This window comes from Oreochromis aureus, linkage group 7 (genome assembly GCF_013358895.1).
Source record: "Oreochromis aureus strain Israel breed Guangdong linkage group 7, ZZ_aureus, whole genome shotgun sequence".
NCBI lineage: Eukaryota > Metazoa > Chordata > Actinopteri > Cichliformes > Cichlidae > Oreochromis > Oreochromis aureus.
The window spans coordinates 40846327-40903267 of NC_052948.1; the positions used below are offsets into that span (position 1 = coordinate 40846327).

General features: G+C 40.3%; 1 protein-coding gene across 2 annotated transcripts; it reads left to right on the forward strand.

The window, feature by feature from the left end:
* Positions 1-4377: 4377 nt before the first annotated feature.
* Positions 4378-49306, forward strand: si:ch73-287m6.1 (RIMS-binding protein 2). Of its 2 annotated transcripts, XM_039614197.1 has the most exons (21): positions 4378-4763; positions 20290-20379; positions 22951-23073; positions 27022-27126; positions 28009-28059; positions 30294-30492; positions 31460-31617; positions 31842-31921; positions 32026-32135; positions 33806-34624; positions 36015-36166; positions 36948-37721; positions 37973-38128; positions 38419-38565; positions 39558-39657; positions 42914-43083; positions 43245-43413; positions 43545-43645; positions 43927-43998; positions 45171-45335; positions 48983-49306. In XM_039614197.1, the coding sequence occupies exons 4-21, from the start codon at positions 27025-27027 to the stop codon at positions 49208-49210; spliced, it is 3753 nt and encodes a 1250-aa protein (XP_039470131.1). In that variant the 5' UTR covers positions 4378-4763; positions 20290-20379; positions 22951-23073; positions 27022-27024; the 3' UTR covers positions 49211-49306. The 2 variants fall into 2 exon arrangements, with proteins under 2 accessions (XP_039470131.1, XP_039470132.1); XM_039614198.1 differs by lacking the exon at positions 38419-38565.
* The last annotated feature ends 7635 nt before the right edge of the window (positions 49307-56941 follow it).

Below are 56941 nucleotides of genomic sequence, written 5' to 3' on the forward strand. Positions count from 1 at the left end.
CTCCTCTAGTATCAACAAGGCATTTTCACCTGGAGAAGTGCCTCACACCGGATATCTTCTCTTTTTCAGACCATTCTCTGTAAACCCAACAGATGCTTGTTTTTCAGAAATCTCAGTAGATCAGGAGTTTCTTACTTAAATTCTTTCTTCCCCATTCTGATGCTGGGTTTGAACTTGAATAGGTTATCTCAACCATGTCTGCATACCTAAATGCACTTATATAATCACATATTCCCAAGGTAACAATAGTAGCATACAATTTCAGATTATAATAAACTGTGAAAATATTTAAAAAACTTTTTAACATTTTAAATTACTCTTATTTGGGCCAGCGTTTTCTCCTAAACCTAGAGTGAGCACTCTCTTTGGTTTCATGGGCCTTTTTGGCGTGGAGTCAGTCTGTTACTACATGAAGACTCAGGACTAATAGAGATAGCTTAAATGCTCATGTTGGGTCAGTATTAACTGGATGAGTAAAAGGAAACAGTTTGCTAACATGTTTGCCCCATGTCAATTTAAAAAGGTGCTAATATGTTATAGGGAGGTGTGAGACCAGGGTGCCAGGAAGTTATATAAGCTACTATTTCACAGTTTTTAATTGAATCTTTGCTGTGACGCTGAAACTTAATTTCATCGCCTGCTTATTAGTTATATTCCCATGTGTCTGTTTTTTCTTGAATTTAATTTGTTATTTTGCTCCCTAAATGGCAAGAGGAAATACAGCGAAGATGGAAGAAGGAAAAAAAAGGCTTTTGACCTGTTGCCTGGAAACAATCTGTGATGGACAGTTGGAGAAAGGTTCCCTCGGTGAGGAATGACCTTCTGTCTGTTGTGTGGCTGCTGCTAAAAGGCCACAGCTGTCTCCCTGGACACCATCCCTATGGCAACAATTGTGTACTGCTAGCAGCTGGCCCACTAAGATGAGAGGCCTCACAATGATATGAGTTGTGCTGGTGCAAAGAGGAGCAACGGCTAATCAATAATCCTAAATGGCTGTGTTGCTTTACCTGACCCCACAATCTTAAGTTCTTCCAATCAATGACACACGAATAAAACGAGGTTAACAATAGAACAGTATGCTGAAATTAACTTCACAACTCAGCAGGAATAACACTATCACCACCCACTTTCTCACACTGTTTTGACTCACAAGGTTGTTGTATCAGCTGACATTTAAAAAGATGTGTTTTACTCCTTCTCTCTAACTCAATTCATCCCAGGTGTGTTCTGTAAGATATTCCTGTATGACTACATTATCCCCCCCCCCCGGTTCATTTCCCAGTTCATCCCCTTGCCTTTTTTACCTAAGTAAAACTGCTGAGAGCTAAAGCAGAGCACACTGACCTTTACCCTGTAGGAGAAACAGTAAAAAGAGAACAACAAAACCAACAGGTCGCACCACATTGACCTCTAAAACCTGTGGGATGAGTTTTAATGATGAATTTAAAAAGTTGCTTAAAAAATATGTTATTCAACTTTAATGGCTATTTTCTGTAGCACCGTTCACAGTGTCCTGAAAAAGATCTGATAACGGAGAGAGAACAGCTCAGTACAATGTAGACGCAAGCACAAACACACATACTCAGTGTCCACACCCAGGCAGAGAGGTTGACTGACGCCACTGGCCTGGCCTGTGCAGCTTCATGTTTGCGCTAATCTAAGCAGATATGATGTAAATCAGGGCGGGCCGTGCCTGGCCACGATCGAATTGAGACATCTTCTGACAGTTCCTTCCAGACAAAATTTCAGATGAGTTGCTTTCTAGCTCATGACCTAATAATTTTTAAATGATAAAACCAGTGTCAGTTGATGTCAATGTCATGTCATTTCCTTGTGGTGCCAAGAATACAACATAAATACAACATATACAAGAACAGATTCAAATAACCAGAACCGAGCGAACACATTTGACCTTTGATTCCAACCAAATGGCACTCTGTCTCTCATATAATATATACCTGCTATGAGCTATGGCTTTGAAAGTGTGACACTGACTAAAAGACAGGAGGTGGAGCTGGAGGTGGCAGAGTTGAAGATGCAGGAGTGACCAGAAGGGACAGGATTAGAAATGAGGACATCAGAGGGACAGCTCAGGCTGAGTGGTTTGGAGACAAAGTTTGAGAGGCAAGGCTGAGTTGGTTTGTGAGAGATTTGAACCATTAGTAACACAGGAAACTAAATTCTGCTGCATTAGAAAGAAAAAATGCAAAAAAAAAAATAATAAAAAATTAAAAAACAGTACAGTCAAAATATAGGGCCCTCCTGGATTAACTCAAAATCACCTTAACTGGATTAAATCATTTTAGTGGTTAACATTGGCATACCCACATTCACACATGCACATCATGGAAAGTTTATGCCAGTATAACTATTACAACAATATAAGTCTGACAGTGCAGTGCAGGCAGAGTTGGCAAGGGTGTGCTGTGTTTTAGTTAAAGGTTAAAGTCAAAATCTTTGAAACTATATCGCACTTGGAACGCTCATAAAATTGAAAAAACAAAGCAACATTAGTTTATATGATAAAACTTGTGACTTCAGACTGCTACACAATGCGACTTCCTTTTGCAGCCACAGGAGTCATTCCCTGTTGGCATTTAGAAAGAAAGCACATTTTAGGCACTTTCATGTTGGCTTCATTTTTCAGACCTGCAATCCAGACCCATCTTTTATATACAGTCTGTGCATCTCAGCAGGCAACGTGTCAGCCCACGAATGTGGAGCAATGATCCTATGAAACATTCACTCTCTGCAGCCTAAAAACACAGCTGTGAAATATGTTTGGTATACTTGATTATGAATAAGGTGTTGGTCATTGTGACAGGGCTGATACAATTGATTTTTAGCCGTGATAGCCGTATGGATTACAGTGTTTCTCACAAAATTAGTTTTTGTATTATTTCTTTCTTTTTCTGCCACATTTTTGGCTACAAGTTTTTAAGAACTCGGGAAGTTGTGTAATAAGATTTTATGAACAGTTATAATAATAATTATATTGAAAGTACACAGATATAACCATAGAGTGAGCTGTATTGTGACACAGCATGCAAAAACCAAAAAGTTTACATTTTTCATTTTTTATTTTTATGTTTTGCTAAAATTGTAAATTGGAAGATGTCAAACTATGTCAGTTCTTTTACTTATTGTAGTTCATTAACAATGCAAATAGATAAATTCTCACTCTTGTAAATGATTAAACTCTTGATAAAACCTCCACAAGGTTTACAAGAATCTGTCAGTTGATCGCAACGCACACAGCATTATTGCCTCTGGCTAAAGTTGGAAAAGTTGCCAGCATCAATAAGGGGGGCAAAATGTGCTGGGTGACTGGTCAGGTCAAACCCCTAGTGTGTGTAGCTGCCCTGAGCAGGGGCTCCCTCATCACAGACCAGATTGTTCTGGACATAGTTTAGGAGATATTTATAGACAGTGACGTTACAAGATAGGAATATTGGAAACATTGGGACGTCTGGTTGTTCTTGATTGCATCATTGTTCAGGTGCTTTTGTGTGCAGCTAGGATTCTCAGCATCTTTGGCCAGCTTTTCCCATATGTAGCCACTGTGATGCCTTTCATTGGTTAGTGCCCATCTCGAAGCTTTTCACATCTGCTTCCTTGGTGTTCTGAAGGGGCAAAGGGTGGGTGATCTGAGAAACAAAGGGACACTACACAGCATGTTCATAAAGCAGCTACTCAAAGCACAGCCTACTTTATAGCCCTCTTGGATTTTTAATGCGGATGAAACTTTGCAAACAGTACACCGGTAAGAGTTGAAACTAGAGACTAAGACCATAAACCCACCAGGAAAGTGTATACCAAGGGCAACATTCAAGTGAGAAGTGGAGTAGTTTTCTTATAGACTTTATGCAATCAGAGATATTTTGCAACCGTAAGTTGTCCCCCACTGGCAATTAGAAAGGAAGAAAGGAATTACACATTGGTATCACTTCTCCAGATGATTTTTATATACATATAACCTGTGACCATAAGAGTGCAGAGCACCACTTAAAGACACCGTGAGACATAAATCCTACTAGAATACTGTAAAAACAAACAATAAAACTCCTGTAATATAATGTATAAATATTATACACAGGCTTTTGCACAGCCATAACTACAAAACCTGCCAGCTAACGCTACGCCTCATTTATTAATGCCATAAACGTTTATTAGATGTGTATCTTAGTAGAAAAGGCAAAATGAGAAAAAGCAGCATCAGTCAAGACCTTGTTAAATTAGTGCCACGACTTAAGACATGAAATTGGGAGAAGCGGACATGAGGGCGGGTCTATTTGGTTGTTCATATTCCAATTGCCAGTGACACCTTTCCTCTGTGGACTCCTGATGTAACTGATAGCTGTAGCGGTGTTGATTTTTATTCAACAGAGTGGAATTGTGCAGCTCGCCGCAAACACATGCAGGTCCAGGGAGAACGAGGGGAGAGAACGCAGGAGAGAAAAGGAGAAAATGATGGAGGAAGGTTGTTAAGAAGGAGGGTCTTTGGGGGTGGGGAGAGAGAGTGAGAGGAACGGGAGGCTAGGAAAGAGTGTGTGGAGAGGGGGCGGAGGAAAGAGAGTAAAAGAGAGAGAGAGAGCGAGAGAGGCCCCAGAGCTGCTACTGATGCTGCTGCTGCCGCTGCTGCAGCCGTTTGACAATTCCCCACCCATACAGAGCGCGGAAGAAGGGAGGAGATCAGAGCAAGGATGAAGAAGGAGTAAGCGACACCTCAGTAAAGATGCTCCTGTGCTAAGGCGGCGCGAACGGTAAATACAAAGCCTTTATCATCACTCTGCTTCCTCTTCAGTGCTGCTGTTTGTCTCCGCATCACCGGCTCGAGTGTGTTTGTGTCTGATTTAGCTCTGTTGAGTCCTATATATAGTGCACAGGGTTAGCTTAGCCAAGCAGCTGGGGAAAACCTGTCTGTGCAGTGGCTGCAGGAGGAGACAGATGTGCACAGGGAGACGGAGAGGAGGGGAGGATTTGTACATTTTGTCTCTTTTGGGATGTAATGAGAAGAAAGCAACATCCAGCTTCCCGGTTTCCTGGCTGAGGCAGAGCCACCTGTTTGGAGATGTGTGGGTGTGTATGGAGGGGTGAGGGGTGGGGTTACAGTGTATGGTCTAATTGTGTGCTTAGTGCATGATAAGGATATTGTGTGCATCTGTGTCTGCATGGATTTCTGAAGGAGTGCTGCTGCCTTGTGACTGCTGTCAAATGTTAAATAATGAATAAATCCTCCTCTCATTGTGTGCTTATGTAAGAACTGTGTGTAAAACAAGATGTATAGACACTTGGAAATGCGGGAAGACAGACAAATCGGAATAGGTGGTGCTACAAATTTGATTTTCGGTGTGTGTGTGTGTGTGCTTTGGCGTTGTCAGTTCCGGTAACCTGAGCTTTTCCTGGTTGCTGCCTGCTGAGAGGTTGCCAGGTGTTGGTGATGAATATTAACCCACTCATGACTGACTCACGCTTGCTCTCCGCTGGTTGTTTATTCACACGAGGAAAGTCTCTTACTAAAGGTCTTGGTGTGCCTGTGAGTGCTTGGCAAAGTGATCTACTATATACACTATAGTGGCTAAATGGTCTGCAGTCTAATAAAACAATCTTGCAATAAATTCCGCCTTCGTAGAGGCTATAAATGTTTGAGAGAGGTGTTATTTCGTCTGGCTTTCTGGAAGGTTGTAGATTAAGGGGTTATTGAACTACACCACTACTGAGTGGCGTTTCTTTTATTTTGGCCACTGGTTTATGACAGTGAGGGTAGACTTTAAGTGAGAGTAGTATTTAAATTTATTCACCTCATAATACGTGAAGCACTTCTCTTTTATGCATGAAATCTTCAAAAATAAGTGGCATGTTTAGTGAGCACTGGTGTGACTGCTCTGCTATGTAGGTTATAATCAATTAAAACATCCGCCTAATGAATGGGAATGGTTATGCAAAAGTTTTGGTAAAAGTTAAATATGATGACAATATGACTGGAAATAAAAACTTAATGGAAAGCGGAATGCTTCTTTTAATCTCCTTGGAATTGTTTCACGATACGAAAACAGTTGACAGTTGTGTTAAATTCATAGAGCAGAGATTTGAGCCATGAGACAGCTCTCATACATGAGAGCTATCACTACACTACCAGCTACTTAGCAAATATTGTAATACCTCTTCAGGAAATGTGTTTGAACCTGTACGTGCATGCTAAGAACAAGTGAGTGTGTTATATACCTTCGTCTTGCATATGTTTGAATATATGGTTGTGTGGGTGGGTGAGACACCAGTGGACGAATAGTGTACTGTTAGCTCTACAGTTTTACTTTACTGCATTTTGTTTTATACATTTGGCATCACTTTTGTTCTCTGTGTACAGTAATTTTGCCTTTTCTGTTCCCTGTGAGGATACGAATGCCTTGCTCTTTTTGCACTATTCCTCCCTGTTTTCTTCTCCTACTTCTTCATCTTCATGCGGCAGGCTGGTCGGCGTTGCCAACCGACATTCAGTTGGATGCCAGAGGGCAAGAAGGAGAGAGATAGAGGAAAGAAGACAGGGGAAATGAAACATGTGTTTTCAGTCTTACAACTGATTTTCTCTCCTGCTCTTCTCTCGAGATAATCAGGGAGTCTGGCAGCCAAAAGACAGCCTCCTTGACTAATCAAAATGTTCCTCCAGACATACAGGCTCTGCAATAATCCCTATAGTCACAGCCTTGGAGGGGTGTGGCAGCACATATCAATTTTTATGCATCTACTAAGAGAGTAAGACAGCGTATGCCAGCAGACGTGACATACAATCAAATTTATTCTAGACTACATGTCTTTAAATACATACTTGTGCACAATTTCACTTTATTATAAATGAAGAGGCTGGATTACTGGAAATCCACATGATATTCTGTCTGTCTTCAGTGTGTTTTTTGTAATGCATATTTCATATCTTACAGCTGTGTATCTTAATGTGCATCCTCAGAATGGAAGGCTTTTGTTTGCAGTGCTTGTGTGCAGACTCTCAGCGCACAAGATATGTTGCATGTGATAGTTCATTGCTACTTTTTTCATCTTGACACACCATACCTGAAAGAGAGCAGTTTCTATAGCAACCGCATAAACCTTCACCACACTCCTATCCATGTTGTGTGTGTTCACGCAACATGTGTACCTCCACATGCCCCGAATGCAAGTGAGCGCTGTATTGATTGGTAGCGTACGTGTTGTCACCCAGCCAGCGGGCGGTGGTGGTGGCGGTGGGAGGATGACAGAGATAAAAACAATAAAGGAGCATTTGTGGGCAGCATTTCAAGATACATAGAAGTTATGATAAAGGAAAGACACAGAGTACTGCAGAGGCAGGAGGGTGGGGCAGTGGAGGAAAGTGAGGGGAGAAAGAACTAATATCAGTGGAAAATGGATGTCTCTGAAGTCTAAACACAGACAGTCGAATAAACAAAATGATGAGTAGTGCTTGATTTATGTTGTCAGGCATGGTGCGTATTTGCTTCTTTTTTTAAAAGTTGTATCCCATCCCATGGAATAAGTAGGTGCAGATTTGTACTTGAGCAGTGATTCGCTTTAGCCACTTTCTAACTAACTCACTGAGTGTCAGTGTGTGCTCTCTGGTTACATCATCAGGTAGTAAAACAAATGTGTTTTTAGTTGTTTTTCCAGGTAGTCAAGATTTACTGCTGGACCTGTTTGAAATCTATATCACTGTAACTGAGAATCACTTAAGGACACATGTAGAAGTCCTCTGGATAATATTCCTAAAAGCTTCTGGGACTCTGAGCCAAGTTATACAATGCTGTTTATATTTTTGGCATATTTGTCGGGTAGCAGGGGTAGCAGCTTGAGGTTTTCTTTCAAAAAAACCTTAATTTTGTAGGCCTATTTGGTTCTGTATTGCTACATAATCCCAGCGTGACACTGTCAGGCTAGGTGAGCCCTTTGGCAAAGCAACATGCTGATAAAAGCCTGTTAATTCCACATCACTAACAGTCCCCCCACTGTCCCCTCTAAGTTTTTTTTTCCCACCTTTCTCGCTGTGTTCAGGCTGCTTTTTCTTTTGATTATACGCCTCTCTCCCAGTCTGTCGTCTCTCTTCCTCTTAATACCGTCTTGATTATGCTTAAGCTGTTCCAGCTGCTCCTATTGAATTCCAAGGCCTTTCAATCAATCAATCAGTCAATCAATTAGTTGTGTAACATGATGAGTAGTATTAGGCAGACTGCCCAATTTCCTTAACTTCCTTAGTGAGTTACAGCTGTTAAATGTCGTTACTATTGGGTGCCAGTATATGTCAGTAGGTGAGCAGGCGATCACATCCCGCATGACTGGAGAGCAGTGGCCCGGGTTCGAGTCTGACCCACGGCCCTCTGGTGTGTGTCTCTCTCCATGCTTTCCTGTCCCGCTTGGCTTTCACAATCCAATAAAAGCTAAGTGCCAAAAAAATGTAGTTTTATTACTTAAACAATACCTATTTAGAGAAGGTTAGCTTTGATTAACAAAAAAATCAGATACTGATTGCAGTTTTTAACTAAATTTCACCTTCCTTCTAATATAAGCATGTAATATTTTAACACCCTCAAAAATTCTTTTTTACACTCCAAATATCTCCTGTCTTGCTCCTCTATCACTGCTGCATTTTTTGTCTCTCAGCCATTCTTCTTCTCCCTTTCATTTAGTCCCTAGTGTCGTGTGTCTGGGAAGGCTTGAATGATTAAACATAAGACAGAAACCTTCAGTGAACTGAACATCAAGGGCACCTGGAAGGAGGAAGGAGGGATAGAGAAGTACACAATGTCAGACAGGCGCTCCTGTTTGGACATAGATGACATGACAGGACCTGTGCTTCTGTAAGTGTCACCTATTGCTCTGTGACACTGAGTCCTGCTCAGTAGAGACTTAAGACTCGGTCACATCTACCACACGGTGTTACAGGAGCAGTTGTAAAACTATACTTTTGTCCTTGAATCCTAAATCTATTTCTGGAGAAATCAGCGGATGCAAATCAGTCTGTTGTTATGCAGTAAAATCAAAGCCCCAAGAACATTTTTATAACTCAGCGCTGGGAACCAGATGTGCGGTTTTTGCTCAGATGTGAGTGTTGTTAGATTTTTTTTTTTTTCATCGCACACTCTGAAACAGCTGTGACAAGGCAGAAGTCCAGGGGAGTTTTAAGTGCTGCTTTGCATGCTTTGTTTAAAGGCCAAATGTAGCGGCAGCAGCGCTAATTCTTTGTCCCATGCTGCACTGCAGCTCTTTTGTTGCTCTGCTCACAAAATCAACCATCTGGTGGCTCACACACTGCTAATATAAGAGACAGACTAAGTCTATACCTGCACTATGAAAAGATTTAGATATAATTCGTTACTTAAGTTACTAAATTACTAAATAATAACAAACACAAAGGCTACAAAAATTAACTGCTGACAAACGTTAATCAGTCACAGAAACGCTGCTAAGTATCCTTCCAAAGTTAAGCATTCAAGTCAGCTTAACTCTTGATCTCTCATTATTTTAAAAACCAACTTTTGAGGCTGGCTCTGCAGCATACCCTGTTCTGAATTGTACTCAAGAGCTTCAGTGCGCAGTGGCAGATAGGTTAAAAACGAAAGTATTATAATTAATTTGAAGCTGTAGTGACAATGGAAAGAAGCATGCACTAATATAACTGATAAAAGTGCTTTGCATGATTTCAAAGTGTCTCCCGATGAGTATGAAAATGCTTTGCACTATTTACCACTGGATATGTACCTTATATATACATACAGTGCATGCTGTTTCAAATATATTGCATGTGTAAGGGGTCTATGGTTGAAACATTGGTGAAGAAACCTGTGCTGAGGCTTTGCTAATGTATTTTAAGCGTACTGTACATTTTAGCAACTGCACAATGGGGTCAGATCTAAATTATTTAGCATTTATGTGGTATGTTTTGCTGCAGATTGGGGTCATGTGAGTGTGTGTCTGTGGGTATTGGGTATGTGCATCCTTCGCCTCGTTGCTTAGTGTGTGTGTATATGTGAGCAAGTTTTTAAAATTTGGTTGAGGAGTTATGTGCTGGTTTGTCTGCGTTTGTGTGTGTGTGTGTGTGTGTGTGCATGCACTTTTCTATTCTGAACATGAAGGTCCACCCAAGCATTATGTGAGCATTAAGTTCCATCCAAGCACATGTAATCCCTAACCAGCTCCTGGGCTCCTCATTAGCATTACACTGATGTTCCTCCGAACTTATTTTCCAACCCTCTGATATTCTCTGCGTGGCTGGAGGGAACAATAGGTCGTGTTCACATCAAATGTGTTATGTCATAAGTGTGACTTGAAGCCTTACTGCCCATGTCAGTCGGGCCTGATTTCACTCTTAAAGCCTGCTTCCACATTTTTACACATACCACACAGACACACACTTCAGTGTTTACACTCCCATGCCTTAATGTTTCCTGTGGGGCATTTGTACTCTTAAGGGAAGCCAGAGTTTTCCCTGGAGGGCTGTGCATGTTCTGTCCAGCTGGATCACTCCTACACAGCATATATAGTTCAGTTTGCACACCTGGGCTCACTCTTTTTCCCTCGCCCTGTTAAGATCATTTTCACACTGAATGCTTTTTATATCATATACCAGTTTGTGCTTCTGATGCCTATTTTTGGTGAGCACTTGGTGGAAGCCATGGCTGCTACTCTTACTTACATTACAGGACCCTCTGCATATTCTTAGTTTCTGGTTCTCCACCTGATGATTTAAGAGCTTTTGTGACCAGAATGGGGTCATAATTAGTATAATATTAAAGCTTAAAACATATTTACATCAAATGTTACCCACACATTTTTCTGACACTCTGTCTCTTTCTGTTCAGCATGTTTATAGCTAAAACAAGTGCAAGCTGTCTGTGCCCAAAGTTTTTTTTTTTTTAATCATTTTGTAGTAATACAGAGTTGTAACATCTGTCACAGTTTTGGCTAATGAAATGCTTTTTTTTGGTTGGTGAAATGTGTTAAAAATAAGAAAAAGTAGAACTACAGACAATGATTTAATTTTGGAGAATGTAGCTTGTTCAGTTCAATTCAATCTCGTTATTTTTCTATAGCGCCAATTCACAACAACAGATGCCTCAAGACAGTTTCTATTGTAGGGTAAAGACCCTACAATAGAAACAACCCCAACAATCAGACGGCCCCCTGTCAGCAAGCACTTGGCGACAGCAGGAAGGAAAAACTCCCTTTTAACAGAAAGAAACCTCTGGGGTGTGATGGGGAGAGGAGAAGAGAACAGAGAGAAACAGGTGTAAACACACAAAAAGTGGAAAGAGGTGAGTGAAGAAGAAATGCGCAGTGCATCATGGGACGTTCCCACAGCAGCCTGAGCCTATTGCAGCGTAATAAAGGGATGGTTCAGGGTTACCTGAAGTGTCTGTCTCTTAAATCTGATCTGGGAGCTGGTTTGACAGAAGAGGAGCCTGATAGCTGCTGCAAATTTGGGGAAGTGTGCCCCTGCTGGGGAACAGCTGTAGTTACTTGTTACCTTGCCTCAGGCTTGAAACTTTGAGATGTCTGACGTGAAAAAGTCAACTCCGGTTTGCTGCTGAGTCAAAAGCAAGCACCGTAACACAAATAAACAAGTGCAAATACTACAGTTTACAGTATTATCTTAGCTGAGCTCAAGGAGTAAGGAGAGAAGTGGCAAAGTAGCTTGAAGGGTGACGTGAGTGAGGATGTTTTGCTACGTGGAGGAGAAGTTAATCTCTGCTGACTGTAGCGCCGGCCTCTCCCTGCCTCTCCTCTGGTTTTTTCACTGAATAAAACCCTGGATGGTCTCCTGCTCTTGGTCTTGCTGATGGTATAGAGAGGTGAGGGTGGTAGCTGTTTGAATTCTGCTTAGAAGGTGAGCAAAACTCTAAACTACATATTCAAGAAGAATCTGTATATGTGCGATTTTACTAAATGCAAAAGACTGTAGTGTGATTTCTTCCCTCCAAGAGGATTGTAAATGTGCATAAAATTTTGGTTGCCACATTGAACTGAAGTGGAGCTTTTTGTGTGAAATTTAAAAGTCTGGGACTACATATAGGCTACAGATGTGCAGGAGTGAGTCACATAATTCATATGCAGACATTTTTTTCAAGCCTTTATTTACATGTGTGTGAAAATTCCCCAGATTGTTATTGTATCGTATGTTAGGACAACTTGCGGTATTAAAGTGACGGAGCGTGTTCATCATATGAGGTATTCTAACTACATGAGCTATTTCGAGGGGTTTTAAATGCGTGGGATTCAGTTGAAAGGTCTGCACTGTGACACAGTGGGCGCAGAAGGGCTTAAGGCTAATATATGCCTGGAGATGCTAGTTATGCAACTCATTCATGCTTGCATGCACACACACACACGCACACACTTCAGCTCACGCTTCACTGTATTGGTATTACCCCATGCCATCTGTGTCCACAGTTTGCAAATAAAAGAGATGACCTCATAGGTCTTGTGTGACGTTCTATTATGACTGCTCACACGTACACACGGGTTTACACAAACACACACTACTCTCAAAACTAGATTGGCCACTCAATTATGTTTTATGAATGAGGCACTTGTAGAGGCATAATCAGCAGTACAGGTTAGAGAAATCAGCTGAAAATGCTTTGAAACTGACATCTTTACAGCCTCTTTTAAAAATGACATTATGGTATAGTTGCTAAAACAACTTTCCATGCTAAGGGAAACAATATTAAGTCAATCTGCGATGCAGAAGGTTACAGTTGTCATCGGAAGAGCAGATTTTACAAATAAAATAGCACACATAAACACTACTACATATTAAATGTTAACGCGAATCATTTGTTGTGAATGGACTGCGCAGTTATAACCCAGCATTTGCTCTTGTGTCATGCCTACCAATCCAAAAGTAATGCATGGTATTAACTGCATTATAAACGACTGATCTCAAAATGCTCTTGAGACTTACTACATTATGCCAAGGAAGCTAATGTTTGGCTGAAGATCAAGTGGGATGGAAGTCACACATTCTCTCACGAAAGGGCAAACACCTATTAAGCTCTTCAGAGGACAAAGCCTGTGTTATATATCATCTTTTATGCTGAAGTGTAAAGCTTGCTAATGCTATACAATAAATCCTCCAAAATGTCCCAGCTTTTCAAAACCAATTCCTTAAGTGGGGAAATACAGTGTCAATGTACAACTGTCTTAAAGTTAACCTTGAGAGTGTGTCCTCTTTTCGACTCTTTTGTGTTATGTTGTAGCTCAGTGCTTTGTAATCGGCACTGAAGTGATTTAGTTGGTTTCTTTTGGTTCAGATGTGCTTCAGGTGCACTGTGGACAGCACTTTTATCTCTCCATAGGTGATGTCTAACATTTGCTACTCAAGGTTCGCTATCTTGTCCAAGGATATTTCGAGGATACGGCATGCAGACCGGAGTAGGCAGGGATCGCTCCCCTGACCTTCCAGTTGGTAGGCAGCATGCTCTACCACAGGAGTCACAGCGGCTGTGTTAAAAAGTAAAGTAATACAGGAGTATAAATTTATTACTAAAATTATTACACCAAACACATTTATATACATCCTTGACTCCGAACACTAAACTGTGAGTTCTTCTATTGGAAATGTTACATATAATATAACATTTCCAAAGATACTTTTTTGTATAGTTTAAATCCTACTCTGCTACACCCTAGTTTACACTCTTCTTCGCTGCCTTTGTGAGCACACTGATATCATAATAATGAATGAGAACTCCATGAGAGCTAACAATTACATGTATACTGTACTAAATACTACAAGGAAGTAAGAAAAAAACAGATGTGTTTCAGCATAAGGCTTTCCTCAGGGTTTCTGATACAAGTGGGTGCTGCCAACCATAAAACACAACCAGGACCTAATCAGTAACAGGCACAGGTGGCAACAACTAACAGTTTGTCAACATGCAAAACCAACAGTGCGCTCCAACCACCAAATCAACAAAATGTGCACAAAACACTGAAGCATACTCACAGACGAAAACAAACAAAACACTTGAATAAAATTCCTTATTTAATCCACCAGGATACACAGTTTGCAAATTATACATCCAATATGCTCCCCTTTGAAGAAGTTTATGTTTCTTATTGCTACCTCTTTTCAATGACATAATGACTCCAATTCCCATGAACTGTAGAGCAAAAATGCCACGTCCAGTCAGCTGAAAATGTCTCGCTATAAAGCACCTCTTTCTTCTCTCTCTTTCTTTCTTTTTTTTCTCGATCTTTTTTCCTATATTGCTTTCGTGTTTATAAATTCGAATCCTTTACTCCCTCTTAGTCTTACTTACATAGCATAACCCACAAGGACGTGTAAGTAAATATACTCCATGTATAGTCCTACAAGTCATCACATTACTCACTTGTATTTTTTTACTCTTGTTGATTTCATTTTGTGCGCAGGTGTAATAAATGATTGCATATATTACACTGATATGCTACTCTGCCATCTGGTTCCATATCACAGTTGTTTTACAGTGAGATATTAAAGAACTGGTGGCTTGCTTTTGTCTTATGTGGCCCGCTGACATACTGTACTTTGAGTGTGATGTAAAATAATTGCAGGCTTTTAGAGGTTTTTAAAGGATGAGTTCAAACTGAAATCTTTCTTCAATTAAGTTCATAAATGTTATTTCAAATTTATAGATGTTAAAACCCTTCAAATTTAAACCTTAAAGATGTACATAAAAGCAAAACCAGCTGTTCTGTTTTCAAAATTATGGCCAATAATAAAAGTTAAAAGTAACACTTACAGTCCCCAGGTCAATTTTCAGGGTGTTTGCACTGGTCTGCATTACTAAGGCCAAGGAGCTGTCCATGGTCCTGACTGCATGAGCTATTAGATAGTGGTGAACTCGATTTTCTTGCAGAAGCTGTTAGTGAGGATATAACATTACCAATTTGTCCACTCACTAACCACAAGTACAGAACAATCTCTCTCACACACTCAGTTATTAAGGACAGCTGCATGCATAGATACATTGACTGTAGATGTGCTATTATACCACTCACTCACAATGGCAGTCCAGAGTTTAATGAAGAGATCTGGAGGAAATAATCTGTTTATAATATCTCAAGATTTAAAGAGGACTGAGATAATCTAATGTAGCAAGATATGAATGTTATATATCTTAAACCCAGGGGAGATAATGCCTTTTGGACTGGAAAATGGTGTAAAATTTACATTCAAATACAAACGTTTGTCAACAGTGAGGAGAATATAATGTCAGAAACTTAAGCCATGAACTTCTTTTTGCATTTTACTTGTATAAAAAGGTCATGTCTGTAGTAATTACCTATTAAGGGCACATCTCTGTTTGTGACTTGCTGCTCACAGTGACGACGGCAGATGTTGTCAGTGTGTCTTTCCGCCCACAGTTAAGTGGAACAAAGTGTTTCCGCCATGACATCTAATTAATGACAATCCTCCTGGGGAAAACAGCACCAATCCTCTACCCACAAGAATCCTATTTAGAGTCAGGAGTAGCCATCCCACAAATCTCTGCAATCATGATTTCATCCCCCATCAATTCTGCATTAGAAATGCATCATCTCCTGGCTTATTTTCTCAAGTATTATTTTGCAACATTTAATATTGCTATTAGGATCCAAAATGTGTTTTTCTAAATTCAGCAAATCCAAGATCACATCCATAAAATCCTATATTAGCTTGCAAAGGATATTTGAATGCTGCAATTAATGTCACTTAATTGCTTTTTATTAAAAAAAAGGAAGAATTTAAATCTCTTAAATATTTTTTTTAATTATTTGTTATTTCATCAGACACAGCTGAGTGTCCTCTGTGATTGACATAAGGACTTATTTGCCATTTTTCTTTTTCCTATGTAGCCCAGTTTAGATTCAAGTGTGTATGAATCTGAGTAAGTAGATCAAATATAATATAGAGTCACTGACTATTTTATTAGCTGGACCTTGCTGGTTATGGTATAAGCTGGTCAAAGAGATGGACGTGCAACAATACTCTGGAATGCTGTGAACTTTAAACAATGGTCAGTTGGTACTAAGGGGGCCAGAGTGTGCCAAGAAACTATCCTTCACACCATAATGCCACCAACAACTGAACTTTTAATACAAAGTTGGATGGATCCATGCTTTCATCTTGTTTACAGTATACCTAATCTGACCTTCGAAATGCTGGAGCAAGAATCGAGACATAACTGACCAGGGAAGGTTTTTCCAATATTCTTTTGTCCAATTTTGGTGAGCCTGTGCCTTTTTTGTTGTAACAAGTGGTTATTTGGGTTACTGTTGCTTTCCATTCAGCTCAAAGCATTCTGGCAAATCTCAGATCGACAAGGTATTTTCACTGGATGTTTTCACATTTTCGGACCATTCTCTATAAACCCAGAGAGGGTTACCAGTAGCTCTGCTGATTCTAAAATGCTTATCATATATGCATATCATCTCATCACGAACAACCGTGCCACAGTCATGGCCACTTCTTCCATCTTTCTTCCCCATTCTGATACTCGATGTTTACATGCCTAAATGCATTGAGTCGCTGCCATTAAATATTTCTGTTAACAAGCAGTTAAACCGGTATAGCTAATATATTATCCAGTGAGTTTGATTACTTTTAAGCCACTCTGCTGTATCCTACATCATTGTGTCAGTAAAATGTGGTAGAAAATAAGAAAATAAATATTTTCTTAAAAGGGCATCTTCATGCCTGGATAAAGATATATTTATAGTCTAACTCACACAATAGTGCAATCCATATAACAAAATAATGTAGCTGCAGCTTGTTTTTTCATGACTTGATGAATCATTGCTTAAAGACACTGTATTTGTCTTATTTGTGGCAGGTGCCAGTTCATTTTTTGGAAATGCTACTATTATGAAGCTCCTAAAGCAAGTGTCAACAAGAAAGTAAGATATGAGCCAGTAATATAGATGCATAGAACATTTTGAGAGTTTAGGACCTTGGTGCCTGGCAGCCGTGAGCCAAGGTGGGTTTAGTAGCTAAATTTGTGGTTTTAGGGACAGAATGATAATTATGGTGATGGAAGGGAGAGTCTGTATCAGTGTGTGTGGGTGTTGTGTGGTAGGCAATGAGAAATGACAGTATGGAAAGGAAGAAAGAAAGTTATCAGAGTGAATTAGACATTAGCTGTATTGATGCCTCTCCCTTAAGCCAATCCAGCCTCTCTGCATGCACATATGGAACACAGATTTCAAGATTCACACATGCCTGCTACACTTTCGCTTGCTCTGCACAGATGTCAGTGCTGTTAAATCCCTGTTAAATTGCGTTTTTTCTTAAGAGTACACCACATTTCCATATCCTTCATATCGTCAAAGCAGATTTCTTTGTTTATTTGTGGATATTGGAGGTTTAAATTGGCACGAAAATGTGTGTGTCCTTTGGCTTCGCAGTTTAGCTGTGTGTATACAAGATGTTAGGGAGTGTTAAGCTGAGCTGTGAATGTGTGATTCACTGGAAGTGGGAGGAAGTGGAGAAGCAGACATCATTCCTGAGGCCCATAAAAAGAAGCCTTTAAAAGGTCATTCTCTTTCTTTCTGTGGTTCTTTATTACTCTCTGTCTTTTGTTTCAAACTTTCTTTTCCTTGACGGGAAAGAAAGGTGAGCAAAAGAAAGTTTAGGGTTTCTATTACATTCAGTCCATCTCCTCCCCGCCTGTCTTATGGTGTCTGCTACAAGACCGTGTCCTGGAGATTTAGTGAAGTGCATGACTGAGACTGACATCTCCCTGTTTTTCATTTCTGCTTAATTAACAGCAGTATAGCAGGAGGATTTGTAACTGCTGCTGTAGGTGTGGTTCTGTACATTGAAAAACGCTGTAGTTTGCAGGGCTGTGATGTGGCGACATGAGTTACACAATAACAGCAGCAAGTGAACTCACTCACCAGTCTCTGTGTCTTCCTGTCCTTGTCTGTTCTCTATCTCGGTCTTGGTTTGATTGTGTCTCTCTGACATCCCTTGCTGTCACTCTGCCTGCACACAAAGAGATGAATGAATCTGGCTGGCCCCTCACCATGTCTGTTTTTCTCTCTCCTCCTCTTGTCCAGAGTTTATTGAGTTCCTCGATTTATTGTACTGATAAATTTGATCATAAACCTCTGAGCTCCACAGTCTTTTCTCTTGCAGAAGGTGATACAAAGCTTTGGCCATTTTTTAACTCATGACAGTCAGGTTCACGAGAGCATATTGCGCTGATGTATGGTGTGTCGATATGCTATTACATAGCGCTGTTAAGTATAATACGAAAGAGAATGTAGATAGACTGAGGTTTGTTATACTAAGCTGTCAAAGGGTAACAAACAATCCAAATGAGCACAACAAAGATAAAAAAAATGAGATGGAGAACAAGTCAGTGAAACATACAATAGCACAAAAAATAGTAGACACACACAGTCTGACAAAGGCTGACTCAAACTAAATAGAGTACTGTGCAAAAGTTTTCTTTATATTTTGCTAGGAAAATGGGGAATAAGTGCAGTAATTCACTGAAACATGCACAAACACGTGCAGTTAGTGCAACAAGATGGAAAGTCAATATTTGGTATGAAAACCTTTATTCTTCAACACAGCCTAAACGCTCTTAGGCAAACTTTCTTGTCATTTCTTTAAGCAGTCTTCAGGAATAGTTCTCCAGGCTTCTTAAAGGACATTCAGAGCTCTTCTTTGGATGTTTGCTGCCTTTTGATTTGTTTTCTGTCAAGATGATCCCACACTGCTTCAGTAATGTTTAGGTCTGGGATCTGGGGAGGCCAATCCATGACTGATCTGCAATTTTTTTAAGGACACACTCCACAGCACGTACGTTTTTGACAGTCTACTAATAATTGGTAGCTTGCTAAGGTTGAATGATTCAAAGGTCAACATTAAGTGGATAAACAAACAAAAAAGAAAACGCAGCCAATGCCAAAAGGAGAACTGATGCTCAAGACCACTTTAAAAATGACAAGAAGTTATGGCTCTTTGGAAGCAACATATAAAGAAATTATGTCGTGAAGGGTAGCTCAAGACTCAAGGAGGCCAGTTTAACAAGGAGCAAGTGAAACTAATGAGGCATGAGACAGTAATAGTAGTAGGTAGTAATATAGTACTTTCAAAATGAAGCAGGAGAAACAAAGAATAACCCAAACCCAGTAAACTTAACTTAAACCATTACAAGTGTGGCTCTGCTGTTTTGAATATAAATGTATAGAGGTTGTGTTTCAATGTATCTGAAATCCAAGTTTACTTTCAAACCTCACCTGGACAGTAACTGTTGCATTTGGAGACAGTATTTTTAAAAACAAGCCCTGCTCTTTTTCCCAACTAGACATACCAAGAAAATAAAACCTGTCATTAACTCCTGTTGCTTTTTGTTTGAAGACAAAGAGGAAAGGCCTTGGTGCTATTATAAATTACTTACCCACATTTTAATGCCGGAGTGTTGAGAATGGCAATGAGCAGTATCAGTGAAGTGGTATTACGTGCCAGGATATGAACAGTCGCAGTAAAAATCACTCTTGAATGCGCTGTGGCGTGATAGGAGGAGAGCACTGGCCTAGTTTAAGTCTGGCGTAATTATGTAATGCTTGAGTACCTGCAGCACCAGCGGCATGACAACTTCTGAATGTAGAGGGAGCAGACAGGAACTGCACATCACTTTTCAATCCTTTTACGTGGTTTGCAAGTTAATCTCGTCTTTAGCTAGGAGGGTTTTACTGACAGTGTGCGCACGATTGCTTATTTAGTACTCGACTAACATTCTGGCACTCCCTTGTTACATCTTTTTCTCCTCACTTTAGTTTTTTCCCCCCTATTTCTCCCTCAGATTTTCTTGCTTCCTGTTGCTCTTTCTCACAATTCCAATTTTCTTTATTTAGCCCCCCACCCCTTCCCCCACCCCATTTTTCTCTCTTTCTTTCTTCCCATTCCCTCATCTTTTCAGCTTTCACCCTCGATTCCTAAAGCCACATACCAAATGGAGGGTGACAGTATGCAGCTGTGGGTTTTGTCCTCCAGACGGCATCTTAGAAAAAGATTTATCTACACAAACACACACACACACATGCACATACACACACACACGCATGCATGCATGCATACATATGGAGGGAACGATCGACGCTAACCTAAGTTGCTCAGGTCGCTTCTTTCACTTATATAATAATTTTAAGGTGGAGTTTTGCTGTGTGGCTTGCATACATGATGCACTCAGATATAAATTTCTTTGTAAGCAGGAGGATAATGGAACAAGACAACCAACTCTTTCTTTGTTGCTTTCTCTTCCTTCTCAGAAAGCAAAGCTCCATGCTGCCTTGCAGGAGAAAAATCGTTTGAACCTTGAGTTGATCAACCACCATCTGAAGGCATCCAAGTATGACCAGGTGAGAGATTCAAACATGCACTGTGCAAGTATGCATCAGAAGTGCACACACACGAAAATGAAAGAAATCAGTGAATGAGCCTGTGATGATCAGTTTTTCTGTATCAGCGATGCAGGAAAAGAAACGCACACACAGTGGCTTTGAGAAAAAGGAGTAGTCATATGATGGAACTTATCCATCTTGCCAGATCAATATATCAGATTGATCTCCCCATATTAATAGTGTTGAGCCACAATTTTTTTTTAATGTTTTGCTTTCAAGGTGCCTCATTTGTTTTTGTCATTTATATAACTGTTCTTGAGCAATAGTTCTTCAGCTTTTCTGAAGGTCTGTCGAAGTTTTTCATTGGACATTGGCTTCTTTTTCACTCATTTTCAGTCCTGTCCTTGTTCCTGGCTGTTTTCATTCACTAATTTCTTTAGCTGAATCTACAAAAGTAAATAACAAATATACCAAACAGAAATGGTCTCAGTGGAAGAATGGCTATTAAGACACCATTCTTAAGCAAGGCAAACACAATGGAAGCTCTCTCATGGTTTGGGCCTACAATTCAAAATGCGTCAGATTTTGGTCCAACTTCGAAAGCATTTAATTAGCTACAGCTTAATTTTTCAGCATGACAATGATCCTGAACACACTGCCAGTGCATTAAAAGGAAAAAAGTAAAACACCTGAATACAAAAACACACAGTGGAATATTATCAGTCACGGATTGACCTCCTTGGAGCTGTTATTGAAACATTGTGGGATCATCTTGACAAAGAACAGAACCAGACGCCAACATTCAAAGAATAACTTGAAGATGGAGAATTATTCCTGAAGACTGCTTGAAGAAATCACTAGAAAGCTCACCTAAGACAGTTTAAGTTGTGCTAAAGAATAAAGACAATCATACCAACTATTGACTTTAACCTCATTAGAATTGTGCAAACTCTATTTTGCCTTATCTACTGTATTTCCACGTATGTTTGGACGTGTTTCAATTAATTGCTGCACCTATTTCTGATTTTTCTAGCAAAATATACAGAAAAAAGGGTTGGCTCAAAACTTGTGACGTGTTGTACATGCACACACACACACACACACACACACACACACACACACACACACACACACACACACACACACACACACACACACACACACACACACACACACACACACACACACACACACACTACTGCTACATTTCCCTTTCCTAATATTGTGCTTTTACTAATCCTGCCTCCTGGTTTCCTGACTTCACATACTGATACATACGCATGCACACAGACCCATAAAGAGAGACAGTGACTGTTTGTGATGGTAGGCGATTAGCTGCTCTGGCGCTAATTGTGACTTTCACAGAGGGGACAGATCTGACATGTGTCCAGGGACTCTGCTCGGAGCTTTTGCTCCAAAGTGTCAGAGAAAACGATGCCATCTGTTCACCGACAAGGTGGCCACGGAGATGAAAAGAAAGTGGGGCAAACGTGTGTGCAGTCCTGCCACATGTACTGTATAACTGAGTGTGATTGGCTTGTAAGGGCAATTAAGACAAAGGCACAGTGAAAATGTATTTACGTGCGCATAAATAGATAGTGAATTAATGAAAGGGGGAGAAGAGAACGACAGAAGCTGAGAGTAAGAAATCAAGAGACGGGAAACAAGACAGGGGATGTGATTAGAGAATCAGAGTACATAAATTGCATTTGCTTCGTAGGATCTTTGATAGATTAGAGAGAACTTATCAACTTAACTTTTCTATATTTATCACAGAAGCAGTGTTATTTTGATTGCTCAGAGTCGTTACTGGTAACTTTTCTTTTAGCGACTGAGTTTTTAAGAAATATCAGAAATATAACTGATTAAATCAAAATGTTAAGCAAAGAATGTTGAATAAAAAACAACGTCTTTGCTTGTCAGGTTTAATTAGTAGCAGCAGCAGTGACACAATTGATCTCTAAATAAAATGATTAGATAAAATAGAAATATTCATCCTTGTTAAGCCGCATGTATCTTTGATGTACTTCTAAATGTTATTTTTGTGAGTAAGCTTATCTATTGTGTCTCTCATCTCATGCTAATTAATGAGATGATAGGTGTGGTTCAGCTCAGTCCTCTGAGGAACCGGCTTAGCTCAAGGCCTCTGACCGATGAAGAGACGAGCGGCAGAAACGCTCAAGTCAGCAACGCTGTCTCATCAACTTTAAATGGAAATGTGCTGATTAATTTCTCTTCAAACTATGAACTCCCAATCAACCCTCGAGCCACAAAAATGCAGCCTCTATTCATAAATGTGAAAAGTAGGTCTGCTGCAAGAACAAACCTCATAAAAATTGCATGCTTGTTTTGCTCTTTATAAAACAGACTGCATTTTGAGACTCTTCAAGTAAAACAACGACGCAATTAAAGTGTTTTCTTTCTTCGCTTTGTTGTGGTTTTCTCTTTGCCTCTTTTGCTGCTGACCTTTTTTTCTTTTCCACCCACAGTTATTCAAATCCATGTTTTAACAATCCACTTAACCTTCGCTTGTTTCTCATCTATCCCTTCGTTGTGTCTGTGCTCAATTCATGATTCGAATTCTTGCAGGTGCAATCCGACTATGACCGGCTGAGACAGACTTTTGCTGTAGTGAGTCAGGAGAGAGACGTGGCCCAGGAGCAGAGGAGCCAACTCCAGGAAAAAGTGGATAACCTGGAACACGTTTTAAAGGTGGGACAAAATTTTTTGCCTTAATAATATCAGATTTGAGTTCCTCTGTGCTGTTTCACCACACATAGACCCCTGGACTAAATATTTCACTCATTTCTTGTATAAATTTTATTGTCTTACCTACTCTTCGCACAGATTTTAGATTTAATTACCTGTAATTATTATTCAGTTTCTATGCATTTATTTGAGCCTAAATTTAGTTCAACAGATGACTAAACAATCTGTCTGTAAAGTCAACCACACACCTGTTGTACCTATGAGCAGATAAGATGTGATGACCCAAGCCTAAACCTCCCTTTCTTGCTTCTTTTTTTCCATTACATCAATCCATCTCACTCCGTTTCTCCAGAATTCCCATCTTCACCCTGGTAATCCATCATGTGTTCACTTCAGTGGTCCTCACACCAGTCATGATAATTGATTTTTCAGGCCCAGTTTTACTGTGACTCTTTCGGAAATATTCCCATTTCCCATGCATTTGTGTCCCCAGAAAACCTGAGAAGGAAACTGAGGCAATACATGAGGTGGAGTGTCACCGGCTTCATGGAAAGGCTGTTTTCTTTATTGTGTTCTGGTCTGCCAATAGTAATCAGACACAGTCTTGCTGCACTGCGAGAGGGACTCTCATTACAAATCCTCGCCTCCCTGCATCTCCTATCGATTGTCTGTCTGTCAGGATATTTGAGAGCGAAATGTACCCGCATGAGAAAAACTGACCAGCTCCCCGATACAGCAGAGAAAGCTTTGTCACTTTCTCATTGTGCATTGATTATGGAGACAAAGAAATAATTTAGAGAAAATTACACAGGATAATGTGGGTGGAGAAAGCAGAGATGGTAGAAACACAATGTGAAAGAAAAGAAAAAGACCTGGTTCAAAACTAATGAGATGCAGCACTGTCTGTATTATTTTTAGTCACATAATCTGATAACAAAAGTTTTGTTTTGTTTTGGTCAAAGTCTGGTATACAAGTTAGAACACAAGGTGGGAGGAAATAATTATTTGATCCCCTGCTGAATTTGTAAGTTTGCTCACTTACAAAGAAATGAAAAGTCTCCAATTTTTATGGTAGTTCAGTGTTATGCAGGCAGACAGAATATCAACCAATAATCCAGAAAAGAATAGATATTTGATCCTCTTTAACACAGCCAGAATTCTGGCTCTCACCGATTGGCTGTGTTTGGGTCTGGAGCTCCATGCAAGATCCTGCCTCATGGGGTGAGAAAGATGGTGGATCAGACCAAAACTACATGGGAGGCGTTTGTTAATATTCTAAAGGCAGTTGAGACCACAGTCACCAAGGACACCAATGGTAACACACTTTGGCATAATGGATTAAAGTCTTGAAGCACCTGCAAGGTCCCCCTGCTCAAGGCCACATGCACAGGCCCGTCTTAAGTTTGCCAATGAACATCTAAATGATCCAGAGAAGGCTTGGGAGGCAGTGCTGTGGAGAGATGGACCCAAAATCAGACTCTTTGACATCAACTTGTTTGCCAAGGACGGAGGTGGAAACTTATTCTTTTGGGACGTTTTTCTCCAAAGGGTGCATCCACTGGCCACATTTAGAGGCCAGTGGATGGGGCCCTGTACCATGAAATTTTGGATGAGTACTTAGACAGCAAGAACCCTAAAGATGGGTTGTGGATGGATCTTCCAGCATGGCTGTGACCCAAACCATACCACCAAGGTAACATAGGAGTGGGTAAAGAAAGAAAACTTAAAGGTCATGATCTCTTAGCCCTGCGATGTTTGGAAACCTGGTAACCAACTACAAGAAATGCTGCTGTGCTTGCCAACAAGGGTTTCTCCACAAAGTACTAAGTCATGTTTTCCTCATTTCATTCAATGTCATGCAAATCAATTTATAATTTTCACATAATTTGTTTTTTCAGGATCTTTGGTAAATTTTCTGTGTATCCATTAAAATGGAACTACTATAAAAATTAGAGACTGTTGATTTCTCTGTGAGCAAACATACAGAGGACCAAAAACTGCCGTCTTTAAAGAGAGCAACCAATTTAACTAGGAAACAGATTTTTTTGTAAAATAAACCAAAACCCCACAATATTGTATTTAGTAGTTTTTTTCTTATCTGTGGCCATGGCTCATGTTACACTTACAAAACAGAGTTGAAGATGGTAAGATTTTCGTTGGCAGTGATCAGAAAGGACAGGATTAGAAATGAGAACAAACATATACACTAATAATCTGCAGTGACATCAGACCTTTGTTAGGCATGTCTGTGTGTCAACAGAGGTAAATACAGAGTGTAGTCTGAAAAATTGTGAAGCGTGATTATAGTAATGTGATGGAGAGCTGACCATTATCTGCCTGTGATTTATCTTCCAGTTGGATTTTGGGGACCTCCTGGGTTTTTTTTTGGTACACTGCTGACAGATGTTTCTAATTTGCCAGTGTCTTCCTCCTCATTCAGTAGAGACACAACCAGTTTATTGATGTTGACAAGTGAGACTGTCCTGAGGAACAGCCAAAGCATTAGCTCCAAAAAAAGTCTGAAACTTCTCAACAACGAATATCAGATCAAGCCTCAGGTTTTTGACAATAATTTTAAGTCAGTTCATAAGACATCATGAATTTTATAGGCAGTCAGTTGCATTGTTTTTTTCAGGTGCCTGATGTCATATGCTTTTAATCCAGTTAAATAGAGTCTGTTTTGATTCTTGTCTCAAATAAGTCAGCATCTTTCTTTTGCTGTTTCAATCTAGTCTTAGTCAACTTTTCAAGGCTTCGAGTCCACATCAAGCAGTGTAGGCCTTGGATAACTCTGCAGTAGTCCAAGGGTATGAGCTGTTTGAAATTGTAATAAGTTAACCAAAGCAGATAAAGTGAAGGATCGCAGATCTTTTTAAAATGAAAAAACGAGGTGTTTAAATGCAGGCGTGACCATTGGTTCCCGTGTGAAAAAGCAAGGGTTAAAAAAGCAGTTTCACTAAGGCTCCAGTGACAGCCTCTCAGCTACCCCGGTCCTCTGCAGCTTAGAGCTTCTCCATGATTATGCAAAGCAGCGACTGGCTGCTCAGGACACCTCGAAGCCACTCCGGGAGGTAAAGAAGATTTTCTTTTTTCAAGGGAGAAAGAACACAGGGAAAAAAATATGAATGTCAGAGCTTTCTAAGCTTTTCTTCTTAAGCTCACAGAGACATCCTATGGCCTTAATTCTGTTTCTGCAAGATGTGGCAGCTGGTTGTGACTTCATGCATAGATACTGTATAGTCATGACTTGGCTAATTTGGCAAAGGGTAGATTTGGATCAGGAGCGACTATGCGTGACAGCTTTGTGTGAGTCAGTGCAGACTATAGAGTATGTTTGGTGCAAGAGATATATATGTTGCAGAAGCCAGTGTTACTTAATGCTTTTCTCTTCACGTACCTTGCCTCTTACGTGACATCGTATGTGAGGGTGCAAAATCTTTAAACTTTAAACAACCAAGATATAATGTGCTAATTACTAAGCTTAACGGGCTGCTGGTAGGCAGATCTCCAAACTGTCATATAGAAGCAAGCTGTTTTCTTCTACTTCAGCCTTAGATAAACTAGGTGGTAATTGGTATTAATATTTTTATCCAACTCTTGGCAACCTTTCAAATGAATTGCTTGGTTTAATCTTTGAGGATTAGGCAATGCTTCACTTCAATTTGTGGGATTTATTACACTGAAGCTGATGCAACAACACTGTGGCTATTCCCATTTTTCAAGCAGTCTTCATTTTTCCTCAGAAATGGATGCAATGTCGCTAAATCAGGTGGACGGGGCTCAGATTCCTCAAAAGCTCTTGCCAGAGTGGTAGAGAGAATAGATTTACTCGATGACATTGAAATGTGAGAATACTGTTTTCAACGAAAGATTGCAGCTGGGCAATTTATTATTTTTGCAGTAGTGTTAGAAATAATCTCTCCTCCTTCTGCTTCCTCTGTTTCTTCCTAGCATATGCATGAGGCTGTAGAGCTAAAGCAACAGTTGCAGACAGAGCATGAGCAAGCCTTGGTGGCCCTTCACACCAAGCAGAAGGAGATCAATCAATTGCAAAAGGTATGTGTAAAAACCACTTTAAGTCTATTTTTTTAATACTTTTGGCAGTATCCCTCCTTGGTTATCGACTTTTGTGTAGTGAATGTATGCCTAAGGTCTTTGTTAAGGTCTTTGGATACTGATGTCTTGAGCCACTTTATGGTGAATCACTGCTACTGTATCAGACAATACAGATACCTCATATAATCCGTCCCCAAATCAGCAGATGTGATTACAAATGCAGCCATGGTCCCTTTGATCGTGTGATGAAGAACACGGCTAAAAATGTTGCCTTTGTAGTTGCTGATATATTTGTACACGTTACAAACATCTTGCAACATGATCTGACCTGTTGTGGTTGTTTTATTCTTTTTTGATATTTCGTAAAAAAGAATATACATGTGTGCATGTGTTCCTGCTTACTGTATCCTTCCTATGCTGATGACTGAAATAATATCAAATACCTTCTGGATTAGACCACAAGTCTAACATGATGAAAAGTGTCTCTTTCTCAGAAGTCTATGAGGTTTGTTTGTCTCATTTTGGTCCCATTTTTGCATTGATGTTTGTTCAAAAGAGAATCATTAATGTTCAAAAAGATGCAGATCATTCAAAACTGAGACAAATTGATTTGCACAGTCGCTCAAGAGTGGGTTTAATTTCACTGCCTTTAACAGCCAGTACTTGGACACTAACATGTCCTAAAATAAGCCAGTTGCTTTTTATTGGAGCTGTACCATCAGAAGTAGGCATCTCTTCAAGTACCAGCTCTGTTTGATGAACCAGTGAGCATCCGCCAGGGTATTGCGTTGACAGTATGTCAGCTGTGTACTGTCTATTCTACCTCATGGACTGTGATCACAGTGTCAGCTGTCATTGTGCGTTTCTGTGTGTTCTCTGCAGGCTTGGGTTCAAACTGACCAAGAGCATGAGGAAGCAGTACACCTGTTAGAGGTACAGTAAGCTAAACGAACCCTTATGTTTCCTGGATTGCTGTGTTTCTTAAACATAGTGGAGCTTTCTGTTTTAAGCAGGTGAATCAAAACACATCCTTAAGATGGTTCATGTAGTATTGGGTCAGTTTTCCAGATGAAATAAGGGGAAACATGGATGAGCTGGTGATGAAGCTCTCCTTTTTGGAACATATGAAAAAGACCCAGAACATTACGAAGCTTGTCTATGTATTGAGGTCATTTTGAAAAATATCTCAGTCCAAATGTAAACGCAAAGAGCGATCTACTGTCTGTCAAGCACATGCCAAAGCAACAGGTGGCTATATAAACCCTAACTGGGAGGAAATGTTAGCTAATCAAAAGCCCACAATCTGACATCAAAAAGGAGATAAAAGTGCACACCTTTGATGTTGCAAGACACAATATAGAGTTTTTCTTGTCCAGAATTCAATTGCGTAAATGTAGAAACTTGAGTTTCTTTTTTTTTATCTTCACCCCAGCAGGAGGTTTTTTTTTTTTTTTTTTTGTCTGTTTCCAGTGCAGTTCTTAAGATATTTTAGCCTGGGCTAATATCAACCAACACTGCCATCTCCAGAGCCATCCTAAATTTGGGGCTAAAATAAAATAAGCGAGGTATATTTGTCAAATGAATGTATTAGTTAAACTGCGTGACTCACACCCACACCATTTTCAGTAATCACCTCAACTCTGCTGAGCCTGAAATTGAACGCAGAGATGCAGGAAATTATTTAAATTAAGTAAATTGAAAAGTGACGTTTCTTGGACTAACTAGTGCATTAAAACTGGCAAGACATTAAGAGAGATGTTAAAAAAGGCACCGTCTGCACACGCCTACATAGGCCTTCAACGACGTTTAATCAGGCTAATTGCGTGGGTGGACAAACAGGGTTTCAATGTGGAGCCATACGAGGCAAACGAAGCATAAGTTTATTCTAAATTTGAACTTATGACACATGGATACCGTTGGGGTTCTGGACTCTCTTCTAATGAGGTCCCATAAGTAAGTTTCCCCCCCGTCCCTCTTCCAGCAGAGCACTTATCTGCTTGGCTACACTATTGTGTAGTTTTTTTCAGTACTCCACACCAGATTGTGACTCATACATCAGACTAGTCAGACAATAGCTTCTCCTTTGTGCTTGCAGTCACATTTCTGCCTCTATCTTCTTATTTATGTTGCTTTTGTGCGCTCCAAACTTTTCTGTTTAGTAGTTGCGTTGTCACGCCTTGCATTAACGCGACCCCCCCCGATGGTAATCGCTGACCCGCTGTTTCATCACAGACTTCTACTCAAAATAATTTTCTCATCTTACGTTAAATCCTTTTGCTACGACAATACGTCGCAGACTCCTTTGTGTGCGGTTCATACGAGGTCACGTTATTATCCATCTGGAGCGCTCTAATACGATTTTACTGAGCAAGCAGACTGAGTTTGGCTCAGAAAAACAGTTTGGTCAGAGAAATTGAAACTCTGTCGAGGAGATATCATCTTAGAAATCACTGAATCAGTTGGTCTCTTTCACAGGCGCGTTTCTCTATAGTTATGGGCAAATATGGCCACAGGAGGGAAAGCATAGTTGTGCTGTCTGTAGGTGTGAAATCCCCATATGTTTTCCACTCTGTGTTTTTGTGCTTACCAGTCCATTTCAGTTTGACAAACATATTTGTCTTATTTTTTTGTCGACTCATAAATACATTTGTGTTCTCGTTGTTTTTTTCCCCTTCCGTTTGCTTTTATTAATGATTGGTTCTTTCTGCATTTTTTCCCTTTCTTTACTTACTACTTCTGATTTCCACATTTTGTCTGAACAGAACAATAAGGACAGAATGTTTCAGGTATTTATTTTCATCCCTGATTAGTTAGTTACATCGCCCTTCCTTTCCTCTTTGAATTTTCCTTTAATTGCAAACCTGTGAAAGCAGAATTATATTCTGTATCACCAAAAGTGATTATATGTATATTCACGCTTTCCCCTCTAGGCCTTCCTCTGATAGGATGTCTATGATATAACTTCATGCAGTGCTCACGCTTGGTTATCACAATTTAACCATATCAGTAAATGACTCTACACTTCCACATGTTTAGATTAGATTGCTAGAGATTCAAAATTATATACTGCTAAAGCCCTGAAGAATAATCACCTTTCACCTCCCATTCTTTTTTTTTTTCTTCTCAGTCTTCACAATCCTTTCTGCTCTTTTTCTTAACTGCCAAAGGTCAGGGTTCGTGACCTGGAGCAGGAATGCCGGTCACACAGTGAACACTTTCACCAGCTGTCCAAAGAGCTGCTGAATTTCCGCCTGCAGTCAGAACCTGTGAATATCCTTAAAAGTAATACCACCTCTGCATCCCAGATCCCGCCCTCACCACAGAAGAAACTCTCGCAGGTCAGATTTGAAGCCCAGCCAGAGACAGGTGAGTCTCACCTCACAGCCAGCTTTGTATGAAGCACACTGAGCCATAAAGGGAATTATGGGGCTGGGGGACGGGGATATAGCAAAACAAATCAAAAGTCTTAGAAAATCAGTCCCTGATATATATTTTTTTTCTCTGGTTACTACTTTCCTCAGTTTTAGCTGAACGGTTTTATGTATTTACTTGATTGTGAGTGTGGTTCTGTGAGTATTAATGTAACTGTGTAATATAAAGTGGTGATATAAAACTGTAGACTAGCAGGGTTAAATATTAGTGCGGTCTAACTATTCTAAAAACATATATGCTCTCCAGATAAAAGCATCTACAAAATTATTAGTGCTTAAAAGGGTTATGATCAGATAAAATGATAATCAGAGTGATCTAATCCCCAGACAGCTCACATTATAGCTGGACCCACTCACTCCAAACCAGAGGTGGATACCATTAATGGAGACGGTGCTTATTCATGATCAATATCTGCCCTTGATCACGAGCCTGATGTATGACACGAGTGTAATTTAACACATTAGTATTCTAACAACACATAGTGCAACCTGCAGATGCAGCAAATAGAGCCGTATCAGTGATGTAGATTTATACAGTCTGGCACAAACCAAAGGTCTTTGAAGTGCTGAAAATCCTGTTTTATCTGTCTCTTCACTTCGGGCAGAATTCACTGATGTTTTTGTGCTAATGCGTAATATTACATACAAACCACAAGAACGCAGTGATGCACTTGATCTGTGTTGTTTACGTATTGTTAATTTCTTCAGGGAATTCTGTTTTGTATTTTTTTTAAAGTCTGTTTTGCAGATAGGATGGGCTGATAGGGGTGGAGTAGCCTTCCAAATGAAGGGTGTTAGCTGTACCCGCAGGAGATCAATGGTTTTGCTCCAAAGAGCGCGAAATGGTCGCGGAAGGAAAAGGCAGTTACTCTTTATTTGCTATGGAAATCAATGTCTCCCAGGTGATGAGAGTGCAGCAGACACGCCGCTGCTGATCTCCCAGTTCTTGCCCTGCTCACCGCAGACTGGAGACGGAGAACCACCAGAGCTGCTGTCTGTCAAATCCAGCACCGTGACAACGGACCACCCCATCCACCCCCGACAGTTTCCCTCATCAGAGGTGGGTCTGTGTGATGCCGCATCCAAGAACATTGCATCCATGAATAATGCATGCATAACCTATTATGTTAATTGTTTTTAAATAATTAACTTACATATTCATATCTTGAAAAGGAATGGTCCAAGAGTTGCTGCAAACTGCTAATTCTTAAACATGCTATAGGAAAGTCGCTTATCCCTGCTAATAACACTTGTCTTTAATTTGTTCCCCTCATTTATCTGTAGATGGAGGATGAGGCCAGCCCATCACCCAGGTCCAAATCTCGCTACACAGGCCAGGTCCGCCTTTGCACTGCCCGATACAGGTGCATAAGACAAGTTGAAATACAGAAATTTAATTTTGGGTTTTAATACACATTATCTTTAATTTTCCTTCACAAATTAATTAAAAATCTTTCTTTCCCTCAAGTTATAACCCTTACGATGGACCAAATGAGCATCCTGAAGCAGAACTCCCCCTTGTGGCTGGAAAGTATCTGTATGTGTATGGAAACATGGATGACGATGGCTTCTATGAAGGTGAGTCGCGCACACGCAACAAACATACAGCATTTGAAGCGGTCTGTGAGGCGATACGTGCTTCTGGCTCGATAAATCAAATTCTGGCATAAATCTGAAAATACTGTAACAAATTTTCTATTTGGGAGGATGGGTTTTCTTCTGTTCAGGTCTGCAGTTTTGCCTGAGTGCTTGTCTGCTGTCGCTGATGCTGCCTGACAGTGAAAACAAGTGTATGCATCATTATGTATTGTCTCAAAATGACACAAAAATGCCGAGTAGTGTGTGTCAGCTGGCATTTATTCTCCACAGAAGTTGTTTTGTCTTTCACCATCGTATTTGTCTGTGGCCTTTTGACTGTAACATGCAATGCATTGCACCTACAGCACACTGTGCAGTAAGTGGTATAATGTAAAAATGTTGTATGTGTAGAATGACACATTGTATCTGTGATGCATTTTGTGCCTTTGCAGTCTCTTTACATTATGTCGTGTTACGTAATGATACAGCACAATCTAAACGTAATGCTGATGCAGTCATTTTTGTAAACAGTGCTGCAAAGACTGTTTGACAGGCTTTGTCACCCTGATATAGAATAAGTTTGTCATACATACTAGTTGGCTACTTTCATCCCGTGACTTCCACTTAGTCAATGCGTGGTGTCATGAAGAAAAGTTTCCAGATACTTTTTCATAACTGGTGGCTGGACTGACTCTCTGTATAATCTCTTTATAATTATGAAGGCTTCTCCATCAGAGGCAATCCTAATCCCCCTTGCTAGCAATCCTGCAGCCAGCACAGATCGTCATAGAAAGCCCCGTGATTCATTAGCTGTGTGCAGTCAGATTGCACGGTATTGCAGACGGTCCCTGTATTTACCACACAGGAGGGGCGACTTGGGCTGCATACCAAGCTGTTGTCAGGATGGGACCTTGGTCTCTTAGTTTGATGACTAATCCAGCAGGGCTCAGCTTAATCATCAGCACACATAAACAACAAACACACTCGCTCAGATACACTTGTAGAGACACACCAAGATGGTCTTAAGGCCCCCAGGCCTCTGTGGAAAAAGGGATTGAAGGACGAGATGATAGGGAGCTTTGTTGAGGACAAACTTGTTGCCTTTGGGGGAAAAACTACACTGCAAATCTAAGCACTTTCTTTTTTTTTTCTTTTCTTTTTTTTTTATCTGCATTGACCGCAGCATCTACGTACTCTGGGGTGCTCCTGGAAATGTTCAAACGCTGAGGTCCTTAGAAATGTTGAAAGGAGTGTTTTCTAAGTTGTGTGTTGGAGTATGAAAGATGGCATCAGAGAACCCGTGGGGAATCTTACATCTTAGGGAATAGAACATGCTGTATGTTTACATATCTTCCACCTCTCACTCAGTGACTCATTCCCACCTTGCAGGGGGAAAAAAAAAAAAAAAGCTCTCACCGATTGTTATGTGTGTGTTCAAGTTATTGCTTTGCTTTTTTCTGTGTGTTGTGAGAGAAGTCTAATTTTAACACTTACAGGCGGCATCAAAACAGAAAGCTGTTTCCTAAAGAGACATTTATTAAATAGTAGCAGGATTTTCTGTTATCTACTTTTGTTTTTAACTAGGAATATCAATTTAAAAAATGAATGACATATTTCAGTTATTTTCTACTTTTGTGTCTGTACTTATTTATGCCACTTATTTACGACAGGCGAGCTGCTGGATGGCCAAAGAGGACTTGTTCCTTCCAACTTTGTGGAGTTTGTCCAGGACAAGGAAAAACCAGGCATTCAGGCTGGAGACGGAGGGGAAGATCTCGGCCCACTTGAGCACACATCCCTAGCCTTGACGGCTGTGGACGGGGGTGCCTCCCAGGATGGCCTTCTGAGCTCAGCAAACGCCTTGGTTCCCTGTAGCAATGGGACAGGTGGGCCCTTGGATCCTGAGGACCTGGCGGAAGACGTTGTGCCTTACCCCAGAAAGATCACCTTGATCAAGCAGCTGGCACGGAGTGTCATCGTGGCCTGGGAGCCTCCACTAGTGCCTTTGGGCTGGGGGAACATTTCTAGCTACAATGTGTTAGTAGATGGGGAGCTTCGTGCCAATATACCATACGGTGGTCGGACCAAGTGTTTGCTGGAGAAGCTGGACCTGGACGGCTGCGTCCACCGTGTGTCAGTGCAGAGCGTCACAGACCGGGGCTTGTCAGATGAGCTGCGCTGCACCTTGCTGGTGGGAGCCAATGTGGTGGTGGCGCCGTGCGGTTTGCGCGTCGATGACATTCAGCGTGACACTGCCGAGCTCTCTTGGTTGCCTAGCAACAGCAACTATGCTCACACTGTGTTCTTAGACGGGGTAGAGCACGCAGCGGTAAAACCGGGAAGGTATAGACTACGGTTCCACAACCTGAAGCCCCTGACAGTTTACAAAGTGACGGTGGTGGCGCAGCCCCACCAGGTGCCGTGGCAACTGCCGCTGGAGCAGAGAGAGAGGAAGGAAGCCGGCGTGGAGTTCTGTACTCAGGCAGCAGGTCAGAAAGGTTAATTATTATCCACAGAGATACTGTATCAATAATGCGCAGCTTAATAGCTGACGATTACTTTCACATGCTTCTAAGAGTCTTAGTTTAACTCTCATATGCAAGATCATGTACTGTAATATGAATTCCAATGTTTTTGTACTCTGCTCTAGAATAGTATAGCATCACATTTCTTTACCATGTCGTTGTTGTGTATTGTATTTTGTCTAGGTCCAACACCATTTTGCAGAACAGGTCAGAACGAAGCTTCAGTGCTGGGCTGGGTTTCCCATATATTTCAGCACTAAACCTAAGAGATGTCATTAGTGCTCTGACACATTTTGCAGGGAGGGTTGTCATCACGAAACTGAGAATGACTGTGCCATGTTGTTCAGTATATGCAGTTTATTAAGAAATGTGGGCAAAATGGCATCTTATTCTGGTTCTGAGATTGAAAACCTTTTAAAAACAAGTCTGTCATTCACATGTCCGTTCAAAATGCACAATTTGTTGTTCGAAACCAAATTTGTATGCAATTTTGCCTAAGTTTGCTGCACAGTGCACTTCACTAATTAGAGAATACCAGAGCAGCACGAGATATGATCAATAATTACTATGATGAGTCATTTCCTCAGCCTATAGCCTAGCCTGACATAGCCAGTTCTATATAAAGCAGTGCCCCTCCACTGCTCGCTGAAATGACCATTTTCTATCAGTGTGCATTTGCTTCTGCTCGAATGCAGTTGTGCATGTTTTATCCAGATTTCAAAGAGATCAGGAAAAAGAAATGCTGAGCTGTAATCAGGCTCTCTGCATGTGGAGACAGCAGTGTATATCTTGGAGCAACCCTTAAAGCTTTCATCTCTTCCAAAGACTACTGAAAGGTTATAGTAGAATAGCATATATAAGCAATACAGACCTAAAAATATAGTTTTGAAAATATTTAGTAAAACTAAAATTTTCATTTTGATTTATTTGACGATCATCTTGGGTTAGGAAATATTAGTGTTGTGCAAAAATAACTCACCATACACTTAAATGACATTGTCTAAACACAACACGCAGTGTTTTGTGAATGTTTCCCACCAGCAATGTCATTCTATCAAGTCGCCCGCATGAACTGTGTATCTCTACAAAATACAAATAGGCTGTTATGTAATTTCATAAATTTAGATATGCAAGTCAAATTATAACCCCACCCCCCACCCCAACCTCCAACCATACATCCTCATTTCCTCCTTTGTGTCTGGGCATTTCTGTGCATGGTGGTGTGTGTGTGTACGTATTTGTGCATCTGATGAATGCTTCACATCATTCCCCCTCTCGTTTGTATCCTACATGTACTAAATCAGTAAACCGTAAGAGATTATTTTTCTTACACACTGGATTGGTTACCTCCCAGGGCCTCCGCTGCCACCCCAGGATGTTCAGGTGCTCTGTGGGCAGGCTCCAGGGGTCCTGCAGGTCTGCTGGAAGCCCCCCCTCCTCTCTCCCACAGGCACATCCAATGGGGCAAATGTCATTGGTTACGCAGTCTGCACTAAAGGGCAGAGGGTGAGTTAGCATGTCTTGGTCTCGCCTGCCAAGACTAGTTTTCTTTGTATACATCATTCTTTTTAAAAGGATATAATGAGTGATCACACAGAGCTCATCTTGCTTTAAAGGCATTGCTCGTGATGTATTGTGCTCTGTTATGAGAAACTACAGTAGTTTGTGGCTAAATCCTAAGCATATGGGATGTATATTCCAAAGGTCTACATGCTGTACAGGGATACAGTATTTACAACACTGTGAGATGTTTAATCATGCGTAATCCAGTCAAAACATGAGAATATACACCACAGATGGGACATTAACAGCCTCTGCCTTTCAGCGTGGCATTATGTCATCATTACCATCAGTTCACTCAGCAGTGCCACCTACTTGTAATTAACATGCGGTGCAGGTCTGGGTCTTGGAAAGGTCTCTCACTCCCTCTGGTGACTGCTAAAGTAAATCAGCACAGTAAACCTGAAAGGCTAAATCAACGTTCAGCCACACTGGGCAGAAACCTGTTTTTGAGCTGCCCCTCTGGGTGGAAATCTCAAGAGTGTTTTTCCCACCATAATAAATCAAATTAAAGACGTATTTTAGTTAGTTCAGTGAAATCACTTATTTGACACTATAAAGTGCAGGGGGCCAGTCAAATTTCAGTAGCTGGATTCGTCCATTTTTGTTTTGGATGTATTGACTCTGATACCAATAATGTTTAAGTTGTTGTTAAAATGAAACTGCAGCCACTGTTTATGTTAACATTTATTTATGTATTTATTTATTTATTTTTTTCTGAGTCTAGATAGCTGAGGTGCTGTTCCCTATGGCAGACTATGTTACGGTTGAACTGACAAGGATTCAATGCCTCGAGGCCAGGGAAGTCATCGTTAGGACACTGTCGGTCCAGGGAGAATCCCAGGACTCCCAAGTTGCTGTCATTCCAAACAACCTGCTTGTGCCTCTACCTCCGCTTCCCCTGCCACCACCAGTGCATCCTCACGCGGGCCCCCCTCCACACCCCCATGCTCAACCTCTCCTCCAATCCCCTCACCTTTCTCACCCCCCACCCCAATTTCCTGCTCCACCCCATGGACAACAACTGCCGCCCCATCCTCCACATGCTCAACCCCATCCCAGACTCCCCCATCAAGGTGGACCCCCGCAACCCCAGCTTCGTCCTCCCCATCCCCAGCCGCAGCCCTTGCATCTTCAGCCTCGTCCACCCCACCAAGGTCCCAGGCCACAGCACCAACTGCCTCTGCTGCCCCACCCCCAACCCCACCTTATACCTCTGAGACCAGTAAGTGCCAGAGACCTGGATGCCAAAGACCATGCGGCCCATCACGGGGGAGCTATTCTACCTGGCCAACCTGGCTGGGACCCTACACGCTCTCCTTGTGTCCAGCCTCCAGTGCCCATGCAAGGCCACACCCTTGAAGCCCCATCACCCGCCAATCCACGGTCTCCCTCACCCCAGAGGATTCTTCCTCAGCCCAGAGGCACGCTTATCCCGGACACTGTGGCCAAAGCCATTGCTCGAGAAGCAGCTCAGAGGGTGGCAGCAGAAAGCGGAAAGGTCTGGTGAAAATGGAAATGTTGGCTCACACAACACTCTAGATGCTTAATGAAAATGATGTTACATATTTTAGCACAAGTCACTGTCATTAAACTGTTGCTTTAATTTGAATTTAGAGTAGCTGAAGAATGGAAGTGTTACAAGTTGCTAAACATAAAAGAATATTCAGCTTTCTGTGATTTGTTACTATAATAAAACCTAAAGACACCGTTAATGCTGTTCCATTCCTATTTACACACGCATGTTTTCAGGGTGACAGAAGGCAGGGCAGATATGGAGAACAGGGTCATTCATTTCACCAGCATCACTCTGATGAGGAAGAGGAAGACGAGGAAGGGTTTGCTCGCGGTCGACGGAGAGGACCCTCGGTTGACGAGTTCCTCAGAGGCTCTGAGCTGGGGAGGCCGGTAAGACTTGTGATAAGCGACACCACACTTTGCTTATCACACTTCTGAGCTCAAGCACCTAACGTGTGTTTCAGTGCAAAAACCTCCTCACATGTGTGCATCTGGACGTGTGTGTGTGTGTGCATGTACGTCTGAGGTGGTTGCATGTGTACACACTCCTTAACCCGTGTCTTTACGTGTGTTCACGTGGGCGTGCTGGCCTTATCCATGTGTGTTTGGTGTGTGCATGTATGTATGTTTGTATGCGGACTTAATCGCGTCTGTTCGTTTGTGTGTGTAACTACCAAAAGCCTCACTATAGTCACAATGAAGATTATCACAGCGAAAGCAGCCGGGGCTCTGACCTGTCTGACATCATGGAAGAGGATGAGGAGGAACTGTACTCTGAGATGAAGCTGGAAGAGGGACGTCGACGCAACTCGCACAACACACCCAAGGTGCAGTTCTTTGCACTTATCCAAGCAAATTAATTATTATTCAGTGAACTGCACAGGCACAGATACTTAAGTTGAGACTGCTGCCTTGCTTTTGATATGTGTCATTAGTGTGTGTGCTGAGTTTAATTCAAATTTATACAGAAAGAAAAAGCCCATGGATAGAAGGGCAGATGCAGTGGGTTTGACTATTTCAGTACCATAGACAGAGATAATGAAAGCTGCTGGGTTTGAATCTTTCAGCACTATGGAGACATATTTATATAGAGAGAGATGGAGACTGGGTTTTTAGATGCTTTCAGGCGCCGCTGTTGCTGCTTTCATAAACACGTGACTTTTTGCCGCCACAGCTGCTAATGATTCCACTTTTTAAAAGCATGTCATCGCAGAAACTACAGAAGCTTATTTTACTTCAGTGAACAAACATGTCAGTGTAGAAAAATGCCATCTTCAAAGTCTGGACCAAAGACTCCATTTGCTGCTGCCAAAAAGCTCCTCTAATTTATCAGAAACACAGAGAGAAAGGGATTGTTTCTTTCTGTATTTGGGTGCTATGCAGTGAAACTGGGATAGACTGGATTTGATTAAAATGCAGACAGGGGACAGAACCTGGAGAGAGCTAAAGGGTGAGACTGGGTTGAAAAGATTATCATGACAAAGGGAGACATAAAGCTGAGGGGTGTAGCCTAGGCTGCACTCACAAATATCTTTGCCTTTCTTTTTTATCAGATGGGTAGAGCGATACTAGTTATTTCTTAATTTTGGAATGGAAATATTTCCCATGGGCTTGTGTGTATGTCTGAATGTGAGTCTACGTGTGTGCGTCTATGTTTCAGTGCTTGCCTGTGAGTACTGCATGGTTTTGTTTACATACAGTTTGTACAAGTATGTTCGACATGCACTTTTTCACACGCTGTTTACGGGTATGTTCACGATTCTGTGAGCAACTCATGAATGCTTTGTCTGCGAATGCTTTCTATGTTTGTGTATTTCAGACAACCCCTGTTGGAGGCCGCCATGATCGGGATAGTGGGAGACGAGCGCATCACGGCGGTCCCCAGCCTCAGAGACGACCCCTAATGGTCCCCTCCATTGGTCAGTATGAGCAGAAGGCTATATTTTAGGTTTTCTGTCCCTTAGTGCAGTCGCGTTTGCTCTTTTTTTTTTTTTTTTTTTTTTAAATAAAGACTTCATGAGCTTCTTTGTGTCTCTAGATCACCTTTGTGTCTGCGAACCATGCTCATCCCCTTCAGTACCTTAACTTTGATCTTCCAGAGATGATGATGATGATTATTATTATTATTCTTGTTATTACCGCTTTGCACTGTTGGAGCGCAGAGTGATAAGTTAATCTACTCTAACAGTGACGACGGCTAGAAATATAACTGAAAATTTGTTATCACCTGTTTTAGGAGGCAACGCAAATCTTCACTTAACATATTGGGAGGAGAAAGTAGAGCTTTGATTTGTAACCTCATCACCTTCTAACTGGTATTTTCTGTAGAGGTAACCTCTGAGAATAACAGTGAGGGAAACCTCTCTCCCATCACCGAGGATGTTTACTATGGCAGAGTAGCTCGACACAGGACCTGGTCATCCCGCAGGCACATGGGCGGCACCAGGTCTCCCCATGGTATGTGCCTGCAGTCCTGTTTTTACCACCACAGCATGGCAACAAAAGTGCCACCAGCACCTGGCAAACTGCAATAAATAGCTGTGGACACTTGCAAATGTTTTGTCTTCAAAAATAATAGTTATTGTTATTATGCTTACAGTTGAACAGCATGACCGCACTGCACTGAAATGGTGGACCCATTGGCAAGCCATGCTTTGGGTCCAGGATCAACATTTCCACAGTTGCAGATGATAAATGATTGACTGACTGTTTAGGGAATGCCTCACAACACTGCACTGAGCTCCAGACGCCTGCTAAAACCCTTCCCTTTGTGATACAACCACACCCACTACACCAGTCATGCATGAAACTTGAAAGATATGACAGTGGTAGGCACTAAAGAATGACCACTTTGGCATTGCTTCTTGTTTCTTTAGATGTCTGAGTTTGAGATGTTAGCTTTCTTTTATATTGTAAGCTTGTATTTTCAAGCACTGGCCATATAGTGTTTGCTAGGTGGTGCATTTTCCCAGTGTTATTGTAGCGAATCAAACATACACAGGTCTTCACAACAACACTGCCGCCTCAGCTTGAGACCTCTTCTTGCCTTGAGGGTTGGCACAGTGTGGTTGTTTTAGATTGTTTGTCTCTCAGATGTTTTTGGTTTTGTTTGTTTGGTTTTTTTTCTTCTTCTCTAAGGCTTTAGCATGCATGTCAGGGTCTTGTCTGTCGCGGATGTTGTCATGCACATAAATCACGATTTGTCTGTGTATTGCACCATGGTTCGCCTTTGATGACCATTAATGGTAAGGGCACACAAATTATTATGAATGCATACATGATTTTATGTATGAAGAAGCACTAATTGACTGATGTAAAGCATTATGAACTATCAGTGTATCAGTAACGTCATGAAAAAGTTATGCTTAATTAAGCACTATTACAACATTTGGACAGAGTCACTGCTGTTATGCTTAGTTTCTTTTGTCCCTTCTATGAGCTGCACACTTAACTGTGAAGTACGCATGAACATGATTAACGATTCATAATGACTGCAATAACTGAGTTGTTGCATTATTAATGCATTGCACTTATAGTTTGTGCATTTTCCTGACAGTTCATGAGGTTTTACATCAAAAAGTGATTCTTTTTCATGCATGACACCATGTAAAAATTCAAATGTTAAAAAAAACATGCTATAAAAAAAATTATAAAGTAATTAAAACACACGTAGCATGTGTGTATTTGTGGATGCATGTGTGGGCGCTGCAGAAAATAGTTCACTGGGTCACAGATTTCTTCCTGCATGGTTAGAGGCACAATCATGGCCTGATGAGGAAAGTGAAATCTGAATACTGAATGGTCAAATCAATAAGACTTATCAGGATCCTCTCATTGATTTCCTGTGACCGGAAGCACGGCATCACAGACTTGCTTATCACAGAAGTGGCGTTCACTGTATGCAGCAATAAGTTTTGTGAATAATTTTTAATGTGGAAGTGATTTAAAATCACTGGCTGTTAAAGCTTTACTTCACGTTTACATCACAGTAATAGAAAAGCCACACTTAACTTCAAGGCATCTTATAACACAAAGTAAATGTACAGTCATCTACCATATTTTCCGCACTATAAGGCGCACTTAAAATCCTTTAATTTTCTCAAAAATCGACAGTGCGCCTTATGTATGAATTCTGGTTGTGCTTACTGACCTCGAACCGATTTTATGTGGTAAACGGCGCTCAAAAATCTGTCAATGTTTTAGTATGACTTTGGAAAGCTATGAAGCCGCACGGCTTGATGGATTGTCGGAGCATTACGGCTACCGTAGTCAGGAGCCTCGCAGAGTAATCTGGGTCCAAAACTCCTCAGGTCCTAAAGTCAAACACACTGCAGCATCACTGAGAGTTAAACTGTCTAAATTCTTTCATCTTTAATAGAATAATCAGCGTTGCTGCTTTACCAGGTGTAACAATTAAGTTTAACATCCAGGCATCCATGAAAACAGAATTTATTAAATTTAACAGAGTTAGAAGTTAGCAGGAAGTTAGCTCACTGGTTTCCACCTAAAAATGTTATAGCATGTTCTGACTGAGAGATTTCTGAAAGAATTCAAACGTACAGCTCTGCTATCACTTCCAACATAAAAGAAGACAGAAAACTAAACAGCAGAGACTTTTGTACGGTTACTGAAGTTGGACTAGCTGGTGTATAATGATGTGCTACGTGATCGCTAGTGACACACCTATGTTAGCGTAACATAAACACAGTGAAGCTGGAGGATGAATGCTAGCTTTTTTCCACTCAATTAAAAGTTAACGCAAGATTCCTGATGGTTAGAGACAAATGCAATCACATGGCAGGATGCTGTAAACGGACCAAACTTCAGTCAGGAGAACAACTGAGATAATCCATCCACAATATGACGTTAGTCATTAATATACTGCAACAACATGAGAATAGAGCAGCTGCGAGAGAATTCAACATTAATGAATCACTGGTACGGAAGTGGAGGAAGCAAGAAGAATGAGCTGAGTAAAGTTTGACTTATCTGATTGCTTTGTTTCGCTTGGTGCGCCTTATGTATGAAAACAACAGACCCGTTCATCCACAGTGCGCCTTAAAATCCGGTGTGCCTTATGGTCCGAAAAATACGGTACTTGGTCCACATTTCTGTAAGTCTATTGGTTGGTGAGGTTGGATAATGGAATTTTACTTTTTGTTTTATGTGCTGAAGATGGCTACAGGGATCGGGATCGCCGCACTCCCACGTACTATGATGAGTCAGAGCCAGAGGAACCCTTTAGGATCTTTGTGGCTCTCTTTGACTACGATCCTCTGTCCATGTCCCCAAACCCGGATGCTGCTGATGAAGAGCTGCCCTTCAAAGAGGGGCAGATCATTAGGGTGGGAGTTTCAAGTGCTTTCATGTACTGCATTCTCTTTTTTGTGTGTTTAAGGTGAATTCATACTGTTAGGTAAACTATTAAACAAAGCATAAATGTCAAATGGATAAAGAAAGTAGTAATAGCATAGCATGAGCTTTAAACATTGCTCTTATCTACCAGGTGTATGGGGATAAAGATACCGATGGGTTTTACAGAGGTGAAGTGAAAGGCAGGATGGGCCTGATCCCCTGTAACATGGTGTCAGAGATACGAGCAGACGATGAGGACACCATGGACCAGCTCATTAAACAGGGCTTTCTGCCGCTCAGCACACCTGTGGATAGAATAGGTACCATAAAAGCATGCACACCCTCACAAATAACTGTCAACCACGTACATCTCTAAAAATGGTTAAATATTGTGAAAGAAAGCATGTAACGGGATGCTCCCTGTTAAAATGCCATTTACAATTCCCTTCAGAGCAGAACAGAAGAGGCCTGCGTCGAGATCAGGCCTCCAGGAGGATGGTGGCTCTGTACGACTACGACCCCAGGGAGAGCTCTCCTAATGTTGATGTTGAGGTATTGTTTGCTGTAAAGGACAAACTGCTCAACGCTTAAGTGTTTATAGTGTAACGCACAAATATCTAACCAGCTACTACAACACACCTAAACACTTTTATATGTGCTTTTAAAATTTGGTTCACAAATACATAGAAATGTGATTGTTACACAAAACCACAAAGATTATCCAAAAATAGCACTTTTGTACACCTTAATTCAGTCTGTTTAAATACACTGGAACAAAAGCTGGATTTTACTTTGTATTATTTGTGTATCCCTTTCTCTCTCTGTCTTAATAGGCTGAACTCACATTTTGCGCTGGTGACATCATTGCTGTGTTTGGTGACATTGACGAAGATGGTTTCTATTATGTGAGTGCTGCTTGTCCATGTTTTTGGGGTTTCTCAGTAATCCTCGATAACTCCTCAAAATTCGTATTCGGCACCATTTTTGATTAAACTACTCGAAGTGCTTCAACATGTCTCATTCACACAGTCATAGATCTAAGCGCCTTCTATCTAACATTTACTCTCCAATGAACACATCGGGGAGCCACGGGGTTCAGCATCGTATGTACGGATATTTTGGCTTGGTGACTGGAGAAGAAGGGATTGAACCAATAACCCTGCGATTAATAGATGACTCTTAATAGATGCCTCTTCTGCTTGAGCAAACAGCTTAGTGGTTCTGGGGCTGTCACCTGGTGTGGTCTTCTGCTGCTGTAGCCTGTCTGCTAATTTTAACATGTTGCGCTCTACTGCAGGAACATCAGACTCATTTAAAATCAAGGGAGGAAGCAGTAAGAAAAGCTGTAAAACATATGAAAATACATTTAAATTTGCTGACCACTGGATTGGCATCTTTGCTGGGCCAATTTTTGCCTCCGGGCCTTATGTTTGACACCGCTGCTCTACTGTATACCTTGGTTGAATGGCTATGTGAGTTACTATTGTATGTCTATCTGCTTGAAGCAGTCTGGCCATTTTTCCTCTGATCTCTGGCATCAAAAAGGCTTTTTCCCCCCTTTTTTCCACAGAGAACTGGCTCTCGCTGGACATTTTCTCTCTGTTGGAACATTCTCTGTAAACACTAGAGATGGTTGTCATAAATCAGCAGTTTATGAAATACTCAGACCAGCCCATCTGGCTTCAACAACCATCCCACATTCAAAGTCACTAAAATCTCCTTTCTGATGCTCTGTTTGAACTTTAGCAGATCACCTTGCTCACGTCTACATTCCTAAATGCACTCAGTTGCTGCCAATTAGATATTTGCATTGACAAGCAGTTAAACATGAGTAGCTAACAAAGTGGCCGGTGAGTGTACTTGAAACAGATGGGTAGGAAGATGTGAGAGACGTGATTCAGATAAATTGGAGGCCTGACATATGTAATGTAAATATATTAGCTGTGTTTGGTCCGCAGAATGAATTACATTATGTTCAGTTAGCTGTGGCAGCTGTGCAGACATAACATAATCTTATGAGTTGGTATTCTGCCAGTGAAGTTTATGCCTTCTCACCTCTCTTCATTTCTTTCCACAGGGTGAGATCAATGGCCACCGTGGTTTGGTTCCCTCTAACTTCCTGGAAGAAGTGCCTGATGACGTGGAGGTTTATCTGACTGATACTCCATCCCACTACCCCCAGGAAGAGCCCGCCAACCGGCCTCCTGCCAACTCCATCCCCGCCGTCTCAGAGAGCAAACGGGTACATCATCATCGCCGCTCTCAGCGCTAGGCCCTGTGTCCATACATCCTCCGTCCTCTCTTGATTTTCGTCTCTCGCTTCCTCCACTTGCCGTCTTTGTGCTGTTCATTGTGTGTGTTTGTCCATGTGGTGACAGTGGTGACTCTATACAGACTAACAACTCCCTCTCCACCCCTTCACCCTTTGGGGGGGAAAGGGGACAAAATCCAGTGTTAACACCTTTCTGAGTCTCAGAGAAAGGAAGAAGCAAAGCCTGACATGGACAGAGACGATAGACACTGGGAGCTCTGCAGGTGGTATATGCATGTAGCACTGGTTAAGGGAGGACTTGAAAAAGGCTCATTCTTTACACAAGATAATTTGGGACCTCTTTGCACTGAAACACAAATCAAATTGTGGTTATGTATTGTATTATTAAAGATAAATATATTAAGTGCTTTATTAACACATAACAATTGCTACCCAATGACACTGAAAGAAATTCTATTGAGACGAAAAAGACAAAAGCATGCCTTTTTCAAACTTGATACATTTTCTAGCAACTTTCTTTGCTCGACTGCTGTATTTCCTTGAAGAGGCTTTGTTTCTTTATGTATACTGCACATACATCAGATCTATTTTTCAGCCCTGGTGACAGTGGATATGCCATGTTTGCTCTGAGCTCAAGAGACAAAAAAAACTAACCGCAGCACTGAGACGTCCATACTGTACTGTTACAATGGAACAATAAAAAGAAAGCAATTGGATATTAAAAACATTCGTGCTCTGTGTTCATGTGTGTTGTTGGTGTCGTTGTTGTTGTTTTCAGTTCAGTCATAGTGGTGTGGGTTTTACCGACAGTGACAGTGCTGCCACATCTGATTTCTTTTTTTTGTTTTTCCTCACCCGCTTGGCAAAACAAAACAAACAAGCAGAGGAAGATTGTTCATTTCACACCATAAATGGCTCTGTCTGCCTTGTACAGTGAGTTGGCAACTTGAGATACCAGACTCGCTGCGCTAATGCACACAGCATGTTGTTGCAGCAGAAGCTGTTTAAATGCCACGCGATATTACGGAGGCGCTTTTCAAGTCATTGACTCGTTTCATGATTCAAATCGGGCAGATTTGTCTCTTCTCTTTGTTTGGTTTTTAGCACTCTGTTAAGGGACGCTGGTTAAAATATTTGAGTCACATTAGTGGGTAGCTTCCCTTCTGTCATCCGTAGGTGTTATAGTTACAATTTGGAATAGATTTCAGATTTCATTATAGGAAAATATCTTTATCCGAAATAGCAGCTGCTGCATTAGATGGGAAGCCTGGTATCTACAGTTGTGTCCCTGGGTGTTGTACCGTATCTGACTGTACTGTATATTCCCTCATGGCCTACTGATGATGGACTTCTTCAGCTCTGTGGTGTGCTGATGTTGTGCTCAACATTTTATAGCTTCTTCCTCAGTTTGATTTCTATGTGTGCTCTGTGTGAGTGAGAGTGTGGATGAGGCATTACAATGTTTTGCAGACCCTAAACGGTTTGTGGACTCAGTTAATGAGGACATACCTTTTGTATAGGGACACAGAGCAAGCCCAAATAACGCAAATCATTACGTTTTTGAGGTTGGGATTATGTTAACTGGCAGTTAGGATTAAGGTGAAAGTAATTCTGAAGGAAAAGAATAATTTTCTCTGAAGTCATATATACATGTGTAAAAACATCTTTACTATCAGTTTAATCCAGATTAACAGGCAGAGTACCTAGGTGTGGACAGCTGAAATATGTTATTTCTCTTGAGTAAAATAATGTAGAAAATATTAAACTTTTATATTACGAGTTAATATTATCAGTTGCTGAAAATAAACACTGAATATTATTTCATATAGAACTAGAAACCTTTTTTATTTTTTTAGTTACCTTTTGATCTGTGAAAGCCAATCCTTGAATCTGAAGCATGCCACATCAAGTGAGCTATTTACATGCTGTCAATCAAACATAATCGAACCCAAAACACTTAGTAAATTAAGATTTTTTTCATATCTTTTTCAATTTGTTTTCAGGGGCTTTAAGATATAACCTTACCAAAAATGTAAACTACAGTACTGTACAAAAGTCTTTATATTTTGCTAGAAAAATGGGATATAGTCAGAGATTTACTGAAATATCTGTAAACAAAGGAAATAAACTATGTAAAGGAGAAACCAGTTTGCATAATTCTAATGAGGTTTAAAGTTAAACATTTGGTCTGACTACCGTTATTCTTCAACACAGCCTGAAATCTCTTACCCAAGCTTTCTTGTCATTTGTCAAAGTAATCTTCAGGAATAGTTCTCGAAGGCTTCTTGAAGCACATTCAAAGCTCTTCTTTGGATTTTTGCTTCCTTTTGTTCCATTCTCTGTTAATGTGAACCCACAGAGCTTCAGTAATGTTGAGGTGCAGCATCTCTGCTTTACAGATGGGCATAGACACCCAACTCTTCCCTGATCTCCCCTGTACACACTGATGACAACATCTTGAAACATAAATTTCAAATTTGGATCAAACCATAACGCCCTTTTCCACTGATTTCCAGTACAGTTCTTCTTGTGTAATATGGCATACCTCAATTATTTTTGCCCCGTTTCCCTTTCTTAAGAATGGCTTTTTGACAGCTGCCCTTCCATTGAGGCGATTTCTGATGAGGCTTCAGTGAACAGTAGATGCTGAAGGACCAGATGCATCTCTCAGGTCTTGTGCCAGGTCTTTGGTGGATTTTTCTCTTAAAGACATGCATTTAAGAAACTGTTCCTCTGCCGTAGAAAGTTTTATGCCTGACACTTCTTTTGTCCCCCAGTTGTCCACTTTCTTCAGGTTGCTTTAAGGACACTGCACGAGAGATGCCATTTTTTTTGGGTTAGTAGCTCTTTAGAAAACCTTCCATCCCTTTTCTTCTGGTCACCCAATTCAGGGCTGCGGAGAGTGGAAGTCTATTCCAGCGGTTATAAAGCAAAAGGGAATCACCTTCTTGGTGAAAAAAAAAAATTGTTTTATGCCTATCAAACAGTGTTATTTTTGCTTTTTTTGACATAGATTCAACAAATGAAATAACAAATTATGTATTTTTTGTGACAAGCTACCAGTAAAAAAAAGTGTCGAAGTGCTAAGTTCACGACTGGTTCATCCCTTGAGTTCGGTGTCTTATTTATGCTTGAAAGATTAATGAGTCAGTGTTAAGTGGCTTAAGAAAATAACACCTAATATGGTCAGGTACAAGGACTGGACTGTAAATGAGTGAAAAAGCAACCAATGCCTAAACAACTTTAAAAGGGCTTTAGAAAGCCTGAAGAACTAATAATTGAGACCACTTTAAAAATGTATAAGAAAATCTGGCTCTGAACATATAAAGAAAGTCAAAAGGAAAAAGGAAAATAGCAGAAAATTATGAATAAAGTGCGGGACATTTTTGTAAATCTATTAAAAAACAAAAGTTTTTTCTGAAATAGGCTAGAAAAAGAGAATTTTCATTCTTTGTGTTACTCATCTGATCGAACTTAAAGCAGATAAAGTGTCTTTTAAACAGCGTTTAGCCAAGGAAACGCAGAGGGAAAGGCTTAGTGTTTCAGTATGAAAGAGTTGGTTCATTTGTAATATGCTGCCCCATACCTCCATACCTCCCCACCACTTCTCTTCGCAGGCTACCACAGAAACTACCGAAGCCGTCAACAATGACACCACACCCGTCCGGGCGCCGTCCCCGATTGTTCGCCCCCTCCTCCCTGGAACCATGAGGCCCCTAAGCCCTACAAGGGGTCCCCACGTCCCAATGGACCCCCGGGACTCTCAAGATCTGGCAAACAAGAAGAAGAAAGGACTGCTTTCCAAGGGAAAGAAACTCCTGAAGAAACTCTCCCCTGTGAAATAAAAGAACACAAACAAAATTAATGTACAGTAAGTGCTCATGCTGGGCTCTGTGTATTGCATTCATACAATCAACTCTGATCTAACAACACGTGACAGAGAGGATGTGAGCTGTGTCTCCTTGACTGCTTGAGCCTATTTCACTACAGTGATATATATATATCTAAAAAAAGGTGACAGATGGCCACAAATTGATTATGTACAGTGCAGTGCCAAAATCAAGAGCGAGGTCACTTGCAGACACAAAATTGTGTAACTATGATGTATTTTAAATCAAGGGGGTGATTAAAAAAAAACAAAAACAAACTAGGATTTTCATGACATGTATTTCTTCTGTTTTTGTTATCATTAGGCAAAAGTAATTCTTACATTTGTTTTAGGCAGGGTATCAAAGCATCTGGTTATAAAACTTTCCAAAAGTCTTTTCTCAGCAAAAAAAAAAAATTAAATTAAAAAAAAAAAAAGGAGTATTGATGTCACTACAAGGGAACAGACACCACACTCCTCCAAGAAAATCTCAAAAAGACTACACTGTTATTGAGGCATTCTGTGAAGTAATGCTGGCTGCTAAAAAAAAATATTTTAAAAAATCCTTTATTCAGTGCAATATCATAGAGAGATGGTAGCATATGTGGGAATAAGATTTCCACTTGTACCTGTGATTCAGCAGAGAGGATTTTTTTTTCTGAGATGAAAGGAATTTAAAAGAGAAGAACAGATTGGCAACAGGGCATTAACGTCAGAAACACCAGGCAAGTTTAGCTGTCTCAGTGGCCTTTATGAAAACAATATGAGCACGACATTCCTCGTTTGATTGCAAGGTTGACTTAACTCCAGGTTTTTCTTTCATGACGGGCCGCTTGTGCTTTGTCATTTTTGAGAATTAAACAGAGAGCGGTAATGTTTGTTGTCATCGCTGTCAAACTGTCATGAAACGCCTAGTTCAAGACGAAATTTTATGTCTATCTTCCTATTGCACAAAGGTGGGTGTTTTGTCGGACGACTGGTAAACGATATATTTTGTGTGCCTGTGTGTGTGTGCGTGTATACTACATGTATGTATGTGATGCATTCATATTTTGCACCTTTCATGTTTGCTGTTCACTTGCTTTATCTTTTTTTTGTTTTTCTGAAGGAGAGGCCATGTAATTGTTGGTCCTGTGATCTAGTGGTGTGCTGCTACCTCCATTGGCTGTGCATTGTTTAGCTTACGTCGATGTTCACTGGTGTTCAAAGACAGTGGATCGCCACAAAATGTCACATTTGTAACCCAGATGTGAATGATGTTATTATTAACTTGCTAACACAATCATTGATAGTAAAAGCAAAGGTAGTTATTATTAGACGAGTGTAGTTAAACTTTTCAAAATGTACAATTGCAACCTTATAGACAGATGAGGACAGAACTATTAGTCTCCTATAAAAGATGCCACTTTTAAAAAAAAGTGCTGTTAAACATGGCAAGAAATTTTTAACACGGCTTTTCCAAACATCCAGGTTTTATTTTGTATGCTCACATTATTTTACTTTGCACACAGAAACAAAATTATGTGACAAAAACTAACAGGGTCAAAATTATTAGCCCCTCTGATGCTAATAGTCAGGTGTATTTCCTTTTTGCAGTTTTAGTTGTAGTTTTCAACAAGTCTCGCAAATGTCTACTGAGCAACACCAGCCTTTTTTTCCTTTGGCAAATCTCCCCAGTTCCTCCAGATCTCACAATAGATTTTCAGGAGGGTTCAAGTCAAGGCTTTGACAGGCCAGTCAATAACTTTCACTTTGGTCTTGAGGAGGGGGTTCTTCACCAGGAGTGATGTGTATTTTGGGTTACTGTCCTGTTGGAAGACAAAGGAACGACTCAGACCCAGTGTTGCTGCTGAATGCTTGAAGTTTTTGTTCAAAATCTTAACAAATCCTTTCTCAATGATGAGATTCCCATCTCCAGACACATTGAAGCATCCCCACAGCATAGTACTCCCACCAGTGTGTTTCACTTCTTTGAATTGTACACCTTGTCCTATGCATAGTTCAGTCTTGTTTGAAGATGTCTTTTGCACTGAAGTGGAGTTTTTCTTGGTCTGCAACCTCGCAGTTCATCCCTGTGCAGGGTTCTAGTGACTGGCTTCGTTGACTTGGCTAAGTCATTCACTGTGGTCTTTAGACGCAGCTCTCACTGTTTTACTTCCCAGAGTTTTTGAAATCTTTCACTTCCTTCAGTATCTCTGCTGTGTTTCTTTGTTTTGTCTGTCTTTCAATTTCTCGGTCCAATTCTTGACACTTGGAAACACTGTGATAACTTTGTATATCCATCTCCTGCTTCGTGAGCATCAACGATTCTTTTTCTTGAGTCTAAACTGATTTTTTTGGTTTTAGCGTGATGCTTTTTCAAGTGACAGCTCAAACTTTTACTGAAGTTTTCATACAATGAGTAAATTGGAAGACAACCCTTCCATTAAGTCAATAACAAGAAGATACATTATTTTAAGCTTGCAAATAATATCAACCCTGGTCATTTCTGTTTTCTGAACTAATTCTGTTATTGTGGGCAAATAGAAATAATGTATGCTTTCTTAAGAAAACTAGTATGTTTAGAAACAGTATGTTGAAAATCTCTTGCTCTGTTAAAAACAACTTGGGAACATTTTGACAGAAACTTTACATTTTATAGGGGAGGCAATAGTTTTGCCCTCATCTGTAGCAGCCTATCTCTGTAGATGATTAACTTGTGTTCAAACACAAATTATGACTTACTCAAGTTTACAGTTTTGGTTTTTTGTTGGGGGTTTTTTCCAGGCAACTGTAGATGCCACAAAATGCCAACATTTCTGATTAAGGTTTGGGTGATGCACTTTCTTTTGAAACCAGTGAGGGACATGCTCATAAAGCCTCCTAAAAACTGGAAATCAAAATGATAAGATGTGCATTGTTCTCTGGTTTTGTTACATCTACCTGCTGTCTGTGGAGAGAAATATGAACTTAAGTTCACATTTTGTATCATGACCTGTACTTTCATTATATAAAGAACTATACTGTGCTGAATCAATATGTTAGCTAATATACAGCTATTATATAAGAGGATATGGTACATAATAGATTTTTACTTTATTCCCATGATATTGAATTATATAAAAAGAAAGTATGAAGTGATTCCACTTAATACAGTCAATATTTTATTGTTTTTTCGTTTGTTTGTTGACTCTCTGAATGTTTAATATGTTTAATCAAGTCTTCAAAAGCAAATTTAGTTGCACAATGCCACTGAAAGATTGCCACCATTAAAGTATGATCAGATCAGCAGAAGCTTAATATCCTGCAGATTGTTGAGCCGACTGTCTAATTAGTCAGTTTCTTATTCAATGAATTCTTAGTGTTAATGCTACACAAACAACAGACCAGGCTTCACAGAGGGAGAAAAATAGAATAGAATCAGAAGCTGAGTTTTGTGTGTGATTGGTGAAACTGAATGCCAGACATTTCATTTTTTTCTCTTCTCTTTTTAGTAGTTTGAAAGTGGCTTCCTGGGTTTAAATTATATCCTTTGGTGGTTCGGATATCCTCTTTGATGGGGAAAATGTAGCTTAGCAAGCTGATCAAATTCAAAATGAAACTGTTGCAATGAAGGAAAAAAAGGAAGAAAACAGATCTTGTTTTTTTCTCTGTGCTTGCAAACACAAATTTATTTGACATTTTATGGGCAAGACCATTTTTTCTGGGTTTTGTCTTTTAAACATTTAAACGTTTCCATACATTTCTTATGCTCAAACTGGCCGGTGTAATGAGATCCACCCCCCAGAAATGGACTAACTTCAAATGGCAACCCACTGCTTTACTTTTCAAGGTGACAGGCGTGTGTTAATTTGACAACATTATTGAAATAAAGTCTTAAAAATTAACTTGAATTATTGAAAGAAAGAACCCACTTCATCTATAAGCAGTCTGTGTGCTTTGGAGAGGATTACTGGAGCTCACAAACATAATTACTACCTGGCATAGCTTTAAAAAAAAGACAAAGTTTTTATTATTATATTTAGTTATAAACCTTTATTATGTCCTAATCATCTTCAGTGGTCCTTATGTGAAGCTGCATTTAACAGATGAGCCAGATGTGGGTTTGTTTTGTGGCACAGGGTTCCTTCATTCGTGAATATTGCTGATGGCATGCAAAGACATGAGAGGTTAGCCAAAGTGGAATTTAGGCTGGCAATCAGTTTACATTTCATTATTTTCCAAAGCTGTTTATGTATAGTTTCACTTTCAGTCTTTCACAAAGTTGAATTATATGGTGTTCCAATACCAAATCATTCACTTGTGAATGGGCGTAGTGTCTCGAAACGCTGTAGCTCTTTTGTACTTTGATTCATTTGTAGATAATTTATAAATGTTTCTACTTGATTTTACGACAGCCTTTTTTTCAGTGCACTGAGATTTCCTCTCATTGTAAAAAAAAAACAAAAAAACTGCAAGCATTCTCCATAGTGTCCTTTGAAATCACATGTATAAGCCCACCGTATGTGCTTGCTTTGTGAATCAAGATAAAAAAAACAAAAACAACAAATCAACAAAAAAAGAAGAAGAAAAAGAAATCACTGGACAGTATTTATGGTGATTAATTATGTGTGGGTGTGCATGTGAAAAATACAACTTTTATAACCAAATTAAATTTGATATTTTTTAAAAACTCGTGTCATGTGTTTTTCTTTACATGGCAGGTTAGATTTGCAGTAGTTCCTTTTTAATATAGCAAACAATTATAATTCTTAGGCGACTCTATAGTAATGACTACAGTAAGTACATCACAATTTAAGACTACCTAAGTGTGGTGGTAGAGGGAGGAGGTCTAACATTTCTAATTATATTTTCTTATATTCTGTACTAATATATCTGATTGGAGGACACAGGCTTCTCTAAAATTCTGTCCCACAAATTAGTATGACTGAAAAAAAAATACAAATACACTGAAATTAATTTAGATATGTTGGCATCTGGAGATTTATCATGAAAGTAAACCTCCACATGCAGGTTCAGCTTCATCACACATCATCACCAAGTCTACAAATGTGAACCAGTATAATCCATAACTACTCTTGTGGCTGATTATGACTCCACAGAGCAAAGCCGCTCATCGACTACTCCACAACAATCTTGAAGTGTGCCTTTAAAGCAAATATAATGCTTTATCACTCTCTTTAAGATTGCTTTGCTCTGCCCAAACAAACAAAATGATAAAAACAAAACAAAACAAAAAAAAGTGTGGACCATGAGTTGGTAACTAGGTTTGGTTAAAAGAGGATGAACTGCTGGTTAGATTTAATAGTGACCCAGGGAGTAATCAGCAGCAACAGGTCGTTGTTTTGATAGAAAATCCCCAAATCAGCTTTGGAAAAATTATCTTTGATGCTTCATCCTTATTAACGGATGACAAAAACAGGATGACAGTGACAGAATATTAGCTCATGCATACATGCTTGCATAGTTTTTGCAGAATATACTATGATTAAAAAACAAAAGAAAACAAAATAATTTTAGTTTACATAAGTGACCAAAAGCTGAAGGGACATGACAATATAAAGTCACGTAGACCTGTTGGCAGTTCCAAGAAATCCTTTGCTCTGAATGACCATAAAAATTATGGTCATTCATTTGAGTTTCACCATTAGGTACAAAAACAATTTGGTTACATACAGGGAAAGATCGGGGATTTGGTTGAAATACAGGATCTTTGTTGCCACATTTCCAATTATAAATAGACGGTCAGAATTACCATTTGCCACTAGATGGTGCAATAAATCACAAGTGTAGGTGACAATGATTTTTAAATTTATTTTTTTTTTTATGAGGGACAGTCACAGTGGATCACTTATATTTGTAGAACTGACTGTTAACATTAAACGCTTTACTTAAAAAACACTAATGCAGACATAAACTGCAATATAGAGTCTGCAGGAAATAACTGAAGTACTATTAAGTACTATTCAGAAGTGAAGTGGCTACAACAGATGGCCTGGGTTATTACTGACTCTGCATTAATTTTCACTTTAATGGAATGGAAGTAAAAAAGGTCAATCTCTGTGAGCTTCGGCAAATGAGTCAAAGTCTTTGAATCTGAATTGCAGTGTTGTCAAAGTTTCTGATTCAGTAAAGATAAGTGAGGAAAGTCTTCAACAAGGAAAAATACTTCAGAGAAATGGCTAACTAAAGTTAACATTTAGGGAATGCAAACTAATTATTATGCCTGTATTATTATTATTTATAGCTATAGAGAAATTGTTTGCTCAAACATGACCACAATGTTCTTTGACACCCCTGCTCTCCCCTTTCTCAGAAACACATGCAAATGTATCAATGTCACCGTGCTCCCCAAAATTATAGGAGTCAGAGGGAAAAGAATTTGAAGGTGACAAGAATAGTGTTTTAGGTACATTTTAAATCAAAAATGCATAAACAACAGACTAATATTTACCTTTTATTTCCTCCATTCTGCTCTTACTAGGGGTTTGTACAGCTGCCGTCGTGCTATTACACAACAATCCTCAGGGGGGCAGCAGTGATTTTTAGTTGGATGCTGATAGCATATGTAGAGTGTAGTTAAGTAATGAGTTATATCATACATGCACTAACAAACCAGTAGATCTCAGGAATGCTTTTAATTGGGTGTCACAGAGAAGCTTTATACCACAAAAATCTCAAATGGCTGAACTTGAGGAAAAGTCCTTCAGCCCTTTTCCTCCTTGCCTCCAGTAACGTCTTACACATGCATAGATATTTCATCATTCGCTTAAACTGAATATTGACTCAAACAAGGAAAAAAAACCCCCCAAAACTTTAAAGACTGAGCAGCACGGTTGGAAAATACTGCAGTCTTTCACAAGAGTTTTGCTGAAATGCTCATTCTGTTCTCGGGGAGGCAAGAAAGAGAGGAGATTGAATTTGTATATCAATGAATCCTTGTTTTCTTGCTTCTAATATATTTGGCTTTTCCTGTTCTTCCCCTTACCTACCTCTCTCACACGGCCCCCTTCCTTTACTTCCCCTCCCCTCCCCTCCCCCCCCCTCCATCCACCACCTCCTCTTCTCCTCTCTTTCTCCTCAGCTTGCTCTTGCTCTTATTTTTCCCTCGCTATCCAACTGATCTATATTGAGCTGTATGTCTCCGGAGTCCCCTGGGCCAATGGATGTTTAAAATTCTTGCCAGTTGTAACCTCTCTATCACTCGCTTTCGTCCTGCCTGGCTCCCCACCACAGGGGGGCATAAGGAGACATTCATCTTCTGCTGGCCTTTCTGAATATTTTACAAAACCTCTGACTGCCAGTTAAACACTCCACGTCCATTTGACCCTCCTGCCCCCAAATCACAGCACGGATCTTCCAGGTGAAATATTTTAATGTGACTTTGATGTACTGACAGAACTTTTGTCATGCGGAGAGTCGGGGATTTCTTTTGAAGTCTCTTGGCTTGAATATATTTAAAGCTGTGCTGTAAAAAGAATGTTTTATTATATATGTCACATGTCTTTTTGTGGACACATACGGGGATGATTTACCAACTTAGAGAGCCCAGAAGACAATAAAACAAAACTGCCCAACAACACAAGAGCAATAAGGTACGTACTGCTCTCCTCTCCCATTTCTTGTGCAAGTAAACTTCCTGTTCTCAGGTTAAAAAAGCATATGCAAATGTACTGAGCTGAAAACCAATTCCACATGTATTTGATGCAATTTTAACTTCATGCTTGAA

What these genes read in the sequence shown, in the direction of transcription:
- si:ch73-287m6.1 (XM_039614197.1), top strand. Translation starts at nt 27,025, where the DNA reads ATGCATGAGGCTGTAGAGCTAAAGCAACAGTTGCAGACAGAGCATGAG. An exon ending in TGGCAGCAGAAAGCGGAAAG is followed by an intron (nt 37,722 to 37,972) that starts GTCTGGTGAAAA and finishes GCATGTTTTCAG; the next exon opens with GGTGACAGAAGGCAGGGCAG. An exon ending in ACTCGCACAACACACCCAAG is followed by an intron (nt 38,566 to 39,557) that starts GTGCAGTTCTTT and finishes TGTGTATTTCAG; the next exon opens with ACAACCCCTGTTGGAGGCCG.